This window comes from Eriocheir sinensis, chromosome 1, assembly GCF_024679095.1.
Source record: "Eriocheir sinensis breed Jianghai 21 chromosome 1, ASM2467909v1, whole genome shotgun sequence".
Taxonomy (NCBI): domain Eukaryota; kingdom Metazoa; phylum Arthropoda; class Malacostraca; order Decapoda; family Varunidae; genus Eriocheir; species Eriocheir sinensis.
Window position 1 is genome coordinate 1,960,352 of NC_066509.1, and position 71,429 is coordinate 2,031,780.

General features: G+C 44.5%; 2 protein-coding genes and 2 long non-coding RNA genes across 6 annotated transcripts in view; all 4 read left to right on the top strand.

The window, feature by feature from the left end:
• LOC127003660 (long-chain-fatty-acid--CoA ligase 1-like) overlaps positions 1-17,588 on the top strand; it is a 69,815-nt gene extending 52,227 nt beyond the window's left edge. For all 3 annotated transcript variants that reach the window (XM_050870639.1, XM_050870596.1, XM_050870722.1), the window contains 11 exons: positions 9,245-9,368; positions 10,579-10,848; positions 11,142-11,341; positions 11,748-11,891; positions 12,267-12,541; positions 13,057-13,207; positions 14,003-14,153; positions 14,311-14,438; positions 14,888-15,031; positions 15,687-15,860; positions 16,148-17,588. In XM_050870639.1, the coding sequence (XP_050726596.1) occupies positions 9,245-9,368; positions 10,579-10,848; positions 11,142-11,341; positions 11,748-11,891; positions 12,267-12,541; positions 13,057-13,207; positions 14,003-14,153; positions 14,311-14,438; positions 14,888-15,031; positions 15,687-15,860; positions 16,148-16,285 (1,899 nt within the window). In that variant the 3' untranslated portion in view covers positions 16,286-17,588. The remainder of the gene's footprint in view (positions 1-9,244; positions 9,369-10,578; positions 10,849-11,141; positions 11,342-11,747; positions 11,892-12,266; positions 12,542-13,056; positions 13,208-14,002; positions 14,154-14,310; positions 14,439-14,887; positions 15,032-15,686; positions 15,861-16,147) is intronic.
• A 13,639-nt stretch (positions 17,589-31,227) lies between these two features.
• On the top strand, positions 31,228-38,602 carry LOC127003780 (uncharacterized). Its single transcript, XR_007757401.1, has 3 exons — positions 31,228-31,432; positions 36,972-37,050; positions 37,243-38,602. It is a non-coding gene; the product is annotated as an uncharacterized LOC127003780 (long non-coding RNA).
• Positions 38,603-38,750: 148 nt separating this feature from the next.
• Positions 38,751-40,816, top strand: LOC127003820 (uncharacterized). Its single transcript, XR_007757438.1, has 4 exons — positions 38,751-39,814; positions 40,021-40,325; positions 40,376-40,625; positions 40,705-40,816. It is a non-coding gene; the product is annotated as an uncharacterized LOC127003820 (long non-coding RNA).
• A 2,069-nt stretch (positions 40,817-42,885) lies between these two features.
• On the top strand, positions 42,886-54,532 carry LOC126980185 (beta-galactosidase-like). Its single transcript, XM_050855265.1, is given in 14 exon segments — positions 42,886-42,983; positions 43,429-43,616; positions 43,941-44,091; positions 44,343-44,406; positions 44,776-44,810; positions 46,097-47,027; positions 47,803-47,930; positions 48,406-48,499; positions 49,266-49,384; positions 49,830-49,844; positions 49,846-49,977; positions 50,439-50,636; positions 50,837-51,094; positions 51,828-54,532. Coding segments are annotated over 14 exon segments (2,580 nt in total). The 5' UTR covers positions 42,886-42,926; the 3' UTR covers positions 52,038-54,532.
• Positions 54,533-71,429: the final 16,897 nt, after the last annotated feature.

The following is a 71,429-nucleotide window of genomic DNA, read 5'->3' on the forward strand; positions in this document are numbered from 1 at the left end:
CTTCTCTCCCTCTTCTTCCACCCTCTTCCACTCTCACCCCTCTTTTTCATCCCCTTCTCCCTTCCTTCCCAACAGCCTTCCCCTTCTTCTCTCTCCCTTCTTCCACCCACCCCCTCTTTTTCATCCTCTACGACCTTCCTTCCCAACAGCCTACCCCTTCTTCTCTCTCCCTTCTTCCACCCTCCCCCTCTTTTTCATCCTCTACGACCTTGCTTCCTAACAGCTCCCCCTTCTTCTCTCTCCCTTCTTCCCCCCTCCCCCTCTTTTTCACCCCCTTCTCCCTTCCTTCCCAACAGCCTTCCCCTTCTTCTCTCTCCCTTCTTCCACCCTCCCCTCCCTCCCCCCTCTCCTCTTTTTTTTCACACCTACTTTCTTTCTCTTTCCGCCTCGACTCACGACAAAACACTCGCTACACGGCACTCAACACCCTCAACACCACCCTTCGTCACCATCACCATCACCACCCTTTCTCACCTTCTCCTCCTCCTCCTCCTCCTCCTCCTCCTCTTTCTTGCTTCCATATGACAAACTAGTATAGGCTCTGTGATCTTCTTTTTCTCCTTCTTCTTCTTCTTCTTCTTCTTCTTCTTCTTTTTCTTATTATTATTATTATTATTTTCGTTTATTTTTTACTTTTATTTTATTATTTTTTTTTATCTTCCTTGCTCTTGTTCTTCTTCCTCTTCATCTTCTTCCTCTTCCTCACCTTCCTGCTTCTTCTCTTCGTCATCCTCCTCTTCCTTCCTCTTTCTCCACCATCACTTCTCCTCCTCCTCCTCCTCCTCCTCCTCTTCCTTCATCACCATTACTTCTTCCTCAACATAAGCCCACACCTTTACTTCCTGATTCTCCTCCTCCTCCTCCTCCTCCTCCTCCTCCATGGCTCAGGGAACACTTCACCCCACATGCCAGCTGTCTCATGTGTAGTGACTGACGGGGAGGTGTGTGACTCGGTTAGGGGAAGGCAGAAAGGAAAGAAGGGAGGTGGAGGAGGGGAAAAGGATGTGTTTTTATGTGAGGATGTAGAGAGGGTAGGATGTGATCGGGGGTAGGAGGAGGGGACTAGGATGTGTGTAGAGGATTTGTTGAGAGTAGGATGTGATAAGGGGGTGGGAGAAGAGGGTGTGTATAGGGTTGGATATAATATAGGGTTTTAATTGTTGTGTTCATCAGAGGAAGACAGACACGGAGGAAGAGACACAGACACAACAGACACAGACAGATAGAGATAGAGATGCAGACAGAAGAAAAGAAAACATCTAAGATTCCACTCTAGACCAAAAGTTGCCAAAACAAGACAAAGAAAAAAAAAGATGTTAAAATCCCCTCCACAATTGTTTTTTTTCTTCACTTGAGAGAGAGAGAGAGAGAGTGTGTGCTGACGCCTTATCTCTCTCTTCCATCTGTACACAATGTTTTAACTGCAGTGAGAGAGATTGGTTCAGCCGTTTCATTGTCTTCTATTCTCTTAGATGCGATACCTTAGCCGTTTCATCGTATTTATGGGTCTTGGGTATGATATTTTAGCCGTTATAGGTATAATATTTTAGCTGTTTCATCGTCTTTCATTCATTAAGGTGTGATATTTTAGCTTTTTCATAGTCTTTCACGCTCTTTAGATGCGATGTTCTTCCTTTCCTCTCTCTGTCTCTTCGTCTCTCCTCCTCTTCTCTCCCTGTCTCCTCCTTCTCCTTCCGTGTTTCCTTCTCTCTCCCTGTTTCCTCCTCCCTTTCCTATCTCCTGGTCTTCCCCTCTCCTCATCTTTCTCTCTCTCTCTCCCTCTTCTCTTACTCTTCTTCTTCTTCCTCCATCTTTTGTTTCATTTTCGTTTCATTTTAACTTTCATTTTATTTCTTATTCTTTTTCTATCTTTCTTGTTCTTGTACTTCTTCCTCTTCATTTTCTTCCTCGTCATCACCTTCCTCCTTCTCCTCCTCCTCCTCCTCCTCCTCCTCCTCTTCCATCACTTCTTCACGGTAATTCAGCCTCCTCTAACACGCCTACCGACCTACCAGACTCTCTCTCCCCCCTCAGTCACGCGTTGATCCCCGACTATGGTATTGGTGCAGTACCGTGGCAGTGGTCCAGAAGGGTGTACTGTGTGTGTGTGTGTGTGTGTGTGTGTGTGTGTATGTATGTGTGTGTGTGTGTGGAGACGGCAGGTGTTAAGTATGTGTCCTTCAAATAGAGAGTTTCAGTATGTGTCGTAGTAGTAGTAGTAGTAGTAGTAGTAGTGGTAGTAGTAGTAGTGTTAAGTCTGGTTGTTTCTACGAATAGTAATGTTTTTTTTTTTACGACGTATGTTCTAATTAACACACACACACACACACACACACACACACACACACACACACACACACACACACACACACACACACACACACACTTACCACCCCATTCCCCCCCTTACACGCACACACATCAGTCCCTTTAATCCATCTCAAAGTCTTTTTCCCGACCACCGCATTGTTGACACACACACACACACACACACACACACACACACACACACACACACACACACATTTATATCGCTCGCGGAACCCTTCTCTCACTGTGTCCTGGTGCTCTGCCAACTCCCTTCCCTCCCTCCCTTCCTCCCTTCCCTCCCTGCCTCTCCCTCCCCTTCCCTTCCCTCCCGCCCTCCCACCTGCCAGTCTGCATGAGGGACGGGATGCTGTGGTCAAATCAACACGCTTGTCACTTACCTTTATTTAACTTGATGCAGCCTTGGACGTTTGACTTCACACACACACACACACACACACACACACACACACACACACACACACACGAGGCTAGTCAGTCAGTCAGTCAGTTAGGTCTTGTTTGGTGTTATGTCCAGAATGTTGATGAGTTTGAGCAGAAGTAGTAGTATGGATAGTCTTGGTATTACTACTACTACTACTACTACTACTACTACTACTACTACTACTACTACTACTACTACTACCGTGGCTCTATCATCTTCCTATCCTTCACTCTCCTCTCACTTCCTACATTCGATCTGTGCTTTCTCCTCCTCCTCCTCTTCCTCCTCCACCTCCTCTATCTACAGCTTATAATTATGTGGTCTTGCTGCGCCTCGGTACAGCGTCAGTGCCCATTATAGCTGCCGAGCCCTTTAATAATAGAGACACAAAGATTTATCGGGTGGGAACGAAGTGTTTGTCCCCGCGTAGAGCCTTGGAGGGGCGCGAGGAAGGGGGTCTGAGAGGGACGGGAGAGTGGGGGACAGAGGAATGGGAAGGGTGAAGGGAAGGAGGAGGGGTAGTTCGGGTAAGAAAAGGTAGTTGATATTGCTAGGCGTATCTTAGAACACAGTGGTAGGATGGAGAGTTCGATAGAAGAGAGAGTAAGAGGAGATAGGCTCTGGGGGTGTACCTAAGAGAAGGGCTGTAGCATCGAACTCGCCTCAATCAGTCTTCAGTAGTTGGTGTTTCTAGAAGGAGGAAGGGATGGAAGACTGGACGAACCTATAAGAGAGATTTTGCAGCATCGAACTCGCCTCAATCAGTCTTCAGTAGTTGGTGTTTCTAGAGACTTATCTTAGAGTACAGCGAAGAAGAGAGAAGGAGGAAGGGATGGAAGACTCGACGAACCTTCAGTAGTTGATGTTTCTGAACTTATCTTAGAGTACAGCGAAGAAGAAGAGAAGGGAAGGAAGGGGACGACTGAATAAGAGAAGATTTTGTAACATTTAGAATCAGTCTTCAGTAGTTGGTGTTTCTAGAGACTTACCTTAGAGTACAACGAAGAAGAGAGAAGGAGGAAGGGATGGAAGACTGGACGAACCTATAAGAGAGATTTTGTAGCATCGAACTCACCGCTATCAGTCTTCAGTAGTTGGTGTTTCTAGAGACTTATCTTAGAGTACAACGAAGAAGGGAGAAGGAGGAAGGGATGGAAGACTGGACGAACTTAAGAGAGATTTTGCAGCATCGAACTCGCCTCAATCAGTCTTCAGTAGATGGTGTTTCTAGAGACTTATCTTAGAGTACAGCGAAGAGGGAAGGAGGAAGGGATGGAAGACTGGAAGAACCTAAGAGAGATTTTGTAGCATCGAACTCACCGCAATCAATCTTCAGTAGGTGGTGTTTCTAGAGACTTACCTTAGAGTACAACGAAGAAGAGAGAAGGAGGAAGGGATGGAAGACTCGACGAACTTAAGAGAGATTTTGGAGCATCAAACTCACACTCCAGTCTCTTAAGTAGGTGGCGTTACTTGACTGATCTTAGAATACAGGGAAGAAAAAAACTATATATACTATTTATTACGTTGTCTTTGAGTTATATCTGACCCTCTTCATGCACACCTACTCCTCAGTATTTCTCGAACGCTTTCAAAATACCCATCATTGGCTTAACGTGCTAAAGAAAATATTCATGCGAGAATCACTATCAAGAAAAATATCAGGGTAGTCTTTGATCAGGAGACAGATTCTTTACGTACAAAAAGAGGAGGGGGAGGAGGAGGAGGAGGAGGAGGAGGAGGAGGAGGTCTGCCAACGCCATAGCCAATGTTGTTAACGCATTTATAACTTAATAATTGTCAAGGGTGGAAGGCCATTAGCTGTGTGTGTGTGTGTGTGTGTGTGTGTGTGTGTGTGTGTGTGTGTGTGTTAGTGACAAAGAAAACAAGATAAATATACTGACACAGAGACTAGCAGACAGACAGACAGACAGGTAAAAAAAAAAGGAAGCTGCGCGTGACCTCAGTGTTCATCTTAGACACAGTAGTGGTGGAGATGGTGGTGGTTGTTGTTGTTGTTGTTGTTGGTGGTGGTGGTGGTGGTAGTGATGGTGGAGGTTTAGAGGCCATGAAGCTCTTTGGTGTGTGTGTGTGTGTGTGTGTGTGTGTGTGTGTGTGTGTGTGTGTGTGTGTGTGTGTCGAGGGAACTTTAGTGTCTTTTTAAGCTTAATTTACGACTGATTTTAAGCCGTTTCTCTCTCTCTCTCTCTCTCTCTCTCTCTCTCTCTCTCTCTCTCTCTCTCTCTCTCTCTCTCTCTCTCTCTCTCTCTCTCTCTCTCTCTCTCTCTCTCTCTCTCTCTCTCTCTCTCTCTCTCTCTCTCTCTCTCTCTCTCTCTCTCTCTCTCTAATCTATGTCATCTCATCCATCTCTCTAATCCATCTCATCACATCCAATTTATCATCCACATCTTATTCCTCTTATCATCTCTTATCCATCTTATTATCCACCTCTCATCCCTCATCCTCCTCTTCCCCATCAAGGTGTTATAATAGGCGCGGAGGCCAAGAGGTGTTCGCATCCCCTACGCCACTATTCACACGTCTGTCCGGGAATTTATAGCTTACGAGGGTTAACTTTAGCCGCTGGGACCCTGCTGCTAAATCCGTGTGTTGGGAGGGAGAGAGGAATAGGTAGGGTGTGACTGTGCGTGGGGTCGGTATGTTACAAATTAAAGTAAGAGAAATTTGATAACCCTGGTGGTAGTTTGACCCTTCTTCTGTACCATGAACCTAAGAAACACACATTTGACAAGGCTTTCGTATGAGTTTTGAGCATTTCCAGGGGTAGTTTTATGACTCTGGTGGTAGTTTGGGTAGCAAGGAAGATAGTACGGTGTAGTTAGGTTAGTGTTATACAGATCGGCGTTTTGATATAGTGCTGGAATCTTAGGCTAGTGCGGTATATGTATAAATAGTTAGGTTAGTGTTATACAGATTGGCATTTTGATATATAGAATGCTAGAATCTCAGGGTCATATTCTCAAACATTTCGTCGGCCAAGCACACACATTCGACATGGATTTCGTAGGAGTTATGGGTCTCTGCAGGGGTAGTTTTTTTTACCTTGGTGGGAGTTTGACCCTTCCTCTGCACCATAAACTCTCAAAAACACTCATGAGAACGGATTTTACCTCGCATTTGACCCTTAGAAATACCTGATGTGTGATGAGAACGCATTTTACCTAGCATTTGGCCCTTAGAAATACCTGATGTGTGATGAGAACGGATTTTACCTCGCATTTGGCCCTTAGAAATACCTGATGTGTGATGAGAACGCATTTTACCTCGCATTTGGCCCTTAGAAATACCTGATGTGAGAGTTGGTGGCGTCAAAGAATAGAGACCTTGGTGTTTTGGGCGTGGTTGGGGTGTGGGTGGGAGGGAGAGGAAGGAAAGAGAGGGAGGGAGAGGTAGGAAAGGGAGGGAGAGGTAGGTAAGGGAGGAAGAGTGAAGGAGGACATATGTTAACTTATGTGTGTGGTTAAAGGAAGGGAAGGTGGAGGGGAAGGGAGGGGAAAGGACGAGAATATTACCTTGTATGTATTAATAGTTTGAGAGCATGCTACACACTGGCGATTGAGGAGGATTCTATATTTAAACTAAGATACTCCTTCATACTATTATTATTATCTTTACTATTATTACTGTATATATATCTTTACATTCATCCCTACCTTGTGATGTTTATAATTACCGATATATTTTTTTGTGTGGTTATCCCTACTTCTTTTGATCACGCTAATTCTTTTCATAGCTAAATAAGATCGCTTCATCACTTCATTACTATTCAGTGTTACCAAGTTTATCAAGACACCTCTCTATCCGAAATCGACCTCTCTTTTGGCCACTCTATGCTTATCACTATATGGGATCAACATTTAACGGGCTTTTTTTTTTTTTTTTTACATCTTCTTTTTGGCGCCCTTGAGTTGATCCCTGTGCTGTAAATAAAAAAAAAAATAATAATAATAATCTCCCCAAAAGTTACAGCAAAATATATGTAACCTCACTGTCTTATTTTAAATGTTTCAAAAAATATCGCCGTAAATTGTAGTATGGAAGACATATAGCCTCATTGCCTTATCTCTAAAGTTACAAAAAACATCACCTAAGATCGTAAAGCAAAATATATAACCTCATTACCTTATCTGAAAACTTACAAAAAGACACCGGAGATTTTTCATCCAACATAGTTTATCTCTTCCCCGTCGACTCTGTATGGCGAGGCGTGACACACAGGGTTCGGGAGCAGCAGCAGCGGCGGCAGTGACGTTTCTTAACCTCCTCTTGTGTTGGGAGGGAGAGAGGAATAGGTAGGGTGTGACTGGGCGCGGGGTCGGTATGGTTGCAAGGAAGATAGTACGGTATAAGTTTAAATAGATTAGCGTTATACAGATCGGCGTTTTGATATACAGAGTGCTAGAATCTTAGGATAGTGCGGTATATGTATAAATAGTTAGATTAGCGTTATACAGATCGGCAAAGTAGGGATGAAAAAGTGATGCTGTAAGGAATCGTGACAAGCAAGATTCGTGAGGCTTCGTGAGCGCTGGGAGTGAAGGAAGATGAGGAAGCTAAGAAGAAAGAGAAGAATCAGCAATGACGTTTCTTAACCTCCTCTTGCTTAAGCCCAAAAGTCGTGACTCCTCGTATTGGGTAAAGAAAGTAGGAATGAAAAGTGATGCTATAAGGAATCGTGACAAGCAAGATTCGTGAGGCTTCGTGAGTGTTGGGAGTGAAGGAAGAAAAGGAGAAGGAGGAAGAAAACAAAGAAGAACAGAAACGAGACCAATTAAGAAGAAAAGGGAAAGGAGAAGAATACGACCACGATGGAGACGAAGAAAGAGAGATTAAAAAAAAAATGTCAAAGAAGAAAAACGGAATGAAAAGGAAAAAGAAAACACCGATGATGACGAAGAAGAAAAAACAAGAAGAACAAGAACCAGGATATGAACAAGAAGAACAGGAGCAAACGAAGACATCAAACAAATAGAACAAAAAGAAGACCCTATCGTAGGCCCCGTGACAGGCAGAGTGCCAATCTAGACGGGGCGGGGCGGGGCGGGGAAGGGGGAGGAGGGTTGGCACGGAGCTCGCCACACCCACTCTCAGAGCCCCGTGACCCGCTGTGACCAGGGGAGAGAGAGAGAGAGAGAGAGAGAGAGAGAGAGAACTTACACTTCCTCACCTATACACACATACATACTAATAAACACACCTACTAACATACTAACTACATACATACTAACATACTAACAAACAAACACACATACACTTATAAAACCCCAAAAACAAAGAAATACAACATACAACACCCCTTCCCCCTACATCCCCCTCTTCACCCTATACACACATACTTTATATACATACTCCCCCTCATACTTAAAAAATAAAAAACGCGTCAATTAAAGAGAAAGATCGTAAAGGCTATTTCTAATCTCGTCTCATTTGTCACTTTAATGGAGAGAGAAGAGCCACGTGTTGCTTCTCTTCCTCTGTCTCTCTCTAGCGCGCGTGTGTGTGTGTATGTATGTGTGTAAGGAAGTAGGTTTGGCGACACACACACACACACACACACACACACATACACACACGGGTTTTTACGTTTATTGTGGTGTGACTTGTGTATATCTTTGGCTTTTTAATCTGTACCTCTGAATCCTCTCACCTGATGCCTTGTTCCTGGAGACACTTTCTTTTCTCCTCTTGTACCTGGTGACTCTTAATTATGTTTCTCGTTTTTATACCTGTTTCTGTTTTGCACCGGTCATTTCCCTTCTACCTCGTGATATTTCGTTTGTTACCTAATGTACTTTTAGGGTCGTGTCTCCCCTGTGTCTTGTGCAGCATCGACCTCACACTCCAGTCTCTTCAGTAGTTGGTATTACTTGACTGGTCTTAGAATACAGGGAAGAAAAAATAACTATATATACTATTTATCACGTTATCTTCTATTCATTTATCTTGTACCTGCTGAACTTTGGTATACCTGTTCTCCATATCTGCTTGAGTACTCCTGTTCTTCCTCTCTTATATATATTTAGTTTTACATCTCAGGAAGCCGTCTATGGCAAGCAAAAGACAATGTGGAAAAAAATGCAAAACTTCTATAATGTTCCCCCTTAAAAAGAAAGTGGTAGAGAACTATAACAGATTTTAGGTCGATACTGTAAGACTTTCGCTTCTCACATCAGCTGTTTCTAAAGGTCAAAGAGGGGGTCAGTCGGGTTCTTATGAGTGTTTTTTCGAGTTCATAGTACAGAAGAAGGGTCCAGCTACCACCAGGGTCATCAAACTACTCCTGGAAATGCCCACAACTCCTACGAAAGCCCTGTCAAATATGGGTGCTTGGGGGCGAAATGCCTGATATATACGACCCTATTATGTTTAAGCATTATCACCACCACTACTGATCAATCTTACAACCATCACCATCACTGTTCTGTTGAGGAGTACCTGCCTGGTTGACTGAAATGTTTCCTTGCGTTCCAGGGCAGCGAGCTGATCCGCGTGTCCAAGCTGTCCAAGGAGGCGAAGGAGGCAAAGTTCATGAAGTATGTCTACGAGGACACGAGGACGCTGTACGACGTGTTCCGAAGGGGCGTCAGGGAGTCCAGTGAGTGCTGCTTGTGGGGGTGTGGGGGTGTGGGGGTGGGTGGGGGGCAGGGGCACTTATTTTAGCTGTTTGTTCTATAAATTAGGACGTGTTCCGAAGGGGCGTCAGGGAGTCCAGTGAGTGCTGCTTGTGGGGGTGTGGGGGTGGGGGTGGGTGGGGGGCAGGGGCACTTATTTTAGCTGTTTGTTCTATAAATTAGGACGTGTTATGAAGGGGCGTCAGGGAGTCCAGTGAGTGCTGCTTTTGGGGGTGTGGGGGTGGGTGGGGGGCAGGGGCACTTATTTTAGCTGATTGTTCTATAAATTACGAGGTGTTCCGAAGGGGCGTCAGGGAGTGCTGCTTGTGGGGGTGTGGAGAGGGGGGGGGCACTTATCTTAGCTGTTTGTTCTATAAATTACGAGGTGTTCCAAAGGGGCGTCAGGGAGTGCTGCTTGTGGGGGTGTGGAGAGGGGTGGGGGGCACTTATCTTAGCTGTTTGTTCTATAAATTCCTGATTCAAGATTGTTGGTATTATAAGACACTTTCCCTTCTCACATCATCTATTTCTAAAGGTCAAAGAGGGGATCAATCGGGTTATAATGAGTGTTTATTTAGGTTCAGGGTACAGAGGAAGGGTCAAACTACCACCAGGGCCATAAAACTACTCCTGGAAATGCCCGAAACTCCTATCGAAAGGCTTGTCAAATATGTGTTCTTGGGTGACGAAATGTCGTATAATGCGACCCTAAATGTCCTGCGCTCTATTAGATTTAATTTTATTTTACTCATTTGTTTATGTTTATTTATCTCTCTGTTCATTGTGTGTTCATGTGAGTGTCTTCTTCTTACCTTAGCTGTTTATTCTCACCTATTTATAGTTATGCATTAGTGATTGAAGCTGCTAAATGTCCTGAATTTTATCACGTTTCATTGTATTATTTCTTAAGCTTATGTATGCCTTTAACATGCGGATAGCACAGCTTTCCGGTGAAGGAGACTAAAGGCTACTCTAAAATCCTTGCTTCTAGTCGTGAGTTGTCTGGTGTGTAATGACACTCAAGGATTTTAGAGTCTTTGGTCATAGAGGGTCAGCACTTCATGAGTCACCTTCCCTCCTTTGCCAGAGATCATTTTGATAGCTGTGGAGACTGGCGAGTAGTGCTGCAGGACAACTAGGACCATCTTTACCCGGAGTTTGAATCAGAATTACAACTTTTACCCTTCCTTCCAGACAATGGGCCGTGTCTGGGTTACCGCGAGGGCCCGGGCAAGCCGTACCAGTGGCTGCACTACAATGAGGCGCTGCTGAGAGCCAAAAACTTTGGCGCAGGTCTGGTGTCCATGGGCCTCAACCCGGGTCCGGAGACCTTCGTCGGGATCTACGCCCAGAACTGTCCCGAGTGGATTCTGACGGAGCAGGGACTCTACTGCCAGTCCATGGTGATCGTACCTCTGTATGACACGCTAGGGCCTGAGGCTTGCAACTTTATCATTAATCAAGGTGAGGAACTGCCAAAAGTATTTATATCAATGAAAAAATGGTTAGTATGCCTTCAACAGATTTTCCATCAGCCATACAAGCAGCATTCCTGGGAAGGGTAGAATAATAATCATGGGCTTATACAAATATGTGTCCAGCAGCTCTAGTTTTTACTCTAAAAGTCTACATGAGGCATAGAAACTTAAGTTTACAGTTGAGTAGCACAAAATTTACCTGTGAGTGAGTGAGTGAGTGTGTGTATGTGTGTGTGTGAGTGTGTGTGTGTCAGGCATTAACATATCTTGTTGGCACAGCCTCCATCACCACTGTGGTGTGCCAAGATGACCGTAAGATGGCCCAGCTGCTGCAATCACCACCCAAGTGTCTCAAGAGGCTTATTGCAATCAAGGACATCTGTGCTGAGACCTCTGACCGTGCCAAGAAGCTTGGGATCACCATAAAATACTTTGAGGAAGTGGAAAGCATGGGGGCGGCGAGCCAGCTGCCCGAACTGGTGAGTCCGACAGCAAGCAAAACAGCCAATGCACCAAAGGGTTTACTCTGCGTTTTGTTAATTTCATTGGCTTTTTTTTGTGGAGGCACAGTCAGTTAGTATGATTATGTCTTCTGGTTCTTAATCATACAATGTACAGAAAGCATTTTTGTTGGCTATTGACACACTGCTCTTTTCTGCTCGCTTTTCCATGAGCAGTGCTGAGGGGACGCTTTTGTTTTATTTTTGCTTTTGCCCTTGAGCTGTTTCCTCCACTGTCAAAAAAAAAAAAAAAAACATGAAAAATATCTAGATCATTTGTAAGGCCTGTACAAACTATAATTCCAACCCACACAGATGTCATAAGCAAAAATTGTTCTAAATATGCTGGTGTTCCTCTTCCCTGACCCTCACCATGTCTCACCAGGCCCCCAAGCCCGGCGACCTGTGCACTATCTGCTACACCTCCGGCACCACGGGCAACCCCAAGGGCGTCATGCTGTCCCATGAAAACATTGTTGCAGACGTCTCCGCCACACTCCTCCAGCTGGCCGAACACAAGCCGCACAAGGTAACACACACCCCCTGCCTCCTCAAACTCATTCCATCAGATCATATCATCACCTTAGTAAAGAAACTGCCTAAGTCATTATTTTCTACTTTTCAGGAAATCAGAAACTTTTAAAGAACTGTCATTATCTCATTTGGCTTAAGATTTAGGCAGAAATGAAAAGGCCAATTCTAGAACACTCGAGCCTTGAATGACTAAGGCAACTTTACTAAAATGGATGTCACATGTTGATAAATTGATGTCGACAGAAACCTGGAAATCAGTGAAAAGTGACTGTAGAGGACTCATTTATTCATGTACATTCTCATTACATTTCCTCAACACATATTCAACAAGTATTTTTCTCATTTTACAAGTATTTTCTCTCCCTTTCAGAGTGATGTGTTATTATCCTTCCTACCGCTGGCGCACATGCTGGAGCGGTGCTGTGAGGTGGCCGTGTATATAGCCGGCGGTGCTGTAGGCTTCTATTCCGGGGACATCCGTAACCTTGTGGATGACTACAAGACACTGCGCCCCACCATCACCCCGTCCGTCCCTCGCCTCCTCAACAGAGTCTACGATAAGGTCACGTCGGCGGTCAACGGATCAGGGATAAAGAAACTCATGTTGAAGATGGCACTGGCCAGCAAGAAATCAGAACTCGAAAGGTTTGCCATGACTTTCCTTATAGATTTTACATAGTGTAGCACCCTGACCCTGTGAGCCATTGGGTAACATTATTAGGGGTCTATTGATCAGGCCTGAGTGTTAGGGTGTAAGGAAGGGCATGGGAGCCACAGACTTGGTTGATGCCCTACCGATGGCCTCTTTATCAGTCACATTTGCTTAATCAGTTACAATATAAATAATAGAATAAATAGCTGAGCATGACATATATGCATTGTGCTTAATGCATTACTTGTAGTTGATTGCATTCTCATTTCTGGATTGAGAGTAATGATAAACCAGCCATTCTGTGTAATAAGAAGCACTTGCAGTTATTCAAGTAGCAGGCTTTTTTTTCATTATTGTTTCCTTTCTTTTTTGCCTTTGAACTGTTTCCTCTACCATAAAAAAAAAAAAACTATTATATGTGTCTGCAATATTCCTGACTTTGAGCAAGATATTTTGTTTCTTTAATAATGAAAGCAATCAATGAGAATGTTTCTGGGCATCATTTCAGGGGTGTGATAAGGAGAACCTCCATATGGGACAAGCTGGTGTTCAAGAAGGTGCAGGACGGCATGGGTGGCCGCCTCAGGCTGCTGGTGGTGGGCTCGGCACCGCTGGCCGGCAACGTGCTGACCTTCATGAGGGCGGCGCTGGGATGTGTGGTGAGTGAGCCCTCAGAGTGGCTGTGGTGTGGCCTGTCCTCTTGGGCTCTTAGTTTAGTGTGTTTTGACCTTAACCCATAGATGGCAGCAGTATTTGAAGAGTACCCCCCAACCCCCCAGATGAATGGTCTATATATAGTCACTGCCGACCTTAGGACCGTAGCGTAAATATAGTTACGCCACGTAAGAGATGTTTTAACTATCATCTATATATAGATTCTACCGCAATCTGGAAGTGTTGTTATATTTCTGCCATACAAAACTGACTGAATTTTGTACTGTCTATATAGAGTACCTCTGCCATCTAAGGGTTAATGATCAGTAAGTCTTCACCAAGCTTCGTAACATTAAAAGTGTTGTTATGGCTCTATAATACCATGACCTTAAAGCCATAGGGGACTTCAGAGTTAGATGAAGCCCAATACAGAGAGGTGAGATAGCCACCATCTTAGGCCCTTGCCTTCAGCTTAAGATCATGATTCATTTTAAAGGCTCCTGTACCTCTTATTTTCCTAATTTTACTTCCCAATCTTTTCTAATCTCTTCTGAATCCTCTGTTTTTCTTATCTCTGCTTCCCATTCCTTTTCCAATCTTTTCTGAATGCTATGACAATTTCCCTTCTCTTAATATAAGTTTGCTATGTAAAATGTATGACCTCAGACAACATGGTCTTTGCTGCCTTTTTTATGTGTAAGAGTAATGCTGTACATGTTGCTGTAAAAAACCTTGCTCTTCACTTTTGGCACTCAATGGTTGAATCTCCTCATTTATTTATTTATTTTTCCTGTCCGCAGATCGTTGAGGGCTACGGGCAGACAGAGTGCGGAGCTCCGGCCACCCTGACCATCCAGGGCGACTACAAGCCTGACCATGTGGGTCCGCCCATCGCCTGCAATGCCATCAAGCTGGTGGATGTCCCAGAGATGGACTACTATGCTTCACAGAGTAAGGATCTGCTGCTCTCTTCACTAATTTTATCAGTTTGCCACATGTAAAATTAAGGTGAATATTTGTATATCAACAGAGGGTACAAAACAGCTAAAATTTTGGAGAAGTATGTCTCATATATTCCAGAGAAACTTTACATACAATCCTTTTTCAGGCCAGGGTGAAGTGTGCATCAAGGGCACCAACGTGTTCTTGGGCTACTTCAAGGACCCAGAGAAGACCCGGGAGACCATGGACGGCCAGGGGTGGCTCCACACGGGGGATATAGGACAGTGGCTCCCTGTGAGTGCCTCCTACAGTTTGTCAGGGAATAAAAGAGGCACTAGGATTTGCTGCAGCCTTAAAAATCATGTTACATATGTTGCTATACTGCACAGGCCCAATTTTTATCCAGTAATTTCAACAACCTCTCATTCATATTCCGTTTATAAATAGTCAGTTCCATTATTTTGTTGATTAGACTGATGAAGGCCGGCATCCAGCAATCTTCATCAAATATTATGCTGTAACGCTTCAATCAATATGGTTGGCTCAATGAAACAATAATCAAATTTCCCAAACTAATTTTTATATATAGACAAGATTACATGTCAAGAGTTGAAAAAAATTATTATAGATCACAAAGCTCACAGTTGTTACATTCCAATGACTTCTTACATCCATCTCTCCCTTGTCACCTGCCTGATGATGAGTTTTGTTGTTTACCTTATTTTGTGTCTTCTCTTTTTCAGAATGGCACTCTAAAAATAATTGACCGTAAGAAACATATATTCAAGCTGTCACAAGGCGAGTACATTGCTCCTGAAAAAGTAGAGAATATTTATGTGCGGTCGCAGTACGTTGCTCAGGTGTTTGTGCACGGCGAGAGTCTTAAGGTGAGGGAAGCTGTTATTATTGTTACTCATTTCAGTTAGTAATTAAATAATGACACAGAATGGCCAGCCCTTCATGATTATTAGGATCATATTGCCAAACATTTCGGAGCTTACACACCCACATTTGATAAGGCATTCATAGGAGTCAGGACACCTCTCCTCCCGAAATTGACCTCTCTTTTAGGACACTCCTTTGACCTCTGTCCGTGAGCAGTGGGCTTCTTTTTTTTATCTCTTTCTTTGAGCCCTTGAACTGTCTCCTTAGATGTAAAAAAAAAAATCTCCAGGGGTACTTTTATGACCCAGGTGGTAGCTTAACCCTTCTTCTGTACCATGAACCTAGAAAAACACTCAATAGAACCCAGTTGATCTCCTCAGCCTCTGGGAATAGTTGATGTGAGAGCACCATTGCCAGATTATCGTACTCAAGAGCCACATATTTACCTGTTTCTGTCCCATAAATGTTGACAGGAACCACCAATGATTAACCATTTAAACGATAGGCATGTATGAAGGCAGTTAATTGGGTGATGAAAACAGTTTTTGGGTAGGAAATCGGCAAACATAGGAGGCAGAGTACGACAATCTGGCAATGTGATGTAAGACCCAAAAGCATCTAAGAATATGGTCCTTAATGTTTTGTGTGTGTGAACAGTCCAGCGTGGTGGCCATCGTGGTGCCGGAGGTGGAGGCCGTCAAGGAGTGGGCCCGGGAGCAGGACATCCCCGGCACGCTGTCCGTCCTGTGCGCCAACCCCCACGTCAAGCAGCTCATCATGGACGACATCACCAACCTCGGGAAGGCGGCCGGTCTCAAGTCCTTCGAACAGGTATTGTTGTCTTGTTATCCGTAAATAATGCAAAACAAGCCACTGAAAGTTGCTACTGTAAATGATGTCTCTAGATTCAAAAAAAAAAAATATATATATATATATATATATATATATATATATATATATATATATATATATATATATATATATATATATATATATATATATATATATATTTCAAGTGATTTAGTGTCAGAAGGTATTATGTAAATGGCGTGCTAGCATCAGATAACAAGTGCTACAGTAAGGGCAAAGATTTAGACTGGTCACCCTTCTCTTCCCAGGCCAAAGACATCTACCTTCACCCCGACCTCTTCAGCGTGCAGAACGGCCTCCTCACGCCAACCCTCAAGTCCAAGCGGCCGCAGCTTAAAAAGTATTTCACCCCACAGATCGACGACATGTATGCCAAGCTTCCCTAGAGCGCCGGGCCAGGTCAGCTAGCATACACTTGTTACTTAACGGCGTGCTGAGTGTGTATGTGTGTGCGTGTATGTGTGTGTGTGTGTGTGTGTTTCAAGTCCAGAGTGTAAGTAACTTTGAGTGGATGTATTGAACAATTTGACTTGTGCCTCATATTGCCTGTATTAGACAATATTTTATGTTAACAGTAGACACAGATTCTCATTATTTATTTGAAATACATAATTATGGTTATGCTTGGAGATTACTATCAAACATGTTCATAGTGAAGACCAAGGAGTCACTAGGCTTGACATGGTTGTACATATAGGTCAAAACGAGAAGACTTTATCAGTGTACGTAGTCAGGTCACCTTCTATACATAGTTTGCGGTCGTTCATTGATGGTACTTTTATCTTCAACAGCTTCAGTGTTTTAACATTCAGCTTTAAAATTTTCCTAAGCTTCATTGTGAAATTAAAATATTTGTGAGCTATTTTTTAGGGGCTATAGTTTTTTTTTTTTTTATGCCTATAGTCTGGTTACCAGCTGTTTCAGTGCCACCAGAATGCAGGTCTTCATTTGAAATGTTTAAAGTTATGGAGTATACTCGCATTTCCCAGATTGTTTCATGTGCAATAAGAGTGTTGAGTTAACAACAATTACAATTTTACAAAACTATATATTGAAAAGTGGACTTTTACATATATTGTAAAAATGTTCCCCTTTGTTATGAAGCATTGCTTGTACAGTTTTCTGGTGTGAAATAAATCAGTTGCATGATCTCTTTGGGTGAATGGAGGTGTAGGCAAACTTGTGCAAAAGTCAGTTAAAGAAAATTTATTAGGAATAAATCATATTTATTTCAAACCAGGTATTTCCTAATGCATAGTGATGTATTCAAGGCAAGAGATATTCTAGTCAGTCTGCTGGATTAGTAATATCACGGTGCAAGGTGGTGAGGCGCCCACCACTGGTTGTGTGTTTGTGAGCTTCATATCGGACTCAGTATGAATATGATAAACAATGTCACAAGGTGTTTAGCTATGGTACCAGTGTGTATGTACAGTCACAGATTATTCTAATTACACTTACTAAGAGGGTGGATTCACGGTGACCACAGGCAGCAATAATTGTTAGAGAGTGAGGGGGAACAAGGGTGATGGAAGTGAACCCAAATGCTCCTGAGTTATCTTTTACCTTTGAAGGACTTCAGTGAATCAAACAGGTTCTATGTTTTGTTCATAAAGATATTAAAGTTTTGTAATATCATAGGCTGTTTGAGGGAGTCCATAATTATTTCCAATAAATATGAAAATTGGATTCTTTTTGTCCACAATTACACTGCCGTAACAATACCTCTGTCAATATGTGTCCAGGAACATGTGTTGTTGAGGTGTCTTCACAGCACGGTTCTGACAAGGTTTGGGTAAGCGATCCTGTCCTCCCGTCTTTGATTGTACCCACGCCTTTTCTTTCCCTTATTTACTTGCCTAAGAGCTTTGCTATTTTACACTATTACACTTTTCACTTCACACTATTACACTTTTCACTTCTCATATCATTGGTAATTATTGAAAGTCACCCCGCGCCTCCAAAATACGATATTACGCCTCCATATTGTACGTAAGGGACGAAATGTCCCTTAATCGTAATATAAATAGAAAGAGGCTGGAAAGGTGAAAAAATGCTAAGAAAAACGAATAGAGAATCTTGAAGCGCTGCACCTCATTAAACGCCAGGTAGTGGACCGATGCAGTCTTGAAAGGTAAGGTTTGTATTTCCACCATTGAAGTGCTGCACCACATTTAACAGCCAGATAATGGACTGATGAAAGTCCTAAAAGGTAAGGTTTGTATTTCCACCACTGAAGTGCTGCACCACATTGAGAGGGAAAACGGGAGGCCACGATCGCGCCCTCAATATTAGATTTAATAGTCAGGAATGCCCTAAGAGACCTTTGGAGAGGAAAACAGCACAAAATAAGGGAGTGTATATTAACACAGACAACAAAATTACCAAAAAGTCATCAAACCACTGTAGTGTGCAAAAGGGGTTGGCCTGCTGTGTCACCGGTGTTGGGTGCACCGGTTGTAATCCTCTCAGCTAAAGGCCAGGGAAGTGAAGTCCATAGGCTGGAGTGCAGTGGGAGACAGCAATGGTGATTTGGTTGGGCGGTACAGCCAGGGGAGAAGCAGCAAGGAGCCCAGACACGCAGCTTCCCCAGCGAGACGAAGGACCAGCGTAACCTTGAGAAGGGAAGGTGTGCACTCTGCGGTGGTGAGCTGATGTGTGCCTTAGCCCGCCAGCCGGGCTATAACGTCGGCTCGGAAGTAGGAGGAGCTAGGGCGGAACGAGGCCGGCAGATTTAACAAGGCCGGCAGACTTAACAAGGCTGGCAGGGCGTAGTTACCCCTCACACACATTTAATAGCCAGATAATGGACTGTTGCAGGTCTTAATTTAGCTGGTTTGTGAATCTTCAAACTACCTGGAACAGTTGTATGAACTTTACCATGAGCAAGTGTTGACTTCATCTAAATAAGCGTGATTCTGAAGGCCATTGACGCGCAGCCTAAACTCGTTAATCATTTCCTTTATTTTGACAAACTTAAAAACATTAGCCACATAAGACTGCATAAAAAAGATGAAGGAAATTTTGAATACTTCAAAAGTAACAAAAACTGCGTTTGAGTCCTTCTATGGAAGAAATCGGAACACGACCGTTCACAACCTTACTAAGGACGAATACTTTGCTTTGAAAGCCCTCAGCAATAAGTCCTCCCTCATCATGACAAAGCCAGGTAAAGGTTATGGCGTAGTTTTACTCAACAGAGATGATTGTCACTAAAATGGGTAACATTCTATTGGATCGCAATAAATTCACGCATGTTACTAATAATATATTTCATGAACTCTTAGAATTAGAAGACTAATCACACGGGCTGTTGCGAAATCTACTAAAAGAAGATTTTATCAATATACTCTAGACTACGGCCCAACGGTTCCAAACCAGCATAATGTATGGGATATCAAAAGTCCACAAGGATGGTTGCCCTCAGACCAATTTTATCTGCCATAGGAACATTTAATTATAATATTGCGAAGTATCTTGTTCCAATCCTAGCACCGATTACAACGAACTCGTATTCCTGCAAAGATACTTTCATTTGTTAAAGAGCTAACATCGTTAAAGAGAAAGAGTTGCGTCATGGCTAGTTTCGACGTAGTCTGGTGTTACAAGACACTTTCCCTTCTCACATCAGCTGTTTCTGGAGGTCAAAGGGGGATATCAATCAGGTTTTAATGAGTGTTTTTAGGCTCAGGGTACAGAAGAAGGGTCAACCTACCATAAAACTACTACTGGAAATGCCCACAACTCCTGCGAAAGCCTTGTAACATAGGTGTTCTTGGGCGGCGAAATGTCTTTTTATACGACCCAGAGTCTTTATTCACGAACATTCCGTTATTGATTGATTAATTGGTAGTTTATTGTTGCAAGTAAAACAACAAAGGAGAAGGGAGTTAGATGAAACAATAGATATTTGCATCAATGAACTTTTCAAAGATACAGACCTTGTAATGGGGTACGATATAACTTCCTTTCGAAAACTACTTGAGATAGCGTCAAGAGACAGTATTTTCCTTTTTAATAATGAGTTATAAACAAACAGACGGAGTGGCTATGGGTATCCCGCTAGGTCCGACCCTCAGTGACATTTTCCTGTGCTTTCACGAACGTAACTGGTTAAAAGATTGCCCGTCTGAATTTAACCCGTACTCTGCGAATGGCATAGATTTGGCCTTCACTGGTAGCCTGGTAACATACACTCCCAGTCTTTATCTGCCTCTGTGGTGGACAGTGGAGTGTTTCCCATGTGGTATTGGTATGCTGGATATCCCTTCACTGGTAGCCTGGTAACATCGAGTCCCAGGTTTTTATCTGCCTCTGCGGTGGACAGTGGAGTGTTTCCCATGTGGTATTGCCGTATTGGTATGCTGGATTTCCCCTCCCAAGGTGCATGACTTTACTACATTTTTCTTCATTAAGTTGTAGCAGACACTTTTTGTTCCATCTCTGTAGCTTGGTGATGTCTTCTTGTAAGAAATCCGCAGTCAAGGGGTTAAGCCTACATTTTATCGCGGACACGTAGACGACACCTTTCTCACCTTTAAATCCCCTGACCACATTCCTCTGTTCCTTGAATAGCTAAATTCCAAGCGCCCTAACATGGAATTCACCGCTGAGCTAGAAATAGATAGTAGCTTATCCTTTTTAGATGTTCATATAAAAAAGTGTAGCTTCGGATGGCTTCACCGCCAGCGTTTATCGCAAACCAACCTTCACAGGCCTGTGCACAAAATTCAAGTCCTTTATTCCATTAACTTATAAAAGAAACCTGATCACCACTCTAACAACAAGCATTTATCACATTTGCTCGACCTATTTTTCACTCCACCATGAACTATCACGCCTCAAGGGGATGTTATGTAGCAACGGTTACCCTGTACCATTCATTATTGGCAAAACACTAAATAGTCTATTGATACCTAAGGATATTCTTCAACACAGTTCCACGCCACATTGTTTACTTTCCAATAGAGTACAGATCGAGGCGCTCGAAGCCTGCAGTTAACGAACAAACTCCTCAAGCTCATCCGGTCCTGTTACCCACAAATTACTCTCGGTTATATTTATAATGAACAAAACCATACAATCATTCTTCCACACCAAGGATAAAACACCTTTACAACTAGTCTTCTGTGACTTGCAAATACACGTTTGACAGCTGCCAGGCGTCATATATAGGTAAAACAGTATTATTATTATCTGCATTGTAATTTTTTTCATTGTTTCTTTCACTTGTTTTTCTTCAACCCTCTGTTTTATTTATTGCTGTTTTGAATTTAGTGTGTTTTATATTGTTGTATAGCCTCTATTTCCCTTCTTTTTTTTTTTTGGGGGGGGGGGTTACTTTTACGCTCCCCCTTAGTTTTATACTTTATAATCCGTTTGTTTTTACTAGTTTTACTGTTAAAGCTCGTGTTTATGTTTACACTACCGCTTACTGCAGGTAACTTTTAATTTTTGCTTTCAAGTGTTCACGTTTTATGTTTTATCGTTTGTCTTAAGACATCGATCGGCTTGTTTTTACCGTAGATTAATTTTATTAGTGTTCTTTTATCTTTGTATGTGACACACTGTGTAACTTGTTTTAGGTCTGATGATGGAACCTGTTCGTTCCGAAACGTAACCAATTTATTAAAGAAGTCTAAAGATAGCAGAGATGTTTCTGCCAGCCCTGCTGATCACGAGTCCGAACAAGCTCAGTACAATTATAAATGTGTGTGTGTGTGTGTGTGTGTGTGTGTGTGTGTGTGTTGACGGTCAGTGTGTGGGCGGCGGGGATCTCCAACCATTATACGAGCTAGTTAAGGTGTGTGTGTGTGTGTGTGTGTGTGTGTGTACCTGCCCATAACCCCTTGGACGGTCTTGTGTTATAAGTCGTTGGCTGAGGGTCGTCATGCGATGTGACGTCTATTCAATTAATATTATCTGCCAACCATAAACTGAATAGGATTTTGTAGTCTCCGGTGGGTAATTAGAGAGAGAGAGAGAGAGAGAGAGAGAGTACTGATTGCGATATTTCTCTCTCTCTCTCTCTCTCTCTCTCTCTCTCTCTCTCTCTCTCTCTCTCTCTCAATGGTCATATAGATATATATATATATATATATATATATATATATATATATATATATATATATATATATATATGTTTGTCTTCGTCTAATAATAATAAGAATAATAATAAGAATAAGAATAAGAAGAAGAAGAAGATGAAGAATTATTATCATTATTATTATCAATTCCGTTATTAAAAGTTATATTAATTTTTTTTTGGGGGGGGCGGTATGTGAGCAGGTGCCCCCCCCACTGGTTCCGCCACAGCACACACACACACACACACACACACACACGTGCGTTTAACTAGCCCGTATAATATTTTGACAGCTCCTGGGGTGTGGTGTCATCTGCCATCCCATATCGTGAGAGTCGTGAGACATCCCATATCTTTATTTTATCATCGCGGAACCCAAAATTTACTATCATGGAATGACTAAGTGAAGCAGCTAAGTGTAAAAAAAAAGTACTAATGAGGACTTAATCAAATAGCGATGCAAGGCTTATTAGGTCACAAGAAGAAGAAGAAGAGTGATGGTTGATATCCTCGTTACACACACACACACACACACACACACACACACACACACACACACACACATATACACACACACAGATACGTCATCATTTGCTTTCGTAATAAAATAAGTAAACTTGGGTGGGACAGACCCCGACAAGCAGACGACAATTAAAAGACACGGTACCTTGTCGAAATTCATGTATGTGTTCAGGATGGGATGTCTCACGATACCCGGATGTCTCATGACGCCACATCCTGGGCTTACACGACATTCAAAGTGGCCGTTAACACACACACACACACACACACACACACACTACTATTACTACTACTACTACTACGTACTACTAATAATAATATTACTTTTTTTATTATTACTACTACTACTACTACTACTACTAATAATAATAATAATAATAATAATAATATTACTTTTACTATTACTACTTTTACTACTACTACTACTACTAGTAGTAGTAGTAGTAGTAGTAGTACTACTACTACTACTACTACCATCACTACTACTATTACCTCCACTGCTATAACTATTGGTGCTGCTACTACTACTGCTACCATTATTACTACTGCAACTACTAATTCTGATACCACTACTACTACTACTACTACCTCTGTCTTTGCTAATTATTCGACTACCACTACTACTACTACTACTACTACTACTTCTACAACTACTACTACTATAATATAATCAGTATTTCACCTTTGTATATATAACCATAATTAGACACTTATTATTGTCTAGTTCCACGTCGCATCCATAATTAATTCATGTCTGTCAGGGAGGACCGTGGCTAATGTTAACATGAATATGTGTAGGGGAGAGCCGGTATGATTCGGACACTTTTTAGAAAAATATTTTTAGAAAAAGAAGTTTAAGAAGTAGTGTAATTTTGTTGATCTCAAAATGTTCCTCCATCATTTGGCTCTTTAGGCTGCTAATATGATACTCGAGATCGTAGCTATTTCCAGTTTTCAGATGTAGGTGATGAAAGACAAGTTTCTAAATCGTCCGAACCATCCCCGCCCGTGGTGATGGTTCGGCCGGGGAGGTGGGATGGTACGGACACTCATAATACTCGCCATAATATTAATATAACTTGTTTGATTGGCTAATAAACAAGATCATATCTACTACAAAACATTTGTATAAGGACAAAAGTATCCTCTCAATATTTAGAGGGGAAAAAAATAAAAGGAGAACTACAAGAAATATCTCAAAAATTTTGGTAATATGGCTTCCTTCTCTTCTAACAAGCATAATATCTGAGTATAAATCAACCAAATTAACCTTGTTATAACCGTTGCAACACCTATAGTGTTTAAATTCATATAAATTTAATAAAAATCATGAAAAAATCAACCGTCCGAATCATCACGACTCTATAAAAAGCAAATGTGTGGTCACACTCCTTTTCCAGCACGAGGCTTCACGGGTGATCGTGTTATACGGCAACACCTTCGCCGGGCATCGCTGCGTCACCGAAATAATTTACATCTCGCTAATTGGCACGTTTTTTATGTGAGAGCTTACGATACACCCTGAAAATATTACATACGAGATGGAAAAAAACATAAAATAGGACTTGCATCGAAAGTAACATCTCTGAGGGCTTGGTTGTCCCTTTGTGGGCCAAGGCAACAAAGTTTTGCACATTCACACAAAATCTCGCAGCACTCACTCCCATACACTTTACAATAAGTGTTATGGCCGGACCATCCCACTGTCCGAATCATCACCGCTCTCCCCTATATGGATAGCAATGTAATATATATGATTAGCGATACACGTTAACTTACTTACTTAACTCTCACACACACACACACGACTCTCACACACACACACACACACGACCCTTAACTATAGGCCTGCTCCGCCCCCTCCAATAGGCAAACAAGCGAACTACACGGAACAACTATCACTAACTATCACTCCGCGCCCTTCCTTTCTCCACCCTGTACCTCCCGGTTCCTCCCCAGAGCGCTCAGTCCAACACAAACCACCTCGTCGGTAGGAGTGTCCGTCCATCCTCGTTCCTGGTGTGTTGGTGACGGGAACTCTTCGCCTGAACCCGCTGCGTAAATGTTGGACTCGATTCGAATCCCGCCTTCACCTACAAGTCCCGTCCTTAACAAAAACCGTAGGGGAGAGCGGTGATGATTCGGACAGTGGGATGTGTGGTTGTGGTGGCTATAGGGATGTGTGGTTGTGGTGACGATTGGTGAAAAAAATTTGGTGCAGTCTGAATTTACTTGTCTACATTTGAGTTTTAAGCCATTGTTCCTCGCTCGCAAAGTGTCATCGATCATAAACAGTTTTGTTCTGCCTACATTCGTGGAACCATTAAGTATTTTAAAACATTCGATCAGTTTTCCTCGGAGGCGATGTTTCTCAAGAGAGAACATGTTAAGGGTGGAAAGCCTTTCTTCGTAGGACGAGAGAGAGAGAGAGAGAGAGGCTTCTTCTTCTTTTGACCTGTGCCACTTTGTATCGCTTCTTAGGTCCTCCTTCTTTCGTTCCGCTTTTCTTTTTCACTTCTACACACTTTTCAGTATATATCACTTTCTTAAGCACTTCATCCTGAAACTTAGGTTTTCTGTCCTTTTCTTTTCCAGATTTATTTGCCTATGTGCTTTGCTATTTTCCACTAGTACACTTTTCAGATCTTTTTTTCCAAACACATGCCAAGAAAATTTTTGTGTGAGGTATTAATTTCACTGCTTCCTCCTTACTGCCATATAGTCCTAACACGGTACTTACTCCTCCGTCTTCCTCCTCCAATCTGCTATGCCACTCCTCTTCCCCAATAATTTCCACTACTGATGCCAATAGCCTTTGCCTCTCCTCTTCATACCTGTCACAGGCCACTATCAGGTGCTCTATTGTTTCCTTTTCCCCTATACACAAGCTACAGTTTTGGTCCTGCTCGTCTCTGCTTCTCCCCTTCTAGAGTTCCAGACCTTGCCTTGAACAGCAGCTTACTCCCCCAGTCTCCCCGGTACCAATTTTCTCTTTCAGGCTTTTGTTTTCTCTTGTACCATTTTAAAGTCGACTTTTCTGCTGCTCCTGCTTGCCATTTTTCCAGGCCATTGGTGGCAATGCATTTCTTGATGTCCTTAACATTCATTCTGTTCCACTCATTTTCAAGATTTTCTCCTCTTCCATCTAGCTATTTCTTTTTTCCATGAGGATGTTGTTCTGTCCTCTGTTATCACCTTTTTTACCCATCTTTCTTCACTTAGTCCTTCGATTTTCGTCATAAATCCCATCTTGCCCTTTATAATTCTCTCCTTAAATGTACTCCATCCCATTTCTCCCCTTAAGGCCTCTACGGCTGTGCATCTAGGAGCACCCAGTCCCCATCTGCCCATGGTGTTCTGCACCTTTTCTAATCTTGCCAGGTCACCTTCCCTGTCCTGTTATTTCTGACCCGTACAGGCAGTATGGCACCGCTATCCCTTTCCACATACTCCTGCCTACCTCGTATTTATTAATAGTCCTGCTGCCTGCGTTCATGATCATGCCCACCATCCTCCTGGCTTTTCCTTCGTTTATTTTCCTTTGTTTCTCTCCTCCTACTCCTTCTTTGCTGACTTCCAATCCCAAGTATGTGTACTTCTCCACTCCCATCATTATGATGTTTCCCAGGACCCACTGGCTATTGACATTGTTGCTAAATTCTATGGCCTTACATTTCCTGGCACTGAATTTCATCTTCCACTCCCTCCCATACTCGTTGGTAATCCTCAGTAGCTCCTCCATATCTGCCTTGTTTTCTGCCATGAGTACAATGTCATCTGCATAAACTAAGCACCCAAGTTTTCTGTCTCCTACTTCTACTCCTTTTTCTGATTTTCTGATTTTCACCAGGAGTTCTTCTACATAAAAGTTTAACAATGTTGGTGACATCACACATCCCTGTCTCACTCCAACATTGTTCTCCGTCCAGTCCGTGGTGGTGTCTCCCAAAGTGAATTTTACCATATTTTCATTGTACATCTCCCTTATCACCTCTGCCACTTTGCTATCTATTCCAATGTGCTTTAACAATTTCATTAGCTTGCTTCTGTCCACTGTGTCATATGCCTTTTCAATATCTATAAATATCAGGTACAGCTCTTTTCCTTGCTTCTTATTTCTGTTTATTATTTCTTTAAGAACCAACACATTTTCCAGCCCTCCTCTTCCTTCTCTGAATCCACTCTGTTCTTCTCCCCACGCCTTGGATTCCTCTGCCCACATTTTCAGCTTTTCATTCAAGATTTTTCCAAATATCTTTGCCATGATGTTCATGACTGAAATGGGCCTATAATTTTCTATTTCCTCCTTAGGTTTCCCTCCTCCTTTGTGAATCAGTGTTACTCTGCTTCTTTTCCAGTCTTGTGGGATCACACCCTCCTCCAGTATTATTTGGAACATTTCATGCAGGATATGTTTGAGTCTTTCTCCATATTTTATAAATTCACCGAGCACTCCATCCGCTCCGCCTGCTTTTCCATTCTTTATACCTTTTAGTGCTTTTTCCACATCCTTCAGTTCAATTGTAACACCTCCCATTTCTTTTTGTCACTGTATATTGTTGGATCTCCTTTGGTCTTCCTCAGTGTTGGTCTGCACTATGCCCTCCAGTATCCCTCTATTGCCGTTCTTATCTCTTCATCATTGATGGTTTCTTTTCCCTCTATCCTCAGCTTCACTTTCTGGTTCGTTTCTCTACCTCTCAGGTTCCTCCGCAGTCTTTTCCATCCCTCTTTCTCTCTTTCTCTTGGAGGCATCTCGTTTAGTTTCTGAGCCTGCTCCTCCTCCCATATTGCTATCTTCTTACTCATCAGTATCTGTGTTTTCTTTTTCTCCTTCTTATAGGTGTCCCATGCCTCTTGCCATTTTTGTCTGTACTGTTCCCCTTGCTTCGTCATCATTTTGCTCAGGTCTCTCTGCTTCCTGTTCTCTTTTTTCCTGGTGCTCCATGCTTCTTCCACCTCTTTGTCCCACCATCCTTTTAGCCTTGTCTTCCCTTCTTTGAATCTTTTGTTTCCAACATTTTTCTTTGCTTCTTTTAGTATTGTTCTTTTTATTCTTTGTTCCCACTGGGTTATTGTTGCCTCCCCTTTCTCTCTGCATCCCTGCATTTGTTCATCCAGTCTCCTGCTATATGTCTCCAGTCAGCTTCTGATAAATTCCACTTTTCTCTCCATCGGGTCTTTTTTTCTCCCCTTTCTTTCTTCCCTTCACCACAGGTTACCCCTATCAGCACATGGTCTGAGATGTCAATTTCTTAATTTTGCAGATCAAGCACTTCTTTTTCATCACTTCTTCATTCACTAAAATGTAATCTATGGCTGACTCTGCACCTCTGTCTCTCCATGTAATAGTGTTTTCCAGTTCCCAGTTTTTAATTCTTAATTTTCTATTTTCTGCAAAATCCAGGATCATCATCCCATTTATGTTAGTTCTCTCATTATTGAGCCCAATGTGTCCGTTTAGATCTCCCATAATCACCCACTTCTCCTTGCCTATTTCCATGCCGATTTCTGTCATTAGATCAAATAGTTTCTTGTTTTCTTCATAGTTTTCTGGTCCCTCCACTCCTATATACACCACTGTGATCCACCACACTTCTTTCACATCCTTGATTTTTACCGTGATAATATCTCCTTTTCCATGAGTCAGCCTGTTTTCCATTTCTTTGCATAACTGCACTTCTGACATACTCCTGCCTTCTTTCTCCTTCATTATTACTCCCACGCCACCACCTTTCTTTTCTCCAACCTTCCTTCCTTTTCCTATGCATGTCCATCCTCCTTCTTCCCATTTGATGCTATTGTGCCAACCTGTCTCTCCTACTCCAACGACATCATACTCCTCTCCTTCCTTCAATACAGTTCTCCATTTTCCTTCGTTCCAACCCCTTGTATTAATGAAGGCCAATAGCATCTGTCCTTTCTGCGCCTTCTCCTATCTCACTCTTCCTCTTATTCCTTCCCTCTGCTGGGCCCATTCCACAATGTTCCACCCCATCCACCTTTTTCCCAGGTAGAGGTGAATGCCGTCCCTTCCCCACATTTCTCCCCAAGGCATTCCCTCCCACAGTTGTAGGCCATCACAGCTCCAGTCCTCTTGTTTCTCTATCAGTTTCTTGTTTATCCACTGTCTCTGTTCTTCGTATCTTGTTCTCTCCTTTCCCCACCTCTTTGTCAGGCCGATGATCAATGGCTTGTTTATAACTTTCTCTTTTAGCATTTCTACCACTTCTCTTATCATTCTTAGAGTTCTCCACTCGCCCACTTCCTCCAGTTTGTTTCCCCCTCCTTCCACCACCACTAAGTCCTCCTGCCCAAGGTGTAGGTAACAGATTCTCGTGTCATATGGAATGCCTCCTACATCTCCTGTGTGTTGCCTCCCCCCACACCCAGGAGCTGCCGTGATGAAGGCCTGGACTCGTGGGGGAGCGCGCCTGTGTCCTGCCTCCCCCCACACCCAGGAACTGCCGTGACGAAGGCCTGACTCATGGGGGAGCGCACCTGTGTCCTGCTTCCCCCCACACCCAGGAGCTGCCGTGACGAAGGCCTTACTCGTGGGGGAGCTCGCCTGTGTCCTGCTTCCCCCCACACCCAGGAGCGGAGGCCTGACACATTGGGCGACCGCTCTGATAACAACCTCAAAACTGGAGACTGGAATGCCGGGCCAGGAGGGGGAGACATCACGAGGAGTCACAGAGAGATAGGTCAATTTAGGTCAAGAAATGCTGTATAAAGGACATAAGGAGTCACTATAATAGCAGCGATGATACTATGCTTGGTTCAGTGTGTTAGTGAGGATAGATTATCGTTGGTAGAGCGGGGCACCACCTCAGTGTAATATATCAAGTTATTTATATTTCAGCAACACTTACAAGTTAACTCATCCCTTTCCCTTCAAGCAATAGTTCTTACACCTTTAATTTAATGATTGAATGTTTCCTTCCTTCACTTTTCATTTCCTCGTTTTCTCTTTAACCCATTTTCTCTAATTCTTCGTTTTTCTTCAGTTTTCTCTCTCATCCATTCTCTCTCCTCCTCCTCCTCCTCTGTATCTTTATTCCGTCCTTTCTTTTAATGTCTAAGTTATCTTTTGCTTGATGTTCTTTCTGGTGGTCAAATCTTGCATCTCATTTCCTATCGTCCATTCTCTCTCTTTCCTCCTCATAATACAGTTCCTTCTATTCTCCTTTCTCCTTTATTCTTTTTTCACTTTTCCTCCTTTTCCATTCCTTTTCCCCAACTTTCCTCCTCTTTCCTCATCTATTCTTCCTTCATCTCCTCCTCCTTTTTCTCCTTTCACTCCTCCTCCTCCTCTGTCTGTTTATCTTCATCCCTTCCTTCCTTTTAATTAATGTCTAAGTTATCTTTTTGCTTGAGGTTCCTTCTAGTGTGTTTGTGGTGCCCGGCTCTCCTCACTAGTTTGTTTTGTCACTGTATAATTGTCAGTCCTAGTTTACTTTGTCACTGTATAATTGTCAGTCCTAGTTTGTTTTGAGACTGTATAATTGTCAGTCCTAGTTTGTTTTGAGACTGTATAATTGTCAGTCCTAGTTTGTTTTGTTACTGTATAATTGTCAGTCCTAGTTTGTTTTGAGACTGTATAATTGTCAGTCCTAGTTTGTTTTGTTACTGTATAATTGCCAGTCCTAGTTTGTTTTGAGACTGTATAATTGTCAGTCCTAGTTTGTTTTGTCACTGTATAATTGTCAGTCCCAGCCAGGCGCCTCTTCCATGTAAAGATATCGGCAGCTTCAAGCCTTGCCGATATCTCAATCCGTACGTGAATGTAAATTAACTGAAATTCTAGTTAATGTCTGCATGGTGCTCTCTCTCATAATGCTTCTTTAAATTTTCAGTCACTTAACTTCCGGGTTTAGTAATATATTTTGCCATGAGTTAACTCCCCGTGATGGCCAGTTTCATGTAATATATATAAGTAATTTGCCTTTTGCATGGCTGTAATTCTGCATCCGTGTCTAAGGCCCAGTTTCACAGTTCCTCATGATGGGTTAGTAAGCTCCGAAACCATTCCCAGAGCCTTCGAAATTTCCTTGTACGGTGTCTGGAGTTTATATTCAAGTTCACAAGTTTGACAAGACTATTCAGGAAAGGTCTGGTGTGTTTATGCTACGAAGGAAAGGTTGGAGAAGGGAGATTGGGAGAGGAGTGAGCCGAGATGGTGTTTATATTCAAGTTCACAAGTTTGACGAGACTATACAGGAAAGGTCTTGTGTGTTTATGGTACGAAGGAAAGGGAGGAGAAGGGAGATGAGATTGGGAGACGAGTGAGCCGAGATCCTGTTTATATTCAAGTTCACAAATTTGACAAGACTATACAGGAAAAGCTGTGTTTATGATATGAAGGAAAGGGAAGGGAGATGAGATTGAGAGACAAGTAAGCTGAGATGGTGTTTATATTCAAGTTCACAAATTTGACAACACAATACAGGAAAAGCTCTGTGTATTTAGTGTGTCATAGAAGACTGCGCCATTTAGAACAGTATGGGATTCTATAGCTTGGTTCGGGAGTGTTACAAAGACCATGATGGACTGTGGAAGCGGCCCTTAATGTTCCCTTTTCTAATATGCTTCTCTGTTTTTGCAGGATGCCGCGGACGGACCATGCAGAGGACTCATCGCGACGACACCAACGGTTTGGTTAAGTGGGTTCTCTTGTGTGCGTCTTTGTGTGAATGGCAGGCCTGTCGATGATTGTGTGTGTGTGCGTTGGCGTTATGCCTTCGCACTATTATTTTGTTAGGATGTATTTTTTTGTGTGTGAACTTTTTGCACGTAATCTTTTTTTATACCCATAGCTAGCGTTTGTTTGTGTAGCTGTGTTCCGGGAGATGGGCGCCGGGGGACATGGGCTGGGGGGAGCGCACGTGACCTCCTCTGTCCGTGACCTCTTCAGCTGGGGAGACCGGTAAGCATTTTGATATAGTTGTGTGGATAATGGATATTGTTTTTTACAGCTAAAGAAACCGCTCTAGGGCAACAAGAAAATAGGTTTATAAAAAGCCTGTTAACCCCTTCCCGGCGGCAGGGGAGACATATGTTCTACCCCCCAAAAAATAGGTTTAAAAATAGCCTGTTAACCCCTTCCCGGTGGCAGGGGAGACATATGTTCTACCCCCCAAAAAATAGGTTTAAAAATAGCCTGTTAACCCCTTCCCGGCGGCAGGGGAGACGTATGTACAACCCCCCCAAAAAATAGTCTGTATAGACGCTGTTGATGTTCATCTGTAGTGCGGCCTGATGAACGAGCCTCCCATAACCCACTCAGCCAGTGGGGTACCTCTTTGGCCGACTCGGTAAGGAGTGGCTCTCCCGTCACGCTGGTCGCAGGTTCAATCCCAGGCAGCCGGGGCATACCCTCTCCCTGTTGTGATTAATTTCCCATGTGTTTCAATACACGCAGAGGACGTGTGGGACCGAGAGAGTAATAGAAAAAAGAGAATAGAAAATCTCGTCATTAAACATCCATATGTGTGTATAGATTCCCCGCAAGTGGGCATTCCAGAGTGACGTTTCTATATCGACTCTGCCGCAAAACTGAACAAACATTTACATCTATATATAGATGTTATTTAACCATTTCGTTGCTAAGCGCTCGCAACGAGACTATCCCCTCAGGTGCGCTCGGACACCCCAGCAGGGGAAGGGAATCTCTCTTAACCGCTGTATCTCACAAACTATTCATCACAGTTTCAAAACAAAACCATCAATGGAAAGAGGAGGCCAAGATCTATAAGATTCAGTAATGTAAGCCTCTCCTGCGAACATACAGGCACGTTCAGGGGGTGTTGCCTGTGAAGACGTACATTTCTACGTGCGCGACGGTCAGCCGTAAGGCAACTACTGTAGATCTCTTGATGATGGGGTGCTGGCAGGGCAGTATTGACAGCTGAAAAATGTACAACTATTTGGTCAAAGAATCCGTCAGGTGAAGCTATGTAAAAATTTTGCTATATTGGACAAGAACATCCACCAGTTGCTCGTCCGTAGATTTGCCGCGCTGGGCTGACATGATTTTCCACCAAGTTTAGTATAAAACACACTCAATTGGCAATCCTGTGTTGTGAGAATTAGTGCTGGAACACACTCATACGCGGGAGATTTGAGTGCGGCTGGATGTCGCAGTGAGCGTTTAGCACCACCAGCAAAGACGCCTAACGCCCGCTGCAAGCGTTTAGCAATGAAAGGGTTAAGTTAGACTGGTTATATGTATATTGATACATTTAAATGAAGGTTTAGAGTGTAACCACTGATGGTACATGAGTCAGGATCATCAAAATCATCCAAAAAAATCAGCACCTATATCCTCGGCTACTAAAGGAGTCATTTCCTCCGGCTCAAGAGGTCTCTTTCTCCCTGACATGATAGACTATGATAATAAAAGAAACTAGGAAAAAATGCAAAAGTTCCCGGTGTCAGCTGATGTGCGTTGCATATCCCACAAGGCACAAGGGTGACTGTCCTTCAGAGGCAATGTCGGCAAGTGTCCAGGGGGTTGAGATGTCCAATGGCGATTTATTTTGTTAATTTTGTCAGTAGTAAGGAATCTTCTATTTTTTTATTCTATTTATTATTTTTTTTACGTTGCTGCCTATTGCGCTGGCAGGCATCTTCCCGGTCGGGCCTGATGGTCGGCCCAGCCCGTTCTAGTGCAGGCGAGTGTTTATAGTGGCGCCATGCTGCTATCTAATGTGGGCAAATGAGAGCAAACGTCTATACACTGACGCGCCGACAAAAAGTCCCAATTTCCAAACGTCACTATATAGATCCTCTGCTGGGAAGGCCTTAACCCGTGGGCGTCGGCAACGGGAAAGCCGAGAAGTGGCCTAGAAAAGTCAACATCACACAGCATTTTGAGACACAGAAAAGAGCATGGAACGTACATCAGAGTACCTTTTTTTATTTATTTATTTATTTATTATTATTATTTTTTTTTTTTACATCGTTGCCTGTTGCGCCGGTAGGCATCTTCCTGGTGGGGCCTGATGGTCGGCCCAGCCCGTTCTGGCGCAGGCGAGTGTTTATAGTGGCGCCATCTTGCTCCTCTCATAACCACAAAGCCATTAAGAATATTTCCTTCTGCTCAAACTCCATTCTGTTTGTGTGGTGTTTGTCACAAAATAAACAGTCTTGTGGCATCTAGCTGAGAGTCACTTGTTGTCAAATGCAGAGAATTTGACAAGTGGTTACTGTGTGGATAGCTAATTCAGTCTGCCATGACCTTACAGCACCACCCATGACAAAAAGCCCACCTCAAGATCACTCACCCACCACAATGACCCGGGGCATGCATGGTGGGTTGCGCTGTGCCACCATCGCCTAGAATTAGCTCGAATTGTGGGTTTTGTGGCAAGCCCATTTTAGGATCCACCGTACCACAGCCATGACTCGTGAAAGCCCAGAAAAGGGTCTGCCGATGTTCTTGGGTTAATCGCTGCTCCTTCAGAAACAAAAGTTATGAGCGGCTGAAAGGGAGGTCAGTTTCGGGAGGAGAGGCGTCTCGATACGTCATTCCTCGTGAGAGAATTCAAGTCGAAGGCAGGAGGAGATATAGACACAGGAAGGGTGCCCCAGAGTTTACCAGTGTAAGGGATGAAAGAATGAAGATGTTGGTTAACTCTTGCATAATGGGTTTGGACAGTATAGGGATGAAAGAGTGGAGATGCTGGTTGACTCTTGCATAATGGGTTTGGACAGTACAGGGATGAAAGAATGAAGATGTTGGTTAACTCTTGCATAATGGGTTTGGACAGTATAGGGATGAAAGAGTGGAGATGCTGGTTGACTCTTGCATAATGGGTTTGGACAGTACAGGGATGAAAGAATGAAGATGTTGGTTAACTCTTGCATAATGGGTTTGGACAGTATAGGGATGAAAGAGTGGAGATGCTGGTTGACTCTTGCATAATGGGTTTGGACAGCACAGGGATGAAAGAATGAAGATGCTGGTTAACTCTTGCATAATGGGTTTGGACAGTATAGGGATGAAAGAGTGGAGATGCTGGTTGACTCTTGCATAATGGGTTTGGACAGCACAGGGATGAAAGAATGAAGATGCTGGTTAACTCTTGCATAAGGGGTTTGGACAGTATAGGGATGAAAGAGTGGAGATGCTGGTTAACTCTTGCATAATGGGTTTGGACAGTATAGGGATGAAAGAGTGGAGATGCTGGTTGACTCTTGCATAATGGGTTTGGACAGCACAGGGATGAAAGAATGAAGATGCTGGTTAACTCTTGCATAATGGGTTTGGACAGTATAGGGATGAAAGAGTGGAGATGCTGGTTGACTCTTGCATAATGGGTTTGAACAGCACAGGGATGAAAGAATGAAGATGCTGGTTAACTCTTGCATAAGGGGTTTGGACAGTATAGGAATGAAAGAGTGGAGATGCTGGTTAACTCTTGCATAATGGGTTTGGACAGTATAGGGATGAAAGAGTGGAGATGCTGGTTGACGCTTGCATAATGGGTTTGGACAGCACAGGGATGAAAGAATGAAGATGCTGGTTAACTCTTGCATAATGGGTTTGGACAGTATAGGGATGAAAGAGTGGAGATGCTGGTTAACTCTTGCATAAGGGGTTTGGACAGTACAGGGTACATGTAACAATATTTGTATACGTGTGAAAATTGATTTAAATGAGTATATAATGTTAGTAATTGCAAAAATGATTATATATGCATAATAGAGGAGATAAGTGATGATTTGACCATTTTTAGTTAAGAAAAATTCAGTTAAGTACGTGAGAGATAGCGATGGAATTTATACATTCTTAAAAATACTTAAAACTACTTATCCTCCCTAATTTCTACCTTTCCTGTACTTAATTAAATTTTGGCATTACAATTTTGTTGACCTTAACCCGGTGGTGGTGGTAGCAGCAGGGGTCATGTTTCTTAATGGTCCCTCCAAGCGAGAAAAATGAGAAAAATTACCCCGCTCACAAACCATTTCATAATGTATATCAAAGCATTTGTGATCAGTTTAGGTATCATCTATTTTGGGGAGTTTCAATCATGGCACAAATTTGGCCCGTCGCTGCTACACGGTAAAGCCACAAATTTGGCCCGTCGCTGCTACACGGTAAAGCCACAAATTATAGCCGGGAGCATTCTGGACCATCTAGAAAAGCATAATTTAATTCATGATTCACAACACCTACACTAAAGTAATCGAGGCAGTTGACCGAGATGAAAACTGTGACATATTGTATCTAGATTTCAGTAAAGCGTTCGACAAAGTTCCCCATCACCGGCTATTACTAAAATTACAGGCTCACGGCGTAGCTGGTAAAGTTTTGAACTGGATCAGGGCGTGCCTCAGTGGTAGGAAGCAGAGAGTGCAAATCAATGGTAGGAAATCTGAATGGGGCAGTGTTACGAGTGGAGTCCCTCAGGGGTCGGTGCTGGGTCCTCTGCTTTTTATTATTTACATCAATGACTTGGACACAGGAATTAGTAGTGATGTCAACAAGTTCGCAGATGACACCAAGGTCGGTAGAGTAATCCAATCAGACAGGGACGCTAGCGTTCTCCAGGATGAGCTTGACAGACTATATGATTGGGCGGGGAAGTGGCAGATGGAATTCAATGTCGGGAAGTGTAGCATTCTGAGTGTTGGCAGGAATAACCCCTCACACAATTACTCCTTAAATGGCACTCCTCTAAGCAGGTCTGGGCGTGAGAGAGACTTAGGAGTCCTAGTGCTCAATGCATTCAGGCCAAAAATCGTGCCAACAGAGTACTTGGTTTCATCTCAAGGAGCGTGAGCAATAGGAGCGCTGAAGTCATCCTCAAACTTTACTTAGCACTAGTTAGACCTCATCTCGATTATGCAGTTCAGTTCTGGTCCCCCTACTATAGAATGGATATCAAGGTGTTAGAATCTGTACAGAGGAGGATGACAAAGATGATTCAGGGGGTGAGAAACTCGCCTTATGAAGACAGGCTGAAGCAGTTAAATCTACACTCTCTAGAAAGGCGAAGGTTGCGAGGAGACCTGATCGATGTTTATAAATGGATGAAGGGATTTAATGAAGAGGATGTCAATAAGATTTTGATAGTAAAAGAGCCAGGTAGGACGCGTGGCAATGGTTTTAAGTTAGACAAATTCAGATTCAACAAAGACATAGGCAAGAATTGGTTTACTAACAGAGTGGTGGATGAGTGGAACAGGCTTGGGGGCCATGTTGTGGGTGCCAATACCATAGATACATTCAAGAAGAGGTTAGATAAAGCCATGGCCTTGTATAGCCTAACCAGCCTATTTTTGGGGGGTTTAAATATCCTGGCACAAACTTGACCCATCGCTGCTACACGGCAAAGCCACAAACTTGGCCCGTCGCTGCTGCCGGGTTAATGGAGCAGCCACCTGTGTCTGAGCCGAGATGTCTGGATGTCTCCGCTGCTGCCTCTCCGCATGTCTGAGTCTCCCTGTACTTCCAGCGTGTTGCCCCGGCTGGAGAGACACGTCGATGGAGGTGGTAGCGTGTGTCGTCCCTTGCCTGTATCCTCTGGCGTCCAGGTAAACAATGATAATGATTTTGATAATACCAATAATAGTAATGAATATAACAATACCAATAACAGTAATGAAATGATAGTCGGTCAAATAACGAGATCATTAAACACTGTTGCTCTTGTATAATTTTCATAGTGTGTCTAATTCTCCGTCACGGTCTCCTGGGTTGTGTCTAAGTCGGTCTTGTTCTTTCAGAGGCGCGTAAGTGGAGAGCATCGGCGCAGCGCGGGAGCAGCACGTCAGGGTGTAGGGTGTTTGTTTAGCTGGTGTAGGGTGTTAGGGTGTTAGGTGTAACAACGGTTGGCTCTTTCACAGAACGGGTGTGATTCCGTTCTGCGTTTGAGTCTTCCACCTTCAGACGGTCTCCCTCTGAGATGTCTGAAGTTTTTTTTGTCGGTTTTCTCCGTAGGAGGAAGCCGGCTCTAGCTACTCTGGTCTCTCTTCCGGGGGCCAGAGCGGTCGGGCTCTGCTTGGCCAGGCGTTGCCTTTCGCGTTGTCTCCGCCGAAGTTTTGCCAGACTCTTCCGTAAGGTTGAGCCTGGCTTTTTTATTAGGTGGATCAGGCTGCCTTCTTCCAAGGAGTCTGATGGGAGTGGAGTCTTTTTTTTGGTGTATGTCTGTGGGTGCTCAGTGGGTAAGGGCGGGTGGGGTAGAATGGTTGGTGGGCTGGAAGTGGGTTGGGGGATGAACCTCCTGGGATTTGGGTTGTGTCGAGCCTTACCGCCTGGTGTGTTGGGTACACCTTCACGCCAGGGGGGGGGTGCCAAGACCATATCCATTTCCTGGTGCAGGGCGATTCCCCTTTCCCATGCTAACTGGCCCTCCTCCGTCTGCCTCCCCAAACCCCCGCTGAGTGCTTGTGTGTGTTATTTTTATTTAGGATGTCTATGCCTTTTTCCCGTGTGTTTATACCCAATAGCTAGCGTGTGTGTGTGTGGCAGTCCGGAGGCGCGAGGCAGCGAGGACATCACATCACGTCACTACGGTATATCCACGGTATTTGGTTTAGTGTGTGCTGTGTGTGTTTGTGTGTGTGATGGCAGGCCTGCCGTGTGTTTGACCTTTTGCTGTGTGTTGCTGTGTGACTGCTAGGATTTCATTTCTATGCATGTTTTTTTTCCCCATAACCCCCTTCCTCCCTAGCTCTTTAGCTGTTGTCCCTGGCGAGGCGCTGGGTGGATGCTGCCGGGCGATCAACGGCGGTGGCGGTGTGCAACGCGGGAGCAGCTGAGGTTTGGGTAGCACTACGGTGCAGGTTATGTAGGGTGTGTGAGTTTTTTTTTTGTGTGAGTGTCTTTTTTTTGTGTGGGGTGTTGGCGGGGGACTTAGCTAATCACTGTGTCAGGAAGGCATAGGCGTGGCTGTCTGTCCATCAGGCCGACGGGCGGGTGTGCCACCTGGCAGTCAGGCTAGCAGGTGACAGGCAAGCTATCTGGTGGTCAGGCTGTCAGTCGGGCCATCAGATAGGTAGGCAGGCCACCTTGCGGTCAGGTTGTCGGGCGGGCACGCCACCCTCGGTCAGGTAGGCAGGCAGCAGCGTCTACGCTGAGCCGTACGGCCACCGTCGCAAACGCACGGAACCGTGCGCTACGTTCCGCCGCACTGACGCCGTCGTACCTCTGCTCGCACGCTTGCGGGCGGGTGGCGGGGGCGATGGGCGATGGGCGGGCGGGCGACGTGGGAACGGGCGGACGGGTGGTCGGGCGGTTAGGAGTCGGAGCAACGCTTGAAAGACGCGCAGATAGATGTCAGATTCTCCCGTAGGGAGGTCTGGCAAGGTGATAGTTTAGGCGGCAGAGTTTTACGCGGGCCAGTCTGTGTTAGAGCTTTGTCGCCAGGGTAGCTCCTTCCGAGCTGCCCAAACTGAGGACCAGTTTTCCTCACATGAGGAGGCTGGTGGGGCCTAGGGTGTTAGGTGTTAGGGGTACGACGGTTGGCTCTTTCACAGAACGGGCGTTTTCCGTTCTGCGTTTGGGTCTGCCGCCTTTGGGCGTCTCCCTCTGAGATGTCGGTTAGGATTTCTTTTTTTTATATGTCCGTGTGTGTAACTGTTGCCTTTTAGCCTGTTGTGTTCCTGAGCAGCAGAAGAGGAGGCTGTGGTGATCCGCCCGATGCGGAAGGCTTCTGGGCCCTGTCGGCGGGGGCGCACCTCTCTGGCTGACTGGTTGAGGGAGGGCTGCTCGTCTGGCCGGCTGCAAGTTCAGTCCCAGGATTGAACCCATGGCTTGCCAGATGGAGGGCTGCTCCTTTGACCAGGTGGCCGGGGAGGCGCCCCCTCGCTGGGCGGGGTCTGGGGGCCCTCCGTCTTGGGGAGGTCGCTGCAGCAGGAGGAGGTAACTACCGCTGGTTTTGTAAGGCATTGTGGTTGAGAGCACCTTGCAGCTGTAACGCGAATTTCGTTCCGTAATAAACAATGTACCGCCATGCTGCCTGTCCTTCCTCCCTCCCAGCACTGTGTACGTCTGTGTGTGTGTGGCTTAATTCTCCCTCACTGCACTGTGCGTATGTCTGTGTGTGTGTGTTGCTCTGTCTCTGTCTCTCTCTCTCTCTCTCTCTGTCTCGGTCTCTCTCTGTCTGTCTCTCTATCTCTCAATCTCTCTGTGTCTTTCTCTCTCTCTCTAGTTAGTAAAGAACAGGCAACAAGAAACCTCCACGGCCGAGCTTCAACAACAGAACACCTCGTCACCGTTGATGAGGCTCCACGCCCCGGACCACAGCCATGTTAGCCTCGATAATAGTCCTCGGCGCACTTATTCTGAGACGTCCTGGTGAGTGAGTGCCCTAATTGCCTTCATGGATAATGTCACAGGTATCCAATGGTTCAGGTGTGATGTCAGATATTTTTGTTATTGTGTCGTAAATATCCAGTGATTATTTCCGAGTCGCTGAATGTTCATCGCACACAGTTTGTCTTTGAGTAAAAACACTGATTAATATCCATGATCAGTTAGGTTACAAACTCCCTCGATTTCAGACTGGAGAGCTACACAACACCGGTCATCCGCTGAGTGGTTGAATTCCTGGTCTACTGGCCCCTGGAGGAGTGGTCGATTGCCTGGTCTACCGTGGATATGAGTGGTTGATTCCCTGGTCTACCCCTGGATGACGCAGCTGTTCCTATGCAGGGGAAGACTCACACAAGTGATAAGGTAAGGTTTTAATGGCTGGGTTTACAAGAGGTTTTAATTGCTGGGTTTACAAGAGGTTTTAATAGCTGGGTTTACAAGAGGTTTTAATGGCTGGGTTTACAAGAGGTTTTAATGGCTGGGTTTACAAGAGGTTTTAATGGCTGGGTTTACAAAAAGTTTTAATGGCTGGGTTTACAAGAGGTTTTAATGGCTGGGTTTACAAGAGGTTTTAATGGCTGGGTTTACAAGAGGTTTTAATGGCTGGGTTTACAAGAGGTTTTAATAGCTGGGTTTACAAGAGGTTTTAATAGCTGGGTTTACAAGAGGTTTTAATGGCTGGGTTTACAAGAGGTTTTAATGGCTGGGTTTACAAGAGGTTTTAATGGCTGGGTTTACAAGAGGTTTTAATGGCTGGGTTTACAAGAGGTTTTAATGGCTGGGTTTACAAGAGGTTTTAATGGCTGGGTTTACAAGAGGTTTTAATAGCTGCATGGGTTTACATGATGTTTTAATAGCTGGGTTTACAAGAGGTTTTAATAGCTGCATGGGTTTACATGATGTTTTAATAGCTGCATGGGTTTACATGATGTTTTAATAGCTGGGTTTACAAGAGGTTTTAATAGCTGCATGGGTTTACAAGAGGTTTTAATAGCTGCATGGGTTTACATGATGTTTTAATAGCTGGGTTTACAAGAGGTTTTAATAGCTGGGTTTACAAGAGGTTTTAATAGCTGCATGGGTTTACAAGAGGTTTTAATGGCTGGGTTTACAAGAGGTTTTAATAGCTGGGTTTACATGAGGCTTTAATGGCAAATATCTACTGAATGTTGCTGTGTTATGTATCTTGACATGCTCTCAGGGTAAGGAGTGTTCTGATATGGTGCCTTCCCCCCCCCCCAGCACCTGTCGAACCTGGAGACTCCCCCCTGGGCCTGACGGTGGAGCTGTGGGCCCTGCACCAGACCCCCACACCACCCACAGCAGGGGCAGGGCGTTGAGACTCCCCCCACAGGCTAAGACAGGGAGGGACTTGAAGATCCGAGTTTTTGTCATCTGCACAGGAGTTGACACATGGTATTTGGGAGCAGCGAGCAGCGGCCTTTTTATTTTTTTAATATAGTTTCGTTTTTTGTGTGTGCCTTTGAGCTGTCTCCTTTGTTGTAGAAAAAAAATACTTGACAAGGCTTTCATAGGTGTTTATGCGCCCAGCAGCCTTATACACAGGGCCGCCTATGTCGGGACTCTATAGTACGCACCTCTTTGGCCGACTGGTTAAGGAGTGTCTCTCCCGTCTTGGTGGTCGCAGGTTCGATCCCCGGCGCCGGCAAAACCTTTCCTTGTCTGGATTACTTTCTCGTGTGTTTCGTAACACGTGGTATTCGTATGGAGTTAAAGTAAAGAGAAAATTCGGGCGCTACAAGAGAAAACATTTGAAGACAAGGAGTGCCGTTGGAAAGGCAAACACCCCGAACACCACCTGTGAAACTGTGATCAGCTGACCTCAGTGACGCACGCCCGGAACGGCCGCCCAACGCAAATGCGGTTGAAGGAAAAAGGCCCAGTGTGACACCGCCTTAAAAGTAACATGATTCTTAATGTGTTACTGTACTATCTCCCCTTCTATCGGTCTATTTATATGTTTGTCTGTCTGTGCCTGAATCTCTCTCTCAAGGAAGAATTGAGAGAGAAAAAAGGAAGGAAGGAAAAAGGGAGAGGAGAGGAACGACGAAAGAGGAGGAGGGCGAGAGAGGAAGGGAGAAAAGGAGGAACGAGGAGGAGGGAAGGAAGAGGGGGAGTGGTGTGAGGAGGGAGAGGAAGGGAGAAAAGGAGGGAGTGACAGGGGAGAGAAGAGAGGAGGGAAGGAAAAGGGAGAGAGGGAGGGGGGAAGGAAGAGGGGTAGATACGGAGGGAGGGAGAGATAGGGAGGAGAGGGGGCGTGTTCTGTACATATATATCAAGGTCACAAGACTCAACAACACCTGCACCACCACCACCACCACCGTAGTCAGTTCAACACCACAGCCAGAATTCATCACCACCACCACCGCCACCACCTCAGTCAGCCCAACATCATCACCACCATCTTAATCAGTTCAACACCACAGCCAGAATTCATCACCATCACCACCACCACCGCCACCACCTCAGTCAGCCCAACATCATCACCACCATCTTAATCAGTTCAACACCACAGCCAGAATTCATCACCACCACCACCTCAGTCAGCCCAACATCATCACCACCACCTTACTCATTTCAACACCACAGCCAGAATTCATCACCATCACCACCAAAGACAGCTACTATACACCACAACCATCACAACCAGTCACCACCACCACCACCACCACTTGAGTCATTTCAACACCACCACCACCTCAATCAGTTCAACACCACAGCCAGAATTCATCACCACCAAAGACAGCTACTATACACCACAACCATCACAGTCATATACCACCACCACCCAACACCACAGCCAGAATTCACCACCACCACCACAGACAGCTACTATACACAAGCAGACATCACCACCACTACCAAAGACAGAGCTATTTCATTTAACTGTTGTCATCCCAAATCACTCATTATTTTGATTTATTAACTAACCAAGTGATAACAGGTTAATATTTCTTAGCTGAAGGCATACATAGGTTTGGGGGTGGCTTAAACAGGTGTGATACTAGAGTTTAACCATGTTTTTTCCCCAGGTGACCTTTTAATCATTGTGTGGCCGGCCAACACTCCTGCCATGGCCCTTTTGGCGGCTCTCCTGACCCTGGTGGCACTGGGAGGGGCCATAGCAGAGGTAAGGGGCCAAGACAGTACTCTGGGTCTATATCAATTATTTTTTCCTGTAATGTCTTTTCAATGATCTCAATAATAATGATAATGGTAATTATGATCATGATAATGCTACCTTGCAATGACTTAAGGCTACCCTATCACTTAACATGAGCAAGAGAGAGAGAGAGAGAGAGAGAGAGAGAATAGAGGAAAGATAATATCAGTTTTCTGAGACACTTCCAGTCCTCACATCAGCTATTTCCAAAGGCCGGAAAGGAGATCACTCGGGTTCTAATGAGTGTTTTTTTAGATTCACGGTACAGATGAAGAGTCAATCTACCAGAAGGGTCATAAAACTACCCAAAGAAATGCCTCAAACTCCTGTGAAAGCCTAGTCTAATAAAATGTTTAAAGATATGACTCCAAAACGCAACCTCATATCTCATTGCCACCTCACTCCACACCAGCCAACACAGTCGAAGGTTAGAGATGACGAGAGGACTTTCACCATCGACTACGCCAACAACCAGTTCCTAAAGGACGGCGAGCCATTCCGCTACGTGGCCGGGTCCATCCACTACTTCCGCGTGCTGCCCTCGGACTGGCGTGACAGGCTGAGGAAGATGCGCAGGGCCGGCTTCAATGTCCTGCAAACGTGCGTGAGTCTGGCAGTTAGTTGACACCTTTACCAGTTAGATAGGTCGGTTAGGTTAGGTTTAATTAGGTGAGGTCGGTTGATTAGTTACCTAGTTGCTTGGTTAGGTTAGTTTTCATTCATTTTCACCACATGTCCAAACCATTTCAGGACGTTTCACCTCCTTTCCCTTCTTCTCTTGTTTAACGTCTATTTTCCCTTAAGAGTCTCTCACTCTCAATGACCATATACTCCCACTCTCGGCAATCATCCTTCTCATGTCTCTCTCCACACGCCATCTCCAGATATTTTTTAGTCCTCCAGCCTCCTTGTCCTCATCCTCAGATACGTGGAGTGGGCAAGCCATGAGCCAGAGGAGGGAACGTACAACTTCGACGGCATACTCGACTTGCCGACCTTCCTCAAAACAGCCCAGGAGGAGGACCTACTCGTCATCCTGCGTCTTGGGCCCTTTGCAGATGCTGAGAGGGACATGGTGAGGCCTGGTGCTATAAGAAGGCTCTGGTGTGTGTGTGTGGGTGGGTGTCTTAGGTAGTATAGGATGGTGTTTTTTGCAGAGGAGTTCAGGGAGAAGAGATGTATTAAATATTATTGGAGAAGGATATTAGAGAGATAGGAAGCAGTGAGAGAGAGGGAAGAGGTAGGAAGATGTAATGATAATAATAGTTCACTTCAACTTTCACTTCACTTCGCTTCACTTCACTTAATGGCTGACTCTCCTGCCAGGGTGGTTTACCGTACTGGCTGCTCAATAAGAACCAGGACATGAGGCTGAGGAGCTCGGACCCAAGTGAGTAAAATATTTCCCTCTGTTTTTTATTAATATTTCTCCTCATGCTGGTAAAATATCTCCAACCTTTGCCTTCCCTAACCTGTACAAAATTCCTCTTTTTTTATTTTATTTCCTCATAGCAGTCGTCCCTCATAACTCTAAATGCTTTCTGTGACTAACTGGTGAGGTATAGGTGTGAGTCGAGGAGTAATATTGTGTGAGTAACTCCTTAGAGGTCATTATGTTACTGGGGTCTTAAGTGGTGGTCATTAGAGGTGTCATTGGGTCACAGGGAATAGTGGTGCTGTGCTCTGCCTCAATTCTTCTATCCTTTACATCCGTTCAGCTTAGTAACTTTGCCTCCCTTCCCAAACCCTCTAATGCTAGCCGACCTCAAGTACGTGGATGGATATGTTACTGGGGTCTTAAGTGGTGGTCATTAGAGGTGTCATTGGATCAGGGGATAGTGGTGCTGTGCTCTACCTCTATTCTTCTCCTATCCTTAACATCTGTTCAGCTTAGTAACTTTGCCTCCCTTCCCAAACCCTCTAATGCTAGCCGACCTCAAGTACGTGGATGGATATGTTACTGGGGTCTTAAGTGGTGGTCATTAGAGGTGTCATTGGGTCATAGGGAATAGTGGTGCTGTGCTCTGCCTCTATTCTTCTATCCTTTACATCCGTCCAGCTTAGTAACTTTGCCTCCCTTCCCAAACCCTCTAATGCTAGCCGACTCCTCAACGTGGTGGGATGGTATGTGTGGGTCTTAGGTGGTATAGAGGTGAGGTGTGTCATAGGAATAGTGGTGCTGTTCTGCCTCTATTCTTCTATCCTTACTCTCCAGCTTAGTAACTTTGCCTCCTTCCCCTCTCCCTTCCCCCTTACCTCAAGTAAATGCCTCCTTCATCTCCCTTGCTAGCTCATCATCCTCCTTCCCCTCTCTCCCTGAACCCCCCGGTAATATAGTAAATCTCCCTATCTCCCTTGCTAGCTCATCTTCTTCCTTTCTCTCCCTGAACCCCCCTTAGTGTAGTAAATCTCCTATCTCCCTTGCTAGCTCATCTTCCTCCTTCCTCTCTCTCTCCCTGAATCCCCCTTTATGTAGTAAGTGTCCTATCTCCCTTGCTAGCTCATCCTCCTCCTTCCCCTCTCTCCCTGAACCCCCCTTTGTGTAATAAGTCTCCTATCTCCCTTGCTAGCTCATCCTCCTCCTTCCTCTCTCTCCCTGAACCCCCCCTTTGTGTAGTAAATCTCCTATCTCCCTTGCTAGCTCATCTTCCTCCTTCCCCTCTCCCTGAACCCCCCTTTGTGTAGTAAATCTCCTATCTCCCTTGTTAGCTCATCTCCCTCCTCTCTCTCTCTCTCTCTCTCCCCCCCTGACCCCTCCCCCCCCTCTTGCTCCGTAGTAACTGGAGGGCTGTTTCTGAGGCAGGTGTGTGGGAAAGGTCAGCTGGTAATTAGTCACTCACCCACACCTGTCAGCTCCCCAAGTAAGGTGTGTTATTGGTTCTCTGAGGTTGAATGTTATCAGCCGAGGAGATAGTGTGTGCTTGTTGATTTGTTTTCCATGACACTGTTTGATATTTATTGATTTTCCACATTATAGGAAGACGCTGCCCTCTTTGTTTACAGTAGAGGCTCTTTTTAGTGTGTTTCTCTTGAAGGAAAATAAATAAATGTAAGAAAGAGAAAGAAATTAATAAGCATCTTCTCCTTCCTCCTCTTCCTTTCTGTTCCTTCCCTTGCATTCTTCCCTTCCCTTCTTTCTCCTTCTTATTCCCTTCTTCTTTCCTTCTTCTCTCCTTCTCCCCTTCCCTCATCCTCATCCTGTTTCCTCTTATTCTTCCTTCGTCCCTTCTCCATCCTTCTCTCTTTCTGTTTTCTCTTTGTTCCTTCCTCTCCTTCATCCTCCTTCTGTTTCCCCTATTCGTCCTCGCTTCCTTTTCCCTTCTTTTTCTCTTTATCCTCCAATCCAACCTTTTGTTTTTCCCTTCCGTTTCCTTTCTCTTCCTATTCTGCTATTCTTCCCTTCCCTTCATCCTCCTCCTCCTTCCTTTTTCTCTGTCCCTACCCTTCCTTTCCTTCCTTTCTTTTCCTTTCTCTTCCTACCCTTTTATTTTTCCCTTCCCTCCATCCTCTTCCTTCCTTTTCTTCTGTCCCTATCCTTCCTTCCATCTTCTTTACACCCTTCTTTCCTTCCCTTTCCCTTCTGCTTCCTTTGTCATTCTCTCCTACCCTTTCATTCCTCCCTTCCTCCATTCTCTTCCTTGCACCATCTTCCTTCCCTTCCCTTCCTTCCTTTTCCTTTGTCCCTTCCCTTCCTTCCATCCTCTTCTTTCCATCTCTTTCCATCCTTTTCCCTTTTGCTTCCTCTGTCTTTCTCTCCTACCCTGCTCCTCTTCCCTTTCTTCCTCCTCTTCCTTCCCTTCCCTTTCTCCTCCCTTCTGTCAATACTTCAGGTGGAGAACGAGTATGGAAGTTACCCAGACTGTGACTTCGCCTACACCAGCCACATGCGGGACCTGGTGCGGGCGGGCGTGGGGGACAAGGCAGTTCTCTTCACCACGGACGGGGCTGGAGTGAACTACCTCAAGTGTGGCAAGATCCCGGACGTCTATGCCACTGTGGACTTTGGCCCGGGTAAGGAAGACTGAGAGAGGAGTGTTGGAGAAGGTGTTGAGATGTACAGTAATGGGTTCAGGTTTAATATAAAAGGTTTGAGGGAGTGTTGGAGGAGGTTGAAGGACTCAAACGCTGATATTTAAAGTGTTCAGCTATTCAAATTTCAGGTATAAGAAGATAGGCTTGAAAGAGTAGTATTGGAATATGTTTAACTTAGCACCAGCAATGGGCCAAATTTGTGGCTTTACTGTGTACCAGCGACGGGCCAAATTTTTGCCATGATACAAACCCCCCAAAATAGATGATCCATAAACTGATCACAAATGCGTTGATATGTATTATGAAATGGTTTGCGTGAGTGATGATTTTTTTCTCATTTTCTTGCATAGGGGCCTTTAAGAAACATGATCCCTGCAGCTACCAGGTTAAGGATGATGTAGGAACTCGCACTATGAATTATTAAAGTATACAGATGTGCAGTAGTATATAAATAAGTTAGATAAAGTTTAATATGATAGGAAGAGTGTTGAAGTATGGATGTGGATAGAACTCGTAGTGTACAAATAAGTTTTACCTCTATCACAAGATTTTCCCGATTTCGTTACCATAGCCGTACATTTTGGGATTATGCTAGTTATTTTTCTTGTTATCCATCATTTTCCTATCTAGTTACGATACCTGAAGTCTTTGGGAGTAGTTATTTTTCTTGTTATCAGTCATTTTTCCCATCTGGTTACTATACCCGAAATATTTGGGATAACATTAGTAACTTCCCTGCCTTGTGGTGATGCAGGGACAGACGTCGAGGCAGCCTTTGAGGCCATGAGACTGTTTGAACCGCGAGGGCCGCTGGTCAACTCCGAGTACTACCCCGGCTGGCTGGACCACTGGGGCGCCCCGCATGCCAATGTTGAGACGGAGGTGAGGCCTGTCTGCCCCACCCCAAGCACCATAACCTTGCTACCCTAAATAGAAATATAAACTAGCTACCATAAAGGGGTAACATCCTGCCCCCCCCCCCCACTGCCCTAACCTAACCTAACCTAAACACACACCATTACTATCATCTTCACCTCTTCATAAAACACAAACAATTTTTTTTTACAATAGAGGAAACAGTTCAAGGGCAAAAAAAAAGGAAACAATAATGAAAAAAAAGTCCACTACTCACTGCTCCTATGAAAGAGTCAAGAGGATTGGCCGAAAGATAGGTCAATTTTGGGAGGAGAGGTGTCCTGATACCCTCCTCTTGAAAGACACATGTTAACCTAAATAAACATATAAACTAGTTACCAAAAAGAAGTAACATCCTGCTCCCCTTCACTGCCCTAACCCAACCTAACACACACACACACACACCATTACTATCATCTTCCCCTCCTCGTCTCTTCCTCAGGCTATCATCAAGACCATGGACGAGATTCTTGCCCTCAACGCCTCAGTTAATATGTACATGTTCCACGGTGGTACCTCCTTCGGCTTCACGGCAGGTACTACAAATAGGGATATATGGAAAATTTTACCCTATCCTGCTTTCCCTTGATGCATGATTTCCTATCTGTATCACCTTTCCTATTTCTTCCTGGTCTATGGTTCCCTCCTTTCCCACCCCACTGTCTATCTGTATCTTCCCTGTCTCACTCTCCTTACCTTTTCGACTTATTCCTTGTCTACGGTTTCCTCCCTTCCCACCTCACTGTCTATCTGTATCTTCCCTGTCTCACTCTCCTCACCTTTCCTACTTCTTCCTGGTCTATGGTTCCCTCCCTTCCTACCTCACTGTCTATCTGTATCTTCCCTGTCTCACTCTCCTTACCTTTTCGACTTATTCCTTGTCTACGGTTTCCTCCCTTCCTACCTCACTGTCTATCTGTATCTGCTCAGTCTCACCCTCTCCTCACCTTCTTCTTTCCTCCTTGTCCATGGATCTCTTTGTACCTCATTGCCCTTTCTTACACACCATTTAAACCCTGCCTCATCCTCTTTATCTTTTCCTTCCTTGTCTAAAGTCCCCTTCAAACCTTGCTTCACTTTATCTTTCCGTATCTGCCCTCTCTAACCCTTCTCTATCCTTCTTCCTTGTTAACAGCGCCCTTCCTATCTCACTGCACCTTGTCACACCCTTTGTTTATCCCTATCTTAATCTCATCTCAGTGCACCCCATCACACACTCAGTCTATCCATCTATCTCTGTCAATCCATTATTCCTTCCCTCACCCTCCTCACCGTTACCCCTTCCTTGTCCCCTCCCTGCAGGATCTAACCTCGGGAGCACCTTCCAGGCCTGCCCCACCTCCTACGACTACGATGCGCCGCTCTCAGAGGCCGGCGACCCCACTGAGAAGTACTGGGCCATCCGTAACCTGACGAGCAAGGTGAACTATGCGAGGGATGGTTCTGTTATGGTGCGATGCTGTGTTGAGGAGATTCTGTGTAATGATGTTAAAAATGATGTTGTTAAGATCCTAATTTCCTCTTATATCCTTCAACAACTTAATTCTCTTCTATCTGTATGTAAAGTCAGTCACCTCACCTCATCCCCTGTTTCCAAGGTCTTCCATCAGTGACTTCTTTATTCCTCTCCCTCCAGTACTTACAATTCCCCTCACATCTTAGTTTCCTCTTATATCCATCAACAACTTTACTCCTCTTCTATCAGTATATAAAGTCAGTCACTTAACCTCATGCCCTGTTTCCAAGGTCTTCCATCAGTGACTTCTTTATTCCTCTCCTTCCAGTACTTACCTCTTCTATCAGGTCAGTCTCATGCCCTGTTTCCAAGGTCTTCCATCAGTGACTTCTTTATTCCTCTCCTTCCAGTACTTGCCGCTGCGTGGCGGCCGCGGGGAGTGTGTTCCAGATGGCCGACCTCCTCCAGACCGTCACCAACAAGTGGCCGCTGACCTTTGAGCAGCTCCTGGTCCCCAACGGCATTGTGGTGTACAAGACAGTCCTTCCCTTCAGGATAGTAAGTGGGGGTGGTTTGGTTTGGGGTTGGTAGGTTCAGTGAGGGGGTATTAGGTTAGGTTAGGTTAGGTTGCCTTGTTTTTAATCTTTTTTTCTTGTTGTTTTTGCTCTTTTCTTCTTTTTTCTTCTTGTTCTTCTTTTCAAATGACAGTCAAGCCCTGGATACTTATCACCAACATTCTGAGGCCTTTCATGGACGTAAATTGATTCGTTCCTATTCCATTCCTTCCCTCCCATCCCATTCTTTCCTCTCCCTCCAGTACCTTCCTCTACCTTCCTCTCAATCTTCTCTCATAACCATTAGCAACTGCATTATATTCTCTTCTACCAGCATGTAAAGCCAGTCACCTCACCTCATGCCCTGTTTCCAAGCTCCTCTTTTAATAACTTCCTCTTTCCTCTCCTTCCAGTACCTACAGTTCCTTTCACTTCCTAATTTCCTCTTACATCCATCAATGCTAGGCTGATCCGGCGCGCCTCACCCTCGGGGACATCCACGACCGCGGGTACGTGTTCGTGGACGCCTCCTTTGCCGGGATGGTGAGCCGCGAGCAGGACATGTACGACCTGGCCATCTATGCACGGCCCAACCAGACCATCAGCATCGTTGTGGAGAGCCAGGGACGAATCTGCTTTGGCTCCCACATCAATGACTTCAAGGTGAGGCTGTTGGAAGGGACAGGAAGAGATGTAACTGTTTTTTTGGGGTTGTTTATTTTTTACAGTTAGAGAGGGAGCTCAAAGACAAAAAATGACAAAAAACAACATAAAAGACCCACTAGAATGCTGCTCTGATAAAAGAAAACAGAAAGAGTGGCCAAAAGAGAGGTCATTGGAGGTCAGTTTTGTGTGTCTTTCAGGGGCTCACCACCAACGCCACAATCAGCGACCACACCCTTGAGAACTGGTCCATGGTGCCGCTCCCCCTCACCAACTCCAAGCGCCTCGCCTCCGCCATATCCCGCCTCCATCGCTGGGCCACCTCGGAGCGCCTGCCGATGCACCGCCTGATGGGCACAGAAAAGGGTGGGATGACCTTCTACAGTGGGTCCTTTGAGGTTCCGGACAACTCCTCTCACCCCATGGACACTTTCCTAAGGCTGGATGGTTGGAACAAGGTGAGGAGGTAGTATTTATTTATTTTTATTTTATTCTATTTTTTTTTTTTACGGCAAGGTAGGGAGGTCGAGTGGAAAAAAAAAAAAAAAAAAAAATATCAGGAACAGAAAGGCTCATTACATGCTGCCCCAACAAGAGGAAAGAGAGTGAGAGGCAAGAAGAGAAGTTAATTTGGGGCTTAACCTGTCTGCTGCGATTGGCACGGTTTTCGCCTTCACTGGTGGCCTGGTAACATATCATACTCCCAGGTCTTTCTCTGCCTCTGTGGTGGTGAGTGGAGTGTTTCCCACGTGGTATTGGTATGCTGGATTTCCCCACCCAAAGTGCATGACTTTATATTTTCCTTCAGTGAATTGTAGCAGCCGCTTTTTGTTCCATTCCTGTAGCTTGGTGATGTCTTCTTGTAGGAAATCCGCAGCCAAGGGATTAAACATCAAGATCATAATATTTTCAGGGTGTCGTATGTGCTTATAAGAATGCTTTGAATATCAGTGATGTAAGTAAAGAGAGTCATGACCTTGCTTATGTTGGCTGGGGTATAACATAAACTTTTCCTTCAATTAGATAGAGTTTCAGATGCAGAACTTGACTCAATATGACCTTAAGTTTGAAGTAAGGTTATCTCTTGGTTAGGGTAAGCATAGATAAGTTTCAGCTATAGAACTTAACATAATTCGACTTTTAAGTAAAAATCTACTGGTGAAATATTTTAGTAATGATTCCTCCTCTCAGGGCATTGCATGGGTCAACCACTTCAACCTGGGGCGCTACTGGCCTGAGGTGGGGCCACAGGTGACGCTGTATGTGCCTGCCGGGGTGCTGAAGCAAGGCACCAACTCCCTCTTGCTGCTGGAACAAGAGGCCGCACCGTGCCTCTCCCCCGACACCTGCTACGTCACCCTGGAGGACACTCATGTGATTGACGGCCCCACCCCAGAGTGACTTGGGCCTTCCCCTAGGTCAAGAGGCTGAGGGGCTGCGGTCGGTATTGTTAAACATATCAGCACCTCAGTTCACCCAACGTTGCTGGATTGTCGTACTCAGCCGATTATATTTCCCGACTTCCTACCCCTCAACTGTCTTCTGGGCTCCAATAATGAAACTCATTTATAGTTATCGTTAAAAGAGTTAGATCCTGATGTTTCTTGGCCGCAGTTAGGCATCAGAAACCGGTAAATACTATGCTTTGAGTACGATAATCTGGCAACGGTGAGTTCGCCTGTTTGAAAAACCTCTCATAGAAGTTGCTTGGGTTTTCATGGACTGCTTTGTGATGCTCGTGATAGTTCTCCCTGACTTCTGTATCTTAAACGGAAAAGTCACCCTCCATGACAACATGGTTAACCTTCTCTGTGGGCTTCGGAAACAGTCGTATTGGGAGCCTGATACGTTTAAGAATAAGGACCTGTGTCTCGTTGTGTTATGAATGCATTTTTACTCTTTATACTTGTTGTTTTATACAATACACATATATATACTTGTTACCTATTGCTCAAGTGATTTAACCCCATAGTCTCAAGCATATCAAGGCCCACACCCACATTTGTTAAGGGTATTTCCATGAATAGTTTTACAAGCCTGGCGATAGTTTGACAAGGCTTCTGCTACGTGAAATCCAGAAACACTCATGAAATCCCAGCTCCTCTCAAGCATATCCAAGGCTTTCGTAGAGGTTGCGTTGGGTATTTCCATGAGTAGTTTTATGAGCCTGGTGATAGTTTGATGAGGCTTCTGCTACATGAAAACCCAAGTTCTCTCCTCTGTGACCTTTGAAAATAGTTGTGGGAGCTGAAAGTGTCTGAGAATATGTAAGATACTAGTCAATTTAAATGGTTCTTGTGTGTTTCTATCCATGGGTGCAAGAATATAGTCAAAAGGAATCGAGTTACTTAACCATTTCAGTGAGTTCCTGGTTTAGAGAGGTGCGCAACTATCTGGGCATTAGGAAGTGTGGGCATTGAGTCAGGTATTATTCTTGGTTGTGAATGAGAATGATTACCAAGTTGTGTTTTATGCCTTTACCAATCATTTAAGAAGGAATATAATCGATGATTTCAGTGAGTTCAGGGTTTAGAGAAGAGCACAAGTATAAGGGCATTAGGAAGTGTGGGCATTGAGTCAGGTATTATTCTTGGTTGTGAATGAGAATAATTACCAAGTTGTGTTTTATGCCTTTTCCAATTAGTTCAGATGGAATAGAATTAATGATTTCAGTGAGTTCCTGGTTTAGAGAGGAGCACAACTATCTGGGCATTAGGAAGTGTGGGCATTGAGTCAGGTATTCTTCTTGGTTGTGAAGAAGACTAGTTATCAAGTTGTGTTTTATGCCTTTACCAGTCACTTAAGAAGGAATAGAATTAGCGATTTCAGTGAGTTCATGGTTTAGAGAGGAGCACAACTATCAGGGCATTAGGTGCTGTGTGCATTGAGTCAGGTATTCTTCTTGGTTGTAAAGAAGAATAGTTACCAAGCTGTATTACTTTTTATCCTTACTTATTTACGTAACACTTCCTGTGGTACCAAATAGTATCTTTTTCTGTGACTGAACTATAACCAGACTTACTCAAGGTTTGCAATCTGCCCACCTATTTTTACTTATTATTTACTTAACAGTTGCTGTGTAACCAGATATCTTTTTCTGAGACCAAACTCTAACCAGACTTACTTAGGGCCACTTTCACAGTTGGCCGTGATGGGTTAGTAAGCCCCCAAACCAATACCAAAGACTTAAAAAATGCCTTGTGTAGTGTTTTGCATCCATATTTTTGCTAAGAAAGTTGAGGAAACCATATGGAAAGTCTCTTGTGTATCTGGTGTTGCATGTAAAACTTAACCATTATGGAGTGTAGAAGATTGAAAAGTTTGGTTTGGGTGATTACAAAGCCACTGTGTTGAACTGTGAGTTTGGCGCTTAGAGTATATCAAGGTTTGCAGTCTGTTCGATCACTCCTGCTGTTGCCAGCTAATAATGCTAACCTAAAACCTGATTCAGACAGTCCAGTATTATCATGACAAGCTCAAAGGGTAACTTAATCTTTTATATTTTATTCCATAGAGAGTTAAGAAATTCCTATACAACATCAACGAAGAATTCTGTATTTTATTTGTATCATTTCTTGCAAACGTAATTTAGAAGGTGGATAGCTGGTTCCTTGTTCTTAATAACTATAGTACAAGTTCTAAGGGCATTCTGCAGTATTTTGACTTCTTATTATCTCTTATGTCTGATCTAGTCCATGTGTTGCTAGTAAGCCACCACCATGACTATATACTGTGTCTTTCATGGTAGACGGCTGTGGCAGGATCTTTTGACTTAATTGTACAAGAAAGGGCAAGACAGCATGAGTCAGGGGTATTTAGGAGCTGCAAAGGGTGGAGGCAGTACAAAATAGGCAGAGACTTTGTTACATTCACTACAATACATGGTCTGAATTTCCTGTTGAGTTTTATTTAGAGGAATTGCCTACAAGTAAGATAAGTGATATGATAACTAATGGAAGTGTATGATTTGTGAGTAAAATGAAGAAAAGGGGCAAAACTTTGTTCGTTCTTCTGCTTCTACTTCTTCAATTCTTCCTGTCTTCTTCCTTCTTTATCTTCTTGTTCTTCATCTCCTTTAACGTCCTTATTCTCTCAGAGCCATCATGAGTAACAAACTCCTTATCTGTATATCTAATTGTCTAACATTTTATAATAATTTCTTATTTTGACATGTTCCGCTTTGTATCGCTTCTTAGGTCCTCCTTCTCAACACTTCTATGCTTCACACCATGCACTTAGTTACTTCACAGTGCACTCTTATACACTTCTCCCTGAACTGATGTGATTTTCTTACGGCAAGTCTAGAAAAGCAGGCACCGTTACAAAGGCAGCCATCATCGTCATCATCAGCGGCACAAACGTAAACAGACCTTGCGGCGGACAACTCAAAGTGTTTCCTACGTCACCCGCGCGTGTGTTATTGTGTGTTGCTTGTGTTACTTGTGTGTTGCTTATGTTTAATATTATCCGAAGAACAGCCCGGGAACGACTTGTGTTGCTCGTGGCGGTGTTGTCATGTGTGTTGGTGGTGTTGAGTGTGTTGCAGTGGTGATGGGTGTTGTGTTGCGATGGTGGTGATGGGTAATTGCGGTGTGTGTTTCTTTGTGTTGCAATGGTGGTGATGGGTGATGATGGTGTTGTCATGTGTGTTTCAGTGTGTTGCGATGTTGGTGGTGGGTGATAAAGGTGTTGTCATGTTTTGAGAGAGTGGTAACGGGTGATACGGAGGTGTTGTTTTTATGTGTTGGGAGGGTGTTGCGATGGTTGTGTTGTCATGTGTCTTTCAGTGTGTTGTGGTGGTGGGTGATGAGGGTGCTGTCATGTGTTGAGAGAGTGGTAACGGGCGATGGAAGTGTTGTTCTTATGTGTTGCGAGGGTGTAGCAATGGTGGTGGTGTTGTGATGGTGGTGTTTTTATGTGTCTGTGTGTTGCGATGGTGGTGGTGGGTGACGGGGATTGGGGGTGTTGTCATGTGTTGAGAAAGTGGTAATGGGTGACGGAGATGTTGTTCTTATGTGTTGCAATGGTGGTGTTTTTATGTGTTTCTGTGTGTTGCGATGGTGGTGGTGGGTGACAGGTATTGGGGGTGTTGTCATGTGTTGAGAGAGTGGTAATGGGTGATGGAGGTGGTGTTCTTATGTGTTGCGAGGGTGTTGGGGTGGTGGTGTTGTTTTTATGTGTTGTGATGTTGTTTAGTGTTCCAGTGGTGGTGAAGGGTCATGGTGTTGATGTTTTTAGAGTGTTGTAGAGGTGTGATGTTGCCGTGGGCTTCAGTGTGTTGCGTTGGTAGTGTTGAGTGGAAGTGTTACCAGGATTTTCCACCAAGCGACTTAGAAGACTCCTATAAGGTATGTAATCCTTTCTTTTAACACACACACACACACACACACACACACACACACAGGCAAGACAGGTAGATTAAGTAAAGCTGTAATAATGTTTAGTCAGCCTATGTCTTATTGGATTATGTACTGTTGTTTTGATGAGCTTGGATAGGCTGGTGCATTGGTTGGTGAGACCTTTCGGTTCTTTGCCTGACGGTTCACTCTAGCATGGCTCATATAGGGAAAGGTCATGCACGTAAGAAATCCAGCTAAGAAAAGGTGTTTGTTTCTTCTTTTTCTTCTTCTCTTTCTTCTTCCATTTATTGCATTTTGGAAGTGGGCACAGGTCAGGATAGGTTAGTTTAGATTGGGCAGGGCAAGTCAAGATATTTTATTTTTTGTGAACACTTGCTAGAATAGTTTAGTGTGGCTGATTTTCCTGGTATCAGAGTACATTATCATGGCTGACATTATCCAAGCACCATCCCTCATCATATTTTTGTTATTGTTGATACATTGTGTGTGGCTAATTCTCCTGATATCAGTGTACTTCATCAAGGCAGTATCTTGCAAAGTACTATATATTTAATTGGTCACATTTGGTCAATTTAAACTGGCTTTGCACGCTTACCTTCGTTTCTTTTGTTATATATTGCTAATCAAGATACATTACAGTTTATAGTTTTTGTTAACACTTTTTGGTAAATATATAATAGTTTTGAGTGTGGCTGATCGTAGGGAACTTCATCAAGGTAGCCATCATACACCACATACTTCCAGTTAGTTTCAATTATAAAATAGTAAGAAAATATATGAGAATTTGATATTAGGCTAGCAGCTGGCACTTGAACATTGCTTTGTCATTACATCTTTTAAACAAAATTATGTATCTCAATAAATAACTTAGGATTATGGTTTATGGCTTAAATGACCATCTCCTTTATGACAGCTGTGTTAGCCTACATACCAAACAAAGACAATTACACAGCTTATTAAGATTATTAAGAGTAATGTTCCAGTGAATATTTCCTTCATTAAGTGTATTGTGGCAGCTGTATTACATGTTAATCACAGACATTTAGCTACATAAGTTAAGTGGTGTTTCCATAGATATCTTCATTAAGTTTCTGCATAGGCTATTTGGGGAAGGGGGGAGGACGAGAAGGCAAGTTCCCTGGCTAGTATTAGGATGAAAAATGGTACTGTGTTAGCCTATGACCTTTTCTCTTCTCATTTTTATTTTTGGAATTTGGTGATCATTTATTCCCGCATATATTATTTTAATTGTGATTGTTGTTATTTTATTTTCTTCCCTTCATTCTTTGTCTTTATTTTTTTATTTTTCTATTTATTTAGTTTTTATTATTATTATTATTATTATTATTATTATTATTATTATTATTATTATTGTGTGTGTGTGTCATCCATACATACATATACTTTTTTTCTGTGGATGAAGGAAAACAAGCAAATGGAAGAAAGATCACATTTTTTTTTATTTTTTTTTTTTTTTTTTTTTTTTTTTTTGCTGGGGAAGAAGAGGCAGTGATTGAGGTGGCTTGTCGTGTGTGTGTGTGTGTGTGTGTGTGTGTGTGTCAGGGAAGGGCAAATCGTACTGAGGGAGAGAAAGAGAAGGGGGAAGAGAAGGGAAGGGGAACAGGGGGCTAGGAAAGGGGGTTGACACGAGCTCTTCTCTTCCTCCTCCTCCTCCTTCTCTTCCTCCTCCTCCTCCGTCCACTTTTCACCGTCAACGAGCGGAAGGAATGCGAGTGATTTTGAGGTCGTCCCAAGCTAGCGGAAGACATGAAATAATTGTACGGAAACTCTGTGTGTGTGTGTGTGTGTGTGTGTGTCCTCAAAGTCCCCCACTCTCCTATTTTTCTTTACTTTTATTCCTCCAAGCTTCATATTTTTTTGTTTTTTCCTCCATTTTCTGATATATTCATTACCGCAGAGAGAGAGAGAGAGAGAGAGAGAGAGAGAGAGAGAGAGAGAGAGAGAGACTAATCATAAAATAGAAAAAAAAACTCATCTATATACTTCGTTGAGATAATAAGAAGTCGAAACTAAGAATATAAATATGCAAAGGTCTGAACGAGGGAAAGAAATTGAGGAGAATTAAGTTTGAGATTACAGACAATTTTTCTCTTTCTTCTCCTTTCCTGTAATTTGTCTGAGGCCGCCCAGTAAGGAAGGATGCAAGGACTCGTCTCATAAGAGATTGCTTTTCATTGCACTTTTTTTTACAACAAAGGAGACAGCTCAAGGGCACAAAAAAAGGAAACTATAATAAAAAAAGCCCGCTACTCGCTGCTCCTACAAAAAAGAATCAAAAGAGGTGGCCAAAAAGAGAGGTCAATTTCTGGAGGAGAGGTGTCCCGCGCCTCCTTCACTGCTACAAAAATCTAATCTTGACATCTACAACTATAAGCCATAACGTTGACACCTATTTATCTGTATCTATGAGTCTTTTACAAACACACAACGTATATGAGATTTAGGAATACCATTTAAAGGAAAACTGAAAAGAAATACTCATTCAATAATACATTCTGATACATTTAGGCATAGATAATTAAGCCAAGGGTACGATGATGAAGATAATGAATACGATTAAGCTATTTTGGGTCTTTTTTTAGGCCACTCGAATATGGTAACTGTGACATGTGTTTTGTGTGACCTAAATATGAGTATGATAACCCGTTTATATATATTCTCTTATGGTGAGAATTTATTGCATCTTCAGAAGGTAGAAAAATAAGGATAGGCCTACATATCAAAGAAAAAACGTAATAAATAATGAAGAAAAAAAATACAAATACGAGTATAGTAACCCGTTTATATATATTTTCTAATGGTGAGAATTTATTGCATCTTCACAAGGTAGAAAAATAAGGATAGGCCTACATACCAAAGAAAAAACGTAATAGCCTAAATGATGAAGAAAAAAATACATAAATATGAGTATAGTAACCCGTTTATATATATTTTCTTATGATGAGAATTTATTGCATCTTCACAAGGTAGAAAAAATAAGGATAGGCCTACATACCCCCCCCCCCCAAAAAAAAAAAAAAAGAAAACATACTAATAAATGATGAAGAAATAAATACATGTAATAATAGACAAATAATAAAGAATAAATAAATAAATAAGACATAATTAGTAAATGTTAATAACTCGAATGTATACCTTACTTAAACTATTCCTATATATATTCCAGTCAAGAGCGATATGGCAAATGTACGTTATAATAATAAAAAAAAAACACGTAAATATATCTATACGTTACTAAATCGAATACCTTAACTTTTTATTTTTTTTGTTCCAGTTAAATGCACTGTGACAAAATATAATTAATGTAGTGAGGCGAATTAATAATAGAAAAACAAAAGAAAATGTATCTAGGTTATCAAATCGAATACTTTAACTTCATTTTTTATTCCAGTTAAGTGCACTGTGACAAAATATAATTAATGTAGTGAGGCGAATTAAGCAAGCCATTACCGGGGTGCCATAAACTCGCGCTAGTAATAATAATTCAACTCGCTGTTATGTTTATGGCGGCCGCTGCGTCGGTGTTACTAATATTGTGTTGCATCAGGAATATTTTGAGGCCGCGGTAATGAAGCCTCTGTGTGTGTGTGTGTGTGTGTGTGTGTGTGTGTGTTGTTTATGATTTCGCGGACGTCAGGCAGTAGAAGGGAGGTATTATGTGTGTGTGTGTTCTCGTGGCCCATTTCACCGGGAGAGTAGCGTTAATCTCTCTCTCTCTCTCTCTCTCTCTCTCTCTCTCTCTCTCTCTCTCTCTCTCTCTCTCTCTCTATTTGTCAGGGTAATAATGATCCTTGTCGTGGTCTGAGAGAGAGAGAGAGAGAGAGAAAGGAGGAGAGAGAGAGAGAGAGAGAGAGAGAGAGAGAGAGAGAGAGAGAGAGAGAGAGAGAGAGAGAGAGAGAGAGAGAGACCATAAAGAAGGAATATGAAGGAAGAAGAGGAGGGGTGAGAGGAGGAAGAGGAAGAAGAGGCGTAGAAGTGTGAACAGCAGGAGGGAGATTATTAATAAGAATGAAGGAAGGGAGGAAGAGGAGGAGGAGGAGGAGGAGGAGGAGGAGGAGAGAGAGAGAGAGAGAGAGAGAGAGAGAGAGAGAGAGAGAGAGAGAGAGAGAGAGAGAGAGAGAGAGAGAGAGAGAGAGAGAGAGAGATAACACGAACGAAACAAAAAGAGAAAACACATAAAACAAGACAAGAAACAGGAAGACGAGGAGGAGGAGAAGGACTAGTCAAAAGAGAAGAAAGAGGAGGAGGAAAGGAAGAAGGGGAGGAAGAGGAGGAGGAGGAGGAGGAGGAAGAGCCCCTTAAGAACCATATCCCTGCCGCTTCCTGCCATGAACACAGCCACACCATCCACGCCCTCAACGTCGGCTACGGAAGAACAAAAGAGTGAAACACAATCTTGTATAAACTGCGGTCACTCAACACGCGCTGGAGAGCCGGAGAGGAGCGCAAAGGGGGAAGCGGCTCATTGAAGAAGAGGAGGAAGAAGGAGGAAGAGCTATAGGGGAGGAGATGGAAGGAGGGCCTGAAGAGAGGGAAGGAAAGGGAGAGAGTGTGTGAGAGTCCCGTGCCGTCCAGTCCGTTGCGAGGGGAAGTGACAGAGGAAAAGTGAATGAATTACGGTGACTGCTTCTCCGGATCTCCTTCACAAAAGAGGGGAAAAAAACGAAAGCTAACGCCTGCCAGAGGGCCTACGGAGGTCACTGCTTAGCCACCTCTGTCGCTCCTTTACTATACTACCGTGAAGGCTGAGTGTGATGTGGTCAGGTGTAGCGTGCTGTGCTGAGCTGCGGAGGGCCTCAGCTCAGCAGGTCAGCATCACGAGAGGGGAGTCAGAGAGGGAGTCAAGAGATGAAGTAAAAGTCGGGAGTGGTCACCCGCGGCGGTCACATCCGGGGGCTCGCACGCGACACAAAGAGGCCAACACGAATGGCGAGAAGAGTCACGTTGGCGGCGATACTTGCCCCGCCGCGCCCTCCGTCTCTTTCACTCCCTCCCCCCCGCTCCTTTCGCTATTTATGGTCTCCTGATTTATCCGTAATTGCTTCTGCTGACGCCTCTTTGTCCACGCCCTGGACGGCTGTCTGCTGGATCTTATCGCAAGCTGTTGTCGGTGCCAAAGGTCGGGAAGGCGTTCTCCAGGGCGATACGTTTCTTTTCGTGTGTTTGTTTTCTCAAGGGCCGATCGCTGCCTGCTGGTGTGCTGGTGGGGAGAGGAGGGAGGGAGGGAGGGGGGAGACAATGATAGGGGAAAGGAGGGGAGGGGAGGGGAGTGCGGGCCGCGGGTCACTTTACATACGGCCGAGGACCTGGCCATAAGGCACACTTGTGACCCCGGCGGCGGCGGCGGCGGGGGCGGTCGGCACCTCCGCACCTCCTTCCCCGCAGCTGCCCCCTGCCGCGCATATTGCACCGCGGCTGCCGGCGGCGGTATTGCATCAGATATGAATCCATTAAGCCGGTGGACAAGTGGCCGCTAATACGCAGCTCGAGACGCCGCGGAGGAGCCTCACTCCCTCCCTCCCGCCGGCGCGCTTCACCGATCTTGACAAATCGATCGTTGCCGCTGAGGACTTGTGGCACGTCCTCGGCGACGCCCGCACGACGCCCGGCCGAGCACCTCACCAGCCGCCCGCCGCTCCGGACTTCCGGCAAAATTTATTAAAAAGAATCCCGCGCTGAGGGTGACGGCCGGAGGAGTTATGGCCGAGGCGCCGCGGCCGTGAAAAAAATACAGTGTCGGTTACTGTCTTGACGGGCAGCCTCGCAACGCCACGACGGTCTCTTGAGGGGGAGCGGTGATTGGCTTCCGCGCGGACTACTGGAGACAGATTATTATGTTGCAGCGATCGGAAAATTTGACGACGATTGAATTGGGTGTTTTAGAAGGTATAACTCGCCCTGAAAACTATAGACTTAGACCTTTATTAATTGTTTGTTTGTATTTCTAGATCTTCGATAGAGTACAATAGCTGTTCATATATTTGCTAACGATGTAAAAACGGAAAAAAATACTACCGAAAATCTATGTTGAGAGAGAGAGAGAGAGAGAGAGAGAGAGAGAGAGAGAGAGAGAGAGAGAGAGAGAGAGAGAGAGAGAGAGAGAGAGAGAGAGAGAAGAGCGGGCTATATGGTATAATTCTTCCATTTACACGTGAGGGTTACGGCGGAGGAAGAGAGGGAGGAGGGAGGGAAGGAAGAAACGGAGAGATGGAGAGAAAAGAGCAAACGGATCACGAGCCATTTCTCTGCATTTATGTGTGTGTGTGTGTGTGTATGTGTGTGTGTGTGTGTGTGTGTGTGTGTGTTCAGACCCACACATTAACAACCTCAACAAATAACATACTCTAACATCTCCATAGATTTCCTTAATGAGAGAATGAAGATCATGTGACGACGAGGCAATGTATAACCTTAGTAATATCGGATCCTTTATAGCAGTTGTTCTTAACCTATTCAGAGGCGCCGAACCCTTACGAAAACCTCCGCACAGTAGCCGAACGCCTCGAGTATATATATATAAAAAAAAAAAAACATATCAGTGGAAGAAAAATTGCTTCAAAATTCAAGAGTATATTGATTTTGGATAATACAAAACATAACTCAAAGCTAACCTAAACATGACAGGGTTGAGTTAGTGAGGGTTGAGTTATTGGGTATTGAGTTAGTGAGGGTTGAGTTATTGGGTATTGAGTTAGTGAGGGTTGAGTCATTGGGTATTGAGTTAGTGAGGGTTGAGTTATTGGGTATTGAGTTAGTGAGGGTTGAGTTATTGGGTATTGAGTTAGTGAGGGTTGAGTTATTGGGTATTGAGTTAGTGAGGGTTGAGTCATTGGGTATTGAGTTAGTGAGGGTTGAGTTATTGGGTATTGAGTTAGTGAGGGTTGAGTTATTGGGTATTGAGTTAGTGAGGGTTGAGTTATTGGGTATTGAGTTAGTGAGGGTTGAGTCATTGGGTATTGAGTTAGTGAGGGTTGAGTCATTGGGTATTGAGTTAGTGAGGGTTGAGTCATTGGGTATTGAGTTAGTGAGGGTTGAGTCATTGGGTATTGAGTTAGTGAGGGTTGAGTTATTGGGTATTGAGTTAGTGAGGGTTAAGTTAGAGTCTATACCTTAAGTGAGTGGGCTCAGGGAGGGGGCTTAAGGGCCATATTTTTAAACATTTCTGTGCCCAAGAACACGTAATTTTCTAGTCTTTCGTGCGAGTTTAGGGCATTTCCAGGGGTACTTTCATGACCCTGGTGGTAGTTTGAGCCTTCTTCTGTACGGTGAACCTCAAAGAACACTCATTAGAACTCGATTAACCTCCTTTTTGGCCTCTGGAAGTAGTTAGTGTGAGGGGTGGGAGCGTCTGGCAATACCAACCTAACTACCGGCTCTGGGGAAGTTCAGTGACACAATAGAGTCCACTAATTCATATACTCATCACACGTTCTTTCACTCAACTTCTCCAACTATAATACATACCCAACTATATTCATTTCCACTCAACTATACAAATTCATGCTTAGAACTCGATCTCTCACTATAAGCTTCTCCCGGGGCCAGTTTCACAGTTCCCCATGATGGGTTAGTAAGCTCCCAAACCAATACCAGAGCCTTCGAAATTTCCTTGTATAGTGTCTGGTGTTTATATTTAAGTTCACAAATTTGATGAAAGTATACAGGAAAAGTCTTGTGTATTTAGTGTGACATCGAAGACCTCCCCATTTTGGATTGTATGGGATTCTATAGTTTGGTTCGGGCTGTTACGAAGACACTGTGTTGGACTGTGAAATCGGCTCTTAGTGTGTTTACTCTCTCTCTCTCTCTCTCTCTCTCTCTCTCTCTCTCTCTCTCTCTCTCTCTCTCTCTCTCTCTCTCTCTCTCTCTCCCTTTCTTTTCCTGTTACTTTCCTCCCTTTCTTCCCTTTCCTCTCCTCACCCTTCTCACCCTATCCCTCTCTTCCCTCTTCGCCTTTCCTCCACTCTCTCCTTTTATATCGCTCTCCTCTTCTTTATCCTCATTCATAGACTTCCCTTCCCTCCTTTCCCTCTTCTTCTTTCCCTCTACATTCACATTACTCCCTTCTTCCCTCTCCTCATCCCTGTTCATTTCCTTCCCTTCTGTTCCTATCCCTTCCTTCTCCAGTCCATTCCTTCCTTCTCTCTCCTTCCTCATCTCTTCTTCCATATCACTCCCTCTCTCATATCCTTCCTCATCCTGTCCATCCTTATCCCTCCCATGTCCATTCTCTCCCTACCTTCCCCGTCCTCTCCCTATCCCTTCCTACTTTCTCTTTCTCTTTCCTCTCCTCCCATACCATTCCCCTCTACTCTTCCTCACCCTCTCTTCCTTTCTCCCTTCCCTTCCTGTACCCTTTCCCTCCCTTCCCTCGGGCCACAAAGGGGTGACGATGATAAAAAGGACCTAAAAGACTCGTAAAAGACAAACTTATTGGCGCAGTCGGACCCTATCGCTCACCGTATTAAGCCGGCAACAATATCCGCCCATAATTAAGCTTCCCCGGGAACTAAACAGAAAGAAAAAGATTAGAAAAATGTTTGGTTGTTGTTTGTACTTGCAACGACCTCTGCTCGCCTACTACACACATAATATAGCAACACATATGGTGACTTTTTGGGATTCGGTTAGGTTAAATTTACGTTTGAGTTGTGGGTTTAAGATCGTCAGACACTCATGGTGGGCAGAAGGTTATATGTTAAATAGCAATAACAGAAAGTGAAATCTACTTGTAGTTTGTTGAGTCTCATTAGTGTGGAAGCATTTATGATTTTTTTTACAGCAAAGGAGTCTGTTTAAGGGCGTAAAAAAAAAGAGAAAACAATATTAAAGAAAAAAAAAGCCCGCTACTTACTGCTCCTGATTAGAGTACAGAGGAGTGGCCAAAAAGAAAGGTCATACGGTACACACACACACACACACACACACACACACACACACACACACACACACACACACACACAAACAAACAAACTAGAAAACAGAAAGAAAAGGATACAAGGAAAATAGGTTGGTGTTTGTGCTTGCAATGACCGTCAGTTTACATATAATAACTGTATGGATTAAGGTTATGTGAGGTTTAGGGTATCTGTAAACACATAACAAGTAGGAGCTTATAGAAAAAAGCATTAATAGATAGAAAGTCTTGTTGACGAGGAAGCAATATGAGTTTACTGAGTGCACAAATATGATCACTGTCTGGGTTATTGGTAAGGTTAGGTAAGGTTAAGACTCTTAACACACATGAGAAGCAGCGACTTAGAGTATAAATTAATAAAGAAAGAGGCCACATTTTAATACAGTCAGTTCCATCACTGAAGAAGCATATAGGGATTTACTGAGTACACAAATATGATGACTGTTTTTGTTAAAGGTAAGGTTAGGTAAGGTCTTCACTCACATGAGAAGCAGTAACTTAGAGTATAAATCAACAAAGAAAGAGCCCGCATTTTAATAGAGCAAGTTCCATCACTGAGGAAGCATATATGAGCTTACTGAAGGGACAAATAGGGTGACTGTTTGCCCTATAGTTAGGTAAAGTTAATTAAGGGTCTATTCACACTCCGTTCCCTTGTATCTCCTTCCCGCTCATGAGAACATAAGAACATAAGAACGTAGGAGTCTGCAAGAGGCCGGTTGGCATGTACAAAGCAGCTCCTTTGAACCTAACCTCCCGTGTATCTAACCTCACCTAATATCGCTGTCCATGAATTTATCTAATCTATTTTTGAATGTGACAATTGTATTGGCACTCACCACGTGACTGCTAAGCCTATTCCACTCATCCACCACTGTTAGTAAACCAATTTTTCCATATCCTCTTTGTCACATGTTCCTCCCTTTTACCTTGCTTGCCAAACCCTCCCTTCGTATGTTTCCCTTCTCTCCCCTCCTTCTCTTTCCTCCTCCCTTCTCTTCCTTCCCCCTTTTCTCCCCCTCTCCTATCCCCATTCCTTGCCTCCAGTCCCCTCCTCCTCCTTTCTCCCTTTTCTCCTCCTTCCCTTCCCCTCCCTTCCCTTCCTTCCCCCTTTTCTCCCCCTCTCCTATCCCCATTCCTTGCCTCCAGTCCTCTCCTCCTTCCTTCTCCCTTTTCCCCTCCTTCCCTTCCCCTCTCTTCCCTTCCTCGCTTCTCTCCACCTCTCCTCTCCTCCCCCACCCCCTGCCTCCCGCCCTCCTCCTTTCCCCTCCTGCCCCTTCCCTTCCCTTCCCTTCCTCGCTTCTCTCCACCTCTCCTCTCCTCTCCCACCCCTTTCCCCTTCCTTTCCCCTCCTTCTCCTCCTTCCCTTCCCCTCCTTCGTTCCCTCCGCCGTTCGTTCGTGGCCTTTTGAAGTTCCTTCCCTGCCCGGCGGCCACCATTACGGCCTCGCCCAAAAAGAGAATTATTAGTAAAAGAATATTATTAAAAGACGCGAAGAAAAGTTTAGCGCGAAGGAAGACGTGTGTGTGTGTTCTCTCTCTCTCTCTCTCTCTCTCTCTCTCTCTCTCTCTCTCTCTCTCTCTCTCTCTCTCTCTCTCTCTCTCTCTCTCTCTCTTGTTTTTCTTTACTTTCTTTGCAATTTCCTATTTTTTCTCACACTCGCCTTCATACTTACTCGTCTCCTTCAACATATACAGTAATAATGACATGCATACATACATACATACATACACACACATACACGTACATACATACATACAGACAGACAGACAGACAGACACGCTAGCTCAGTACAACGGCAGATGTCATGCACGAGACGCCAGCTGTCAGTCTCTTCCTTCCCCCCCTCCCCTTCCCTCCTCTCATATTCCTCCTCCCCCCCTCACCTCATCTTGCACCCCTCATTCTCCCCTCATACCTCATCCCCCACTCTGCTCCCTCTTGCCCCTCCTTCCACCACCTCTCTCCCCCTTCTTATATTCTCTCCCCCCCTTATCCCTGCATCCCTCATCCTCCCCTCATACCTCCCCCCTCCCTCTTCCCTCTCCCCCTCCTTCCACCACCTCTCTCCCCCTCCCCCTCCTTATACTCTTTTCCCCCCTCATCCCTGCTCCCCTCATCCTCCCCTCATATGTACCCGATATCCCCTAAGAAGCTTCGCCTAATAAAGTTCGTAACACTCAGACCATTCCTTGCAAGACGCTGAGGAGGAGGAGGAGGAGGAGGAGGTGGTGGTGGTGGAGGACTAGGAGGTGAAGAAGAAAGAGGCAAGGGAGATGATGAAGAAGAAGAAGAAAAGACAAGAAGACAGAAGATGAGGAGGAGGAGGAGGAAGAACAGCAAAGAAAAAGAAAAAAAAAAGAGGAAAAATAGAACAAGAAGAAGAAAAAAACAAACAAAGATGAGAAAGGAAAACAGCAGAAAGAACAAGAAAAGATAATGAGAAGCACAAGAACAAGAACAAGAAAAAAAGTAGAAAACAACAAAACGAGTAAGGAGGAGGAGGAGGAGGAGGAGGAGGAGGAGAAGAGGGAGAGAGAGAACCACGTTGCGTTAAGTTCCCTTCACTACTTACACACACATCACTGCACCACCACCACCACCACCACCACCATCACCCAGGGGAGTCAATTCATTAATCTCTCCCCGGCGGCCGCCACTCCACACATATTTTCCCGGGCGGCGCGTGACGAGGGCCCCGCGCCTCACCTCAAAGACCGGGTGATGAATTGTGGTCGCGATGTGATGGCTTGATGGCACCCCGCTACTGTCGCCCTGTCTTGCCAACCCCCTGTCCCCCTCCCTCTTCCCTTGCCTTCCTCTTCCCTCCTCTTCCTTATCTTCGTCTCCTGGTCTTCTCTTCTTCTGATATACCGTCTCCTTGCTATCTCGTCTTTCTCTGCTATCTTTTTCATCCTCTTCCCTTCCCTATCTTTCTTATCTTTTAGCTTTTCCATCTTTTCCTCTTGTTTTCCCTCTTATCTCAAAATTTTCTTCTGATATACCGTCTCCTTGCTATCTGGTCTTTCTCTGCTATCTTTTTCATCCTCTTCCGTTCCCTATCTTTATCTTTTAGCTTTTTTATCTTTTCCTCTTGTTTTCCCTCTTATCTCAAAATTTTCTTCTGATATACCGTCTCCTTGCTATCTCGTCTTTCTCTGCTATCTTTTTCATCCTCTTCCGTTCCCTATCTTCTTTATCTTTTAGCTTTTTTATCTTTTTTCCTCTTGTTTTCCCTCTTATCTCGAAATTTTCTTCTGATATACCGTTTCCTTGCTATCTCGTCTTTCTCTTCTAACCTTTTCATCCTCTTCCGTTCCTTATCTTTCTTATCTTTTAGCTTTTTTATCTTTTTTTATCTTGTTTTCCCTCTTATCTCAATTTTTTCGTGCTATCCTATCTTCTAACTTTCTTATCACATCCTCCTTTGCCTCTCTTCTTCCCCTCTTTCCTTCCCCTTCACTTCCCTTCGTCCCTTATATTTTTTCCTTTTTCCATTCCCATTTCATCTCTTCTTCCCTTCGCTTTTTTTCCTATCTCCCTCTTCTAACCTTTTTGTCTCCTCCTTACCCTTCTACTTCCTTGTTCCCCTCACTCCCTCCCCTTTCATTCCCTACCTTCCTTATCGTCGCCTCCCCTTAACCCTTACCCCCTGCCCTACCCTGGTTCCTCCTCTCCCTGTTTCTCCCTTTGTTCTCCACTCTCCCTTTTTATCTTCCTCTCCTGACCTTCCTTCTGCTTCCCCCTGTGATTTCCTCTCCCCTCCCTCTCTTTCTTATCTTCCTCTCCTTACCTTAGAATGGTGAGGAGGTAAAGAGGAAGGAAGGGAGAGAAAAAGGGAGGGAGGCAGGAAGTAGACAGGGAGTTGAGAGAGGTAAAGTAGAAAAGGAGGGAGGAAGAGAGAAATTGAGGGAGGAAGAGAGGAAGTTGGAGAGGGAGGTGAAGAGGCAGGGGGATGCAGGAGGGAGGCTGGAAGGGAGTAGGAGAGGGGGATGAAGGAGGGAGGCTGGAAGGATATAGGAGAGGGAGGTGGAGGAGGCAGGGAGGTGGAGTAGGCAAGGGGGTGGTGAGACAGGGGGTAGGCAGGGGGGGTAGGGGGGGGGGTCAGGGTAGCAGCCGTCTCCCTGTCTGACGTATTGACACGCGGCTTTATGGGAGTGAGAAATATGGAGCCGCTCACTAAAGATCCTCAGACGCGCTTATCTCGCCCCATATCCTGGCCCTCCTTGCCTAACCTCCCCTCACCCTCCCCTATCCTCCCTCACCCTCCCTCTCGCCCTTCCCCATCCTCCCTTAACCTCCCTTCCTCCCCTCATCCTTGGCCGACCTTACTTTACCTAACCTAACCTACCCTAACCCAACCCAACCCAACCCCTCTCCTCCTCACCCTCCCCTCAGCCTCCCTCTCCCTCACTCTTCCTCTCGCCCTTCCCCATCCTCCCTCACCCTCTCCTTCCCCATCCTTCCCTCATCCTCCCTTCATCCTTCCCTCAGTCTCCCCTTTTTTTGTGTCTTCCTTTATATTTCCCTCCCCTCATCCTGGTCCGCCTTGCCTAACCTCCCCTCACCTTCCCCTACCCTCTGTCATCCTCCTTTCCCCTCAATCCTCTCCCTTCCTTTTCCCTCTCTTCCCCTCCTTTCCATTCCTTGTTATTGGGGGCCACCTTACCTAACCTTCCATCAACCTCCCTTCACTTTCCCTTCACTTTCCCTTCACCCTCTCATCACTCCCTCAGCCTCCTCTTTTCCTCACCCCTTGCCCACTTTACCTGACCTTCCCTCCTCTTCCCTAACCACTATTTTTTTTTTTTTTACAGCTAAGGAGACAGTTCAAGGGCGTAAAGAAAAATAAAAAAAATAGCCCGCTACTTACTGCTCCTGAATAGCCAAGACAAATTATTAGCATCACAAAAACAAACACACACAAACACAAGACTATTATTATCACCATCACAAAGCAACACACACACACACACACACACACACACACACACACACACACACACACACACACACACACTCTTAACAGCAACCACCTTCCCATAACACCAGACAACTTTATTAGCGGCAGACCCCCCTTCCTCCCCCCTTCCCCCCCCCGCCCCCCGTTTTTTTGGCTGACGAAGGGAATGGGACGTCCTTTTTGTGGCCTGCATGGAGGGGGGGGGGGCGGCAAGGGAGGGGGGAACAGGGGAGGAGGAGAAGACGTGTACGAGGGGAAATGAGTCTGTGTGTGTGTGTGTGTGTGTGTGTGTGGAGGGGTGCGTAATGAGGGGAGAGAGTGGGGTGCAGGAGAGAGAGGGGAGAGGAGATAATGAGGGGTGTCCATAGCAGAGGGGAAGGAAGAAGGGAAGAAGAGGAGGAGGAGGAGGAGGCTGTATGAGATGAAGATGGGAAGGGAGATACGAGGACTGGAGGAATAGGAGGACTTGGTTGAGGGATGGAGGAATGGGATGAAGTATAAGGATAGGAGAAGGATATAGGGCTCAGGGGGAACATATAGAGATAGGGAAAATGACTAGGAAGGGAGGAACTGATTTGGCCAAGAGTAGTGAGGGAGGGAGGGAGGGATAGGGATGGAAAAGGAAAAAAGGGAGGGAGGGATGCAAGAAAGGGAGACAGAAGGGACGAAGCGAGGGAGGAGAAGGGAGAACTGAGAAGGGGAGGGAGGGAGCGAGGGATAGGGATGCAAAAGTAAGAAGGGAGGGAGAAATATGGATGCAAAAGGGAGAGCAGAGGGAAAGGGAGGGATGCAAGGAAGGGAGACAGAAGGGACGAAGCGAGGGAGGAGAAGGGAGAACTGAGAAGGGGAGGGATGGAGCGAGGGATAGGGATGGAAAGGGAAGAAGTGAGGAGGAATAGTGAGGGAGGATATGGATACAAGAGGGAGAGCAGAGGGAAAGAGAGGGATGCAAGGAAGGGAGATAGAAGGGAGAACTGAGAAGGGGAAGAAGTGAGGAGGAATAGTGAGATAGAAGGGAGAACTGAGAAGGGGAGGATAGTAAGGATATAGAGAAGAAGTGAGAGGGAGATGAGGGTGAGGAAGCTGCGGGAGAGAAGCGTAGGGATGAGAATAAGGGAGGGAGGGTAAGGGAGGGGCAGGGTGAGGGGGGAGGGGGAGGGGGTTGAAGGGGGGGTGCGTGGGAGGAGCCTAACGCCATGATCACTGTTTTATCATCTGGTGGGGACATTCCAAGGCGACGACATGACTCACTTCTTAATGGCCAACACCACCACCACCACCACGACTGTCCATCCATAGGGGCGTGGGAGGAGGAAGAGGGATGGTGATGCTGGTGGTGGTGGTGGTGGTGTTCAGTGGTGTGTGTTTCCTTGAGGTGTTGTGGTGCTGGTGGTGATGTAAGGCTGTGGTGGTGGTGCTGGTGGTAGTGGTGTTTGTGTGGTGGTGGTGGTAGTGTTATGAAGAGGTGTATGTGGTGATAGTGGTGTTGGTGATGGTAGTGGTGTTGTGAGAGTGTGGTGTTGGTGATGGTA